The sequence below is a fragment of the Argopecten irradians genome, chromosome 16 (genome assembly GCF_041381155.1).
Source record: "Argopecten irradians isolate NY chromosome 16, Ai_NY, whole genome shotgun sequence".
NCBI lineage: Eukaryota > Metazoa > Mollusca > Bivalvia > Pectinida > Pectinidae > Argopecten > Argopecten irradians.
Genome location: NC_091149.1, coordinates 31,526,113 through 31,598,201, shown reverse-complemented (window position 1 = coordinate 31,598,201; position 72,089 = coordinate 31,526,113). Strand labels below are relative to the sequence as shown.

Below are 72,089 nucleotides of genomic sequence, written 5' to 3'. Positions count from 1 at the left end.
GAGTCATTTCGACTTGCTTACCAACATATGAACAAGGGTAATCACTTATAAAGAAATATACTGTTACATAGGTTTTTAGGGGGAGTTATCTTTCTTTGCGCAGATTAAGTTTGATCAGCCGAAGAGAACTCTCATCTTAATCCAATTAATATTTCCAAATTCGTTCGAGCAAATGATAACGAGATCGAATGCGCCTTAACGTCATCTGACTTGCGGTGTTGTTAAGTATATATATCCCGGTATGTATATTTAAACTCTGGACCCCTGTGACCTTGAACGTATGAAGACTCTTGTCATTTTGGTTATTGTTGAGTCATTTAAAGATTTGAACATATATGACTCATGTGACCTTGAATATGGGTCAAGGTCATTCCTAGTATCTGACTTTATAGTCCATCCCCTGGACATCTTATATATGAAATATGAAGATCCTAGACCTTACAGAACTTCAGGAGAAAAGTTTTCAAGTTTATTGTTAAAAACAGGACCTTTAACATTTGACCCTTCCCGAAACCGGAAGTTGCCATTTTTTGTAATAACATGTTGAGAGAAAAAGTTTACGCTTAAGATTATCTGCAAAAAATATTACTGGATGAAATCAGTGAAAAGAACTGTTAGTGAGTTATAAGCATTTTTAAATTTCAAGATATGACGTCATAGCGGCCATTTTGTTTTTCTTGATGAAGATGAAAATCATATCAAACGTTAGAGAACATTAGAGGGGTCTTTTCTATAGCAATTGCAGACTATATTAGTCATTCAGTTCGACAATATATAATGTTAAACATTTTGGCGGGAATTTAGCAAAGATCAAAGGATTTTTCAAAATGGCATACAGCATTAACCGGGAGTGCTACCGAAAAATAAAAGACACCAAATTCATCGGAATGACATTCTGCATCGATATGTAAAAAGAAATTTCGCAAAATCAAAAAAATAAAAATTCGTGAACTTTGACCTCATAGCGAACTTTTTAGTTTGACCTTTGACCTAATTGCTGTAATTGTATAAAAGTTAGTCTTTTATACGATCTACATAAAACATCAAATATATTTGCTGTATCTTAAACGGTTATTGAGTTATGGCTGTTTTAAACTTTTTAGGTATGACGTCATGGCGGCCATCTTGGATTTTTGACCTACTTAAAAATGTTGCGGTCACCCCTTCAACTCATGCCAAACAATATGACAATAAGGCCATTGGCATACCTCTTACCATTTTGAAGATCTTTTGGACACAAAAAAAAGTGTAGAAGAATAATAATAATAACTAGAAATTGTCATAGACAATTTGGCGGGCTTTTCACTATATTTAGTTTACAATACCGTCATTGCCAGGTAAGTTAAGAACTAGGTAATGCATGGGTTTTGACGTTGAAACCAATAAATGACCTTGACTTTCAGCCCTGAATAAAAGTGTTTTAGTGAAGATCTGCATGAAGTTTATGATATGTGTATTTGACCCCTGTGAACTTGAATATGGGTCAAGGTCATTCCTAGTATCTGACTTTATAGCCCATCCCCTGGACATCTTATATACGAAATATGAATATCCTAGACCTTACAGAACTTCAGGAGAAAAGTTTTCAAGTTTATTGTTAAAAACAGGACCTTTAACATTTGACCCTTACCGAAAACCGGAAGTTGCCATTTTTTGTAATAACATGTAGAGAGAAAAAGTTTACGCTTAAGATTATCTGCAAAAAATATTACTGGATGAAATCTGTGAAAAGAACTGTTAGTGAGTTATAAGCATTTTTAAATTTTAAGATATGACGTCATAGCGGCCATTTTTTTTTTTTTTTTTTTTTTTTTTTTGAAGATGAAAATCATACCAAACGTTAAAGAGCATTAGAGGGGTCTTTTCTATAGCAATTGCAGACTATATTAGTCATTCCGTTCGACAATATATAATGTTAAACATTTTGGCGGAAATTTAGCAAAGATCAAAGGATTTTTCAAAATGGCATACAGCATTAACCGGGAGTGCTACCGAAAAATAAAAGACACCAAATTCATCGGAATGACATTCTGCATCGATATGTAAAAAGAAATTTCGCAAAATCAAAAAAATAAAAATTCGTGAACTTTGACCTCATAGCGAACTTTTTAGTTTGACCTTTGACCTAATTGCTGTAATTGTATAAAAGTTAGTCTTTTATACGATCTACATAAAACATCAAATATATTTGCTGTATCTTAAACGGTTATTGAGTTATGGCTGTTTTAAACTTTTTAGGTATGACGTCATGGCGGCCATCTTGGATTTTTGACCTACTTAAAAATGTTGCGGTCACCCCTTCAACTCATGCCAAACAATATGACAATAAGGCCATTGGCATACCTCTTACCATTTTGAAGATCTTTTGGACACAAAAAAAAGTGTAGAATAATAATAATAATAATAATAAAAAGCAGAACAAAAACAATAGGTCTTTTCACCACATGGTGAAAAGCCCTAATAATGCTTATAACCGAACAACAAAAAATTGTCTGTAGGATTATTCAACAGAATTGGGTAAAGTCATTCAATGGGGTTAGAACTGCCCTCGTTTTGAGTCATTTTGGTTTCCATACATTATTAAATTTCGCAGTTAAAAGCCTTCAATGGGATAAAATCGTTCACCGTTGGTTAGTGACCTATTACAAATACATATTGAATACTCATAGAGGAACACAAGCCAAGCGTAACAACTACGCGAAGATCATTGATCTACGGCAAAACACCTACACTACTCTGATAGAAATCGTTTTACTGGAACACATGGGTCATGGGATACTATTGTGGGTAATATTAAGTTATAAAATTACGCAATTTCCGTTTTGCAACATAAACGTTATCGGGTTCTTATAAATTGAATAGATAATTAATTTCTAAAAGAGTGTTCATGTTCACAACTTTTCTTCGATTGCGAAAAAGTAAAGTAATCGAATCCAGTATTTACATTTGATATAGAACCGAGTGGTTATAATGATATGCATTTTAATCAGATTGCTGATTGGTGTCTTCGGCAGCATACCTCAGGGATATAGCATTATAAAAATGGAAAGAGTTCCATTATAGAAGAGGACACAACACGACCATACTAGTCTCCCAAAATACGAACCACATCGCATACATGGGACGCTGTCATTACGTGATCCTCACTGTTCATATGATGTTACTTAATTCCTTGTCCGAGTGCAATTCAACATAACGGAAGTAATTTTCGTTTATTAAGTAATGAATCAATCAATCATTTATTTCCATTAACGAGGAAAAGAAAATAAATGAAACTAAACCTTTCAGATATGATGACATTTGACTACATGCTAGTGTGAGATTCCGGAGATCAGTTCTGTGATGAAACATTTATTTGTCGGTTATAGTCAATATTTATTTCAGTTATTAGCGTCATTTGCTCGAAAGTAACATTTAAATTGAATACTATGCAAGACAGCTGTGATGTTGTAATTTTACTCCAAACACGTCAAACTGTAGTTAGGAAGGTTATAGCGGGACTTCTGTTGGATTTGGGTGCCATAGGAAGACTAAGCGTGAACTATTATGGGATAAAGGAAGGGGGATCATTGCATCGCAAAAGATGCACTTTCGAGAGAGAAATAATGATGTTTTTTATCATCTTGCAATTTGCTGTAGCCTATCATCGTGACTTTGGAATTATTTTGTTAAAAGGTTCAAATGATTACTTTAAACATTTATGGAATTAAATATATCTTAATGTATTTTGTTCTCAGCTATAGATGCAAAAGGAATTAAAACATGGTCTATGTGATGCGAGAGATACCGAGAGTTATAAAACTGTAAGGATCACACAAGCTACCTAAGGTCAACAGGGTGTAAAATTCGTTAACTTACAGACTTCATTTCTTTCGTATTTTATTATCAATTAAAGTATTGACACGTTCAGGTTTACATTAATTCTTAATTTACGACTCCTTTAAATTAAAGACGACAGTGCACACCATAGTAACACTTCAATTGATACTAAATCAATACCTTGAAAAATTGGAACAACACCTTTAAAAACAATGAAGTAATATTTTAAAGCCTTTAGGAAGAAAATTCAATATTGAAAGGAATAAGTGCCACTTATGTCCGATTAACAATGACAAATACTAACACTGATTGATGTTTTTTTTTTCTAATCCTGTAATATGATTTTGCGGTTGTAATAACGAAAACGTTCTAAAACTGTCATCTCATTGCAGCATAGTATCAAGGACGCTGAGCAACACACTACAACTGATCACATTATACTTGTTTGTATGTTTGTTTGTTTGTTTGATTCATTAACGTCCATTTGATTTATTAACAGCTATGTAAGGCTATGTCATGTAAGGACGGCCTCCCATGTATGTGGTGTGTTGCGTGTATGTTGTGCGAGGTGTGTGTTTTGGGAGACTGTGGTATATTCATGTTGTGTCTTCTTGTATAGTGGAACTGTTTCCCTTTTTTATAGTGCTGTATCACTGAAGCATGCCGCCGAAGACACCAAGCAATACACCCCAGCCGGTCACATTATACCGACAACGGGCGAACCAGTCGTCCCACTCCCTGTATGCTGAGCGCTAAGCAGGAGCAGAAACTACCACTTTTATAGACTTTGGTGTGTCTCGACCAGGGGACAGAACCCAGAGCCTTCCTCACAGGGGCGAACGCTCAACTCAAGGCCAAAAGTGAGGCGGTGCCAAGGGAGGCATTAGGAAAGATAAAGTCAGTTTGTTTGTTTGTTTGTTTGATTTATTAACGTCCTATTAACAGCTATGGTCATGTAAGGACGGCCTCCCATGTATGCGATGTGTTGCGTGTATGTTGTGCGAGGTGCGTGTTTTGGGAGACTGCGGTATATTCATGTTGTGTCTTCTTGTATAGTGGAACCCTTGCCCTTTTTATAGTGCTATAGACCACAAGCCCTCAACCTCTGGGATGCGGGTTCGAATCCCATGTGGGGCAGTTGCCAGGTACTGACCGCTGGCCGGTGGTTTTTCTCCGGGTACTCCGGCTTTCCTCCACCAACAAACCTGGCACGTCCTTACATGACCCTGGCTGTTAATAGGACGTAAAACTAAACAAACAAACACTGGAGCATGCCGTCGAAGGCACCAAGCAACACATCCCACCCGGTCACATTATACTGACAACGGGCGAACCAGTCGTCCCACTCCCTTTTTGCTGAGCGCTAAGCAGGAGCAGAAACTACCACTTTTATAGACTTTGGTGTGTCTCGGCCAGGGGACAGAACCCAGAGCCTTCCTCACAGGGGCGAACGCTCAACTCAAGGCCAAAAGTGAGGCGGTGCCAAGGGAGGCATTAGGAAAGATAAAGTCAGTTAGGAAGAAGAGAAAAGATAAGATCCTAAATTTAGTCGCCTTTTACGATCATGCAATAGGGGCAGCAAGTACAATTCTAACGCCCTACCTGCAGGGCCAGATCACATTATACTGACAGCGGGGAAATATATCGTTATACGAAGCTTTAAGCAAGAATACCACTTAACCATATATATATCGCACCTCGGACAGAAATGTCCCCAAATGATTGGCGGAGAGGCATCGCGTTGGGACCTTCTAGCACTTAATAGTGTCAATAAATTTTGCTATGGTGCTATATGACGGCCATTGGTTGCCGTTTCAAAAACATAACGTCTCCTAAGTATAATTATGTCTTTTTACATACTGCCGCGATCGTCCAATGATAGACAGGGTTTTATTTTTTGTGCAAGAATTGCCTCCCTTATGCCAGTAACGTGTCAAAACAAGAAAAGACTACAGTCTCAGGCAACTAAACCTCTGTCTGCTAACAAGGCTTCTCTTCTGCCAAAATTCTTGAGGATTATCTTAAGGAGAAAAAGCAAGACATCGATTTCGAATTATTTTGTGAACAGAGACTGGATGAATGTCTCTCGCATCTTTGTGTTCATGCCCGAAAAGCAGACAGTACGCATTAAAAAGGGATAAATTTGGAAGCGACTTGACATGAAGATTAATGATATCCAATATCCCCGCCATTAAACAAAACCTTCGATATGACAAAGGATGCTAATTTCAGAATGTCTGTTTTCTGTTTTAAGGCAGCGAAGTCCGAGCTCAAACCAATGGGGAAGAAAAGTATTCTACATTATAAAATGCCATTTCGGTTGATGATCGACGCGCATTGTACGTGTCTATATAGATGATTCCCTCTATCCTCACAGGCTTATACAAAACAGTTCAGTTTGACATCAGACTGTATTTTTTTTCGAAGAGGTGCAGAGAACATGTATGAGATGACTAAAGACACGTTCACTGTGTTACATCGTAGACAATATGAAGCAGTGTATGTTTCTACTACTCCTTTCCTGTCCTATCAATCGCTTCCCGGCACTTCTCAAAGAAGGTCAATTATGTTACGGATTGACCAAATCGTCATTGCTTCATAATTTTATACACACATTTTTCTTATCCCCGACAACACATGTAGGGGATATTTGTACCATCCAGACAAATAAATGAAAGTAAGAACATGAACCAGTGTCAGACTTGTCGTAGTGAAGAGAACCCTAGCTTAACAAAAACGAGAAGTTACAATGGCGCCCATTTAGGGACTGTGTTACATCGAAAGCGAAACATGGACTGGGTTTGTTACATCGAAGACAGCACACGGACTATTCGAGTCTGGGTTTTTAAATTGATTAACTGTTAGTAAAAAAACAGTAATGTTTTATCGTTAAGTTTACAGCTGTTCGAAAGTATTTGACAATACAAGAACTACAAGAGGAGATCATAGTATGGGCAATGTGCATGGCTGTACGAATATCGGTCGGTTGGTTAGTTATATTCACATTTTATTACAATCAAGGTGATAAGGACGGGAGACTGCACTGATGTATGGACGGTCTCCCGTGTATTGGGAGACTACTGATTTATGGATGGCCTCCTGTGTATTGGGAGACTGCACTGATCTATGGACGGCCTCTCGTGTATTCAGATACTGCACTGATATGGACGGCCTCCCGTGTATTGGGAAACTGTACTGATCTATGGACGGTCTCCCGTGTATTGGGAGACTGCACTGATCTATGGACGGTCTCCCGTATATTGGGAGACTGTACTGAACTATGGACGGCCTCCTGTGTATTGGGAGACTGCACTGATCTATGGACGGTCTCCTGTGTATTGGGAGACTGTACTGATCTATGGACGGCCTCCCGTATATTGGGAGACTGTACTGATCTATGGACGGCCTCCTGTGTATTGGGAGACTGCACTGATCTATGGATGGCCTCCCATGTATTGGGAGACTGTACTGATCTATGGACGTCCTCCCGTATATTGGGAGACTGTACTGATCTATGGACGGCCTCCTGTGTATTGGGAGACTGCACTGATCTATGGACGGTCTCCCGTGTATTGGGAGACTGCACTGATCTATGGACGGTCTCCCGTGTATTGGGAGACTGTACTGATCTATGGACGGCCTCCCGTATATTGGGAGACTCTATTGATCTATGGACGGTCTCCCGTGTATTGAGAGACTGTACTGATCTATGGACGGCCTCCTGTGTATTGGGAGACTGCACTGATCTATGGACGGCCTCCTGTGTATTGGGAGACTGCACTGATCTATGGATGGCCTCCCATGTATTGTTAATGCTTATTGGTTTGGTTTGAACATTCAGGGTCATATTAAGACGGCTACCATGTTCATTGATAAATAAAATAACCTTGACCTTCATTCATAGTCAAATTCAATAAATATATATATGTAACTGAACTTCTTCAAATAATGAGTGCTTTGTATTGCTTTGACAATTTACCACTACTATATTCTTTGCGGTGTTGCATTGTACTCATAAAGGTCCATGGACCTCTTGTTTGATATATATACTCCGACAAAATAAATATTTCCATCAAAACAGTCGTGAAGTTCTTAAATAAATAATCCGATGATTACTACTAACACATTAGTTATCTCCCTTGCGGGAAGTTATCGGCGTTAGAATTGTACCTGCTGCCCCTGCCCCTATTGCATGATCGTAAAAGGCGACTAAATTTAGGATCTTATCTTTTCACTTCTTCCTAACCGACTTTACCTTTCCTAATGCCTCCCTTGGCACCGCCTCACTTTTGGCCTTGAGTTGAGCGTTCGCCCCTGTGAGGAAGGCTCTGGGTTCTGTCCCCTGGCCGAGACACACCAAAGTCTATAAAAGTGGTAGTTTCTGTTCCTGCTTAGCGCTCAGCAAACAGGGAGTGGGACGACTGGTTCGCCCGTTGTCAGTATAATGTGACCGGGTGGGGTGTGTTGCTTGGTGTCTTCGGCGGCATGCTTCAGTGATATAGCACTATAAAAAGGGCAACAGTTCCACTATACAAGAAGACACAACATGAATATACCGCAGTCTCCCAAAACACGCACCTCCAACAACATACACGCAACACACCGCATACATGGGAGGCCGTCCTTACATGACCTTAGCTGTTAATAGGACGTTAATTAATCAAACAAAACAAAACAAACAAAGTTATCGATTGTGAGGTGTTTATTTGGTGGGCTTAACTAAAAACTCGTGACGTTGCACTCAATACCTGCTGGCAAGGGCATATAACTATTTTGAAAGCTAAGACGGAATACAAGATGAATGTGATGATGAAATAGGGCATTCTGTATTTTAGTGATATTTGGAATATGATATAAAAGTGCCTTTCTAGACCGAATAATTTCCCTTGCAGAGTTAACATGGACTTTATAGCCTTGAACATGTACACGTACCGTTAGGGCAGCGTATAGTGCCAAGTATTAAAATCTGATTGCATCGCTAGGCGTGTCGACATGCAAGTCGGCGTCTTAACTCGTAAAATCGTAACATAAATTTGGCATAAAGGGCATTTTAAAGTGGGAGAGACATGGCGGAAGTGGAACCCCCTGTAAAAATGTGTTGTCTACTACACAACAGCGTATATTCTCAACATAAATAGCACTTCGAATAACATAATAAGATGCCTACAGGCTGAGTATTTTTCGACTTTCATGCATTCATAAATTTGTCAATATGGGATATTGTTGTTGGATAAAAGACGGTGACGCTAACCAATGGTCCGAATGTCGTTAACATCAATTTATCTGTCTGACGGCAAGAAAGGAATAAAAAAATCGCATCAAGACAAATGGATGTCGCAGAGCAGAAATGTCGACTACAATAGATTAGTCCATTTCTTTATTGTTGACCTCACGATCTCTTTCAGAAAACAGGAATTTTCTGAACATGTGATAAAACATCAGAAATGCTCTTCACAATGATTGATATATTGTGTCGTTGGCATCACAGTGTCAGATGATATAGGGCCGTAACTCAATTTCACAAATGGTATTTATTTAAAATGGTTTGTCAATTAAACAAAATAACGATACTGGGCGGTAACTGAAGCAAATTTCATAAATCATATTCCTAGTACTATTGAAGAGGATTTGTTCATTAAACACAATATGGTAACTTATGAACATTTCTGTTCAAGAACGTGCTTGGTATATATAGTTTTAAGGATTAAAGTCTCTTTCTGGTGGTTCTAACGAAGGATAAAGTTGAGTAGAGTATCGATATGGAATGGACTGTGAAGTCTTAGCTATTATTTCCATTGCTTAATATTTACCCAATTTAGTGCTTATGACATTTATACGGTTAAAATTAATTATATCGTTTGGCACAGACGGGTATTTGGAGCAGGCACTCGATGTGGCGGGAATTCCCGCCAATTTATCTTAGATTGTTAGCATAAGTTTTCATCGCTTTTTCAATCACTACTGATGTTTTTCATGTAATATATTTCCATTTACATGCAATGTTTGTTTGATTAATTAACGTCCTATTGACAGCTATGGTCATCTAAGCACAGCCTCCCTTGTATGCGGTGTGTTGTTTGTTTGTTTGTTTGATTTATTAACGTCCTATTAACAGCTATGGTCATGTAAGGACGGCCTCCCATGTATGCGGTGTGTTGCGTGTATGTGAAATGTTACAAATACATATAGGATGTACTTCTTTTAATAAACAACACAGCGTTGCTGACACAACATGTAAACATTGCGAGGTCATCGGTATGTGAAAAACGCACCAACAAGAGACTGCAGTTGTATGTACACACTTACATATACTTGTGTCCAAACATATTTTGATAGATATACATGTTCCTCGAACATACAGTCGGTACTCACATTACTAACAATTTCTGATCCGGGCCATCATATATCCATCCGCGTGGCTCCAAATTGCACGTTAACTACTCAATTAATCGAGAAATAAAACTGAGTAGCCTTTGGTTGAAATCAACGGGGTTTATACAATCAATTTATGACTGATTGCAAATACATACTTATATGATTAATATATTTTCAACATGATGTCCCTCCTTTGGACATGATGACATAGTATCTGGTTTAGCAGAAAATACTAATTTAATAGGCTGTGGTGGGACTTAGCCGCCAGTGGACAGAACCCAGAGCCGCCTACCTATCAGCGGCGAGCATCCAACAGGCCAAAAGTGAGGCGGTATTAAGGGAGACGCTAGGAAGAACAAAGTTAGTTAGGAAGAAGGGAAAAGATAACATCTTAAATGTAAATAACAAGAGATCCAAGAGGGATATTGGCGCCCACCAAAAGAATGATCTATATCTGACAAAGGAAAGATGGATCTTTTCTCTACTTTTTAACCTTTTTCAAACATACTACGGTACATATAAAATTTGAGACAGATCGCTTCAGTACCTTTTGAGAAAGCGATAACAAACTTTGAATAACAAAATCCAGGATGGCTGCCTTGCGGCCATCTTGTTGACTGATCGGTCCCAAAATGCAATATGCACAACAAGGTCCCTAGGGGAACCTACATATGAAATTTGAGACAGATCCCTTCAGTACTATCTGAGAAATAGCCATAACAAACTTTAACTATCAAAATCCAAGATGGCGGCCTGGCGGCCATCTTGTTCACCGATTGGTGCAAAAATGCAATATGCACAAGGGCCCTAGGGGAACCTACATATTAAATTTGAGAAAGATCCCTTCAGCACTTTGAGAAATAGGGATATCAAACCTTAACTATCAAAATCCAAGATGGCCGCCTGGCGGCCATCTTGTTTTTCCTATCAGCCTCAAAATCTGTATAGCACAACTAGGGACCAAGGGTACCATCCATGTGAAGTTTGAACAAAATCTCTTCAGTAGTTCTCAAGAAATATCGATAACAAACTTCAACTGCCAAAATCAAAGATGGCTGCCTGGCGGCCATCTTGTTTTTTCCGATCAGCCTCAAAATCTGTATGGCACAACTAGGTACCAAGGGTAACCTCCATGTGAAGTTTGAACAAAATCCCTTCATCAGTTCTCAAGAAATATCGATAACAAACTTCAACTAAGATGGCTGCCATCTTGTTTTTCCGATCAGCCTCAAAATCTTTATTGCAATATAATATGGACCAAGGGTACCCTCCATGTGAAGTTTGAACAAAATCCCTGTAGCAGTTTTTAAGAAATAGTGATAACAAGCATTGTTTACGGACGGACGACGGACCACGGACGCAGGGCTATTTGAATAGCCCACCATCTGATGATGGTTGGCTATAAATGGGTGAAGTGAGAGATATCGTTGGGAAATATATGTTTATATTGAACGTTCATATTCACAGTATTTGTGATGTAAGTTTTTCCCTCCATGTTAAATGTTCAGATTTATCCACTGTGTTGTGACGATACTCAGTTATCTCGCTTTTTACATGGACGTAGTATAGCAACATATATTCCTTACACTAATTAACTACGCTGAATGGGATATTGACCTAAATGTGTCTATTGATTGATTGGTGAACGTTCTATTAAAGTTTTGTCATAGCTGGGTCAAACTTTTGATATCTAAGTACTTCTGTAGTAAATTCAAGCAGTGAAAGCAAATGGAAAAACATGTGATACCTTCTTAACTTTAGTTACAGCACAAAATGTATGTACTGTTAAATCATATGTTTATTTCTTAAATATGTTTAATGGAAATATAACTTCAAAATCACTTTAAAATAACTTATAATACTGTTTAAACGTGAAATGAAATTGTAGATCATAAGTCTTCATGGTATGCTCGGTAGATGTAGATGTAATTATTACGCAGTTTAGAAAGTATTCTAGTGATATCTATCTGAACATGGACATAGAAAATTGTTTGTGGCATACTTGCTATCAAAGTTTGCAAGAAAGAATTGACTCATAGTATTCCAATTCTCTGTGTTGCTGTTTCATGAATAGTTTTTATTTGTTTACTATGTAGAAAGTCTTCAAATCAATCATAACTCCTGATTCTTCAATTTTTACCAATTGCATGCCGTTGTGCCATCTTTGTTCCTGGTCTGTAAAGTTGCACATCTACAGATAACCAAAATGACCTTAAAATAGTTTTATGTCATTAGTAATTCACTTAAATATCAAAGAGACAATTTAACAAAGCATGACAATTTATTGACTCGTGCCCTACCCAGGCCTCGAACTCACGGTACACGGCACCCAATTGCCTAGCCAAACATATCTGCGCCTTCTACCACTGCGCCACATCCACATCCTCCCCCCCTCCAAAAAAAAAAAAAAAAAAAAAATATACGTTTCTATGACGAAGTGATAGTCGGTTCGATATGCTGACATGATCACTGTGGAAATTGTCAAATTAAATCTTTGGATCATCAACACATAGTGCATATGATACTAAACACAATGTAACAAAGAACACAATTTAACAAAGCATGATGTTACATGAACGAATAACAGAAATGAGAAACCTGCAGTTAAATTCAAAGCATAATTTAATTATATATACAATATTATACAGAGATGGTTTACAATATCTTAAGTAATTAGTGGTGGTACAAGAGTAATACAATAATTTGAAGTGTTACTTATCTGTATGTGAATGTCCTGGTATAATCCTTAATCCTTCCAGGTTTCTAATTAACATTGTTCACAACTCCACGAGGAAAATGAATGTCCACAGATAATTTGTAATGTTCCAGGCAATATAAATAAATCCACAAAATGCGTTGTAACAATCCACAGATAAATCACAATAGCTCTCCCAATAGAATATATCTGTACAATTCTTGATATGTCTAATTACAGGTCTCATTACATTTCTGATTAGCCTTGGGCAGCTGGAGTATATATAGCTAAACCCTAATTCGAGAATGTTGGAGAACTTTCTACTTCTAGAAATATCTAACTAAAAACAGTATACAAACAAACACACATAACTTTCTCGAAATAGATCATTCTAGATCTCTACTTATAATCAACATGTTTACGAACATATTTGTTTATACATGATAATATTCTAGAAAGTTCTATAACCTAAATTAATGGTATGACCTTTATAGGATGTATTGATAATAAAGCTAAGAGCAACATTTATTTAGTGACATACATAACACACCCCTCCTTAAAGGGAAAACTTTCTTAAAATATTAAGTAACATTAAAATCCTTGATAAAGCATCAGCCAGAGTATTGTCTTTCCCTTTGATATGTTTGATGCCAAGATTGTACTCTTGCAAAGTCCAACTCCACCTGAGAATTCTTTGATTTTTGTTTTTCATTTTCTCAATGAAAATTGAAGTGTTGTGGTCGGTGAAGACCAACACAGGCACAACTGTAGTGCAGATATACACATCAAATTGGTCCAATTTTTTTCGAGAACATTGGATGGTCAATTTGTTCAGTACCTTCTTGCATCAAAACAGCACCAACACCTACATCGCTGGCATCAACAAACAGTTCAAACTGTTTATTAAAATCTAGAGCAGTCAGAACTGGTGAGTTTGATAATATGGCTTTCAATTTCTCAAAGGCAGACTTACATTCGTCTGACCAGACAAATTTGACAGTTTTTCTTTAACAAAGCAGTAAGTGGAGCTGCTATAACAGAGAAATTCTGACAAAATTTTCTGTAGTATCCAGCCATACCAAGAAATCTCATCAGCTCTCTCTTGCTTCCTTGGAAAATCTATAATTGATTATACTTTTGCCTGAACAGGTTTAACCTGCCCCTGTCCTACAACATGGCCTAAAAATTCAACAGTTGCATGACAAAATTCTCATTTCAATAAGTTTACAGTCAATTTCATGGTAGTGAGTCTCTCGAAGAATACCAAAAGGCAAAACTTTGTACTGAAACCTTGCTTTGCCGACACTTTCAACTCTTTTGTTAATGCACTACAATACTTTCAGTCAATCTTGAAAATGGATAAGTAAGTGTCTGTTTTACTGACAGAGTTTACTTTTCTGAAGTCATTACAAAACCGGTATCTCTTGTCTGGCTTTGGCACCAGAAACACATGGATTGTTTGTTTATTTGTTTGACCAGTAGCGTTTTACAGGATTTGCCCCAATTAACCCTATTGGGCCCCGCCCCTCCTGTCCCCGGGGAGTCAGAGCCAAAATGTTTACAAACACTGTTCCCCTTCCCCCAAGGATGTTTCTGGACAAATTTGGTTAAAATTCATACAGAACTCTGATAAGTAGCGATTTAAAGGATTTGCCTCAATATACCCTATTGGGCCCGTCCCTCCAACCCCAGGGGGATCAGAGCCAAAAGGTATACAAACTTTGTTTCCAATCCTCCAAGGATGTTTCTAGCCAAATTTGGTTACAATCCATGCAGAACTCTGACAAGTAGCGATTTAAAGGAAATGTTGACAGATGGATAGACACCGCGCCATGACATGAGCTGACCGGCCCTTCGGGCCAGGTGAGCTAAAAATTGATCCATTCATCCATCATCTATTTAGGAATTCACTTTCTAAGACTTACATACATATTCTTATTTTGCAGAGAAATTCTTCAAATCTGGCTTGCTAAGACCAAAAACTAAATTTGATGGGCGGGGCTGTAGGTCGTAACAACGCAACATGATACAAAACTAGATGTACCAGTATCTAGCGTTGTACTAGTGTGGAACAACTTTGTATTGCATCAGTGTTCACAAGAACATGTGGAGAAAACAAACATCTATCTACGGCAATACAACATATAACAAATGAACAAAATTACCAAAATGCATGAATAGTTTGTCCCTGCTGCCCCTATTGCATGATCGTAAAAGGCAACTAAATTTAGGATCTTATCTTTTCTCTTCTTCCTAACTGACTTTATCTTTCCTTAATGCCTCCCTTGGCACCGCCTCACTTTTGGCCTTGAGTTGAGAGTTCGCCCCTGTGAGGAAGGCTCTGGGTTCTGTCCCCTGGCCGAGACACACCAAAGTCTATAAAAGTGGTAGTTTCTGCTCCTGCTTGGCGCTCAGCATACAGGGAGTAGGACGACTGGTTTCCCCGTTGTCAGTATAATGTGACTGGGTGGAGTGTGTTGCTTGGTGCCTTCGGCGGCATGCTTCAGTGATATAGCACTATAAAAAGGGCAACAGTTCCACTATACAAGAAGACACAACATTAATATACCGCAGTCTCCCAAAACACGCACCTCGCACAACATACATGCAGCACACCGCATACATGGGAAGCCGTCCTTACATGACCATAGCTGTAAATAGGACGTAAATTAATCAAACAAACAAAGTATAGATAGTGGAAATGTTGCCCTTGCTATAGCGTATATCCCTGAAGCATGCCACCGAACACACCAAGCAACAGCCTCACATTACAGGCGAACCAGTCCTCCCACTTCATGTAAGCTGAGCGCTAAGGAGATCAGAAACTGCCACTTTTATTGAATATGGTATGGCTCACCAAGAGGACAGAATCGAAAGCTTTATAGCTGTTAATAGGACGTTAATTAAACAAACAAACAAACAAATTCTTCACAGGTGAAAGCGCTCAACAGATGGCCAAAAATGAGCCGGTATCAAGGGAGACGTCAAAAAAATGAAAGTAAGGTAGGAAGAAAGAAAAGATGATATCCTGAATTTAGTCGCCTTTTGCAATAAAGGAAGAAAGACAATCTTTAAAATACAGATCCCTATGCCCACTCCGTTATATAAAGGATCTGACAATATCCCATAGGGGGTCACGTCCAGATGACCTTTGTACCACGTGGTCTTCATATAAGAAACACTTTCTACACCTTGTCACATCCACTGAAAAAGATATTTCGTCCCGGTATACATATACAATTAGCTTTGTTGTGCTCTTTGGGCGAGATGACTACGTAAACCGAAATAATTCTGACAGTTTTTTAAAACTATTTCGTCCCTGAAATTCACTGTCAAAATTTTGCAAGTTGCAAATTGATTGGCCATTTCCAAAGGTCACCTGGACATGACCCCTAATGGGATTTTCTCAGATCCTCTTATCCAACGTAGCAAGGACGTATATGAGAAGGATAAGTCACACTGGGTTTTGGGGAAGTCCAAGGCAGGCGCTTTAGTGTTTGTGCACTGACCGTGACGTTGGGCGACGACTGATTTTCCTTTGATATCCGCCGGCGCAGCCTTTGATGTAGCTTGCATGTGCGAGGGTTACCGTCTTACTTTCTGAAGCGATGCCGTCATTTCATGAGCTGTCGATTTTTTAACGAAAATTTAAGACATATCCTCTAAATATTCCGTCTTTAAAGCAAGTAATAAACGTCGTGAAATTTAATGAAATTTACAATGGTGTTTCGTTTGACTCGATAAGACAAGTATTTGTTGAGAAAAACGGTTTTTATTCCCGGTTCATAGGCGTCTCGCGTGGTGTTTAGTAATGTAAAGAGACAGACACGAATCCTTCTCACATATAAATCCTTGAACGTAGTGATAATAAGGATCTGTATTTTAATCAGATTGGGAAGAAAGAAAATTCTATGATTGCGCAATAGGAGTAGTATGGCACCCGCGAATTCACATAACTTAAGTTGAAAATTAGAATTTTAAATGTGTTTCTAAACTTTTCATTATACTTTCAAAAGATATTGGTAACACATGTCTATTTTAATTTAAACTTGGTACATATGTCGTGTTTTGTTTTATAGGATGCAGAGGTAAATAGCATCATAATCCTAACACGGTGTAACAGATTTAAGACTCTTCTTTATATAACTTCTACCAAATTTAATGTTTTCCAAAGTCCAGACAGTATCAAGTTTCAGCGTGCAAGTATAGAACATTACGAGGATGTTATTTCCATACAGAGGAAAGTGTTTGGTGGCATTGATAAACTTCCAGGACTGTAACGGACCATGCTCAGAAACCATTACGCATATACCGCCACTCTAAACGGGAGACATGAAATGATAGACCTGTATAGCTAGTTATAATCAGATTAAAAAAATAGAATCTTGGATGATTTTCTTGGGATTATGTTTCCCTTGCATTCTCTCGTTTTTCATACTTATCGTTAATACTTTCAAGTTTGTTAATACCTTTTTGCTCGATTTGATGTCACCATAAATTCCCCGTACTATTCTTCCAATTATTATAGAGACTGTGTTGGTCGAGTTGATAAGATATACCATCATATTATCACAAGCGCTCCACCTCTGAATCCCAAGTTAGAATCACCTACGTGGGCTAGTTCCCAGGTACTGACTGTTTGTCGATGTTTTTATCTGGATACTCCGGCTTTCCTGAACCTGGCACATCGTTGAATGACACTGGAATTAATAGTACAAACTAAACCAACCTTCTATGTGCTGCTTTAGCCATCGCCTCTCTTTTATAAGACCACTTTTCTTAGGGTCCCTAATGGTCAATTGTAACAATTTGATTTGGGTATAATGACCATTTGGCTAGATAGACAATATTTCTGTGTCCCATGGGTGGTCTTTGACAAGTTTGTCTATAGTGTAATTCCGTTGGGAGAAACTTCTGCAGGTTTTTTATCGATACTAATGTGAAGGGGCCCACTATTTGTGTTGATTACTAAACACTATCTGTGTTGATTACTAAACACTATCTGTGTTGATTACTAAACACCATCTGTGTTGATTACTAAACACCATCTGTGTTGATTACTAAACACCATCTGTGTTGATTACTAAACACTATCTGTGTTGATTACTAAACACCATCTGTGTTGATTACTAAACACCATCTGTGTTGATTACTAACACTATCTGTGTTGATTACTAAACACTATCTGTGTTGATTACTTAACACATCTGTGTTGATTACTAACACTATCTGTGTTGATTACTGTGTTGATTACTAAACACCATCTGTGTTGATTACTAAACACCATCTGTGTTGATTACTAAACACCATCTGTGTTGATTACTAAACACCATCTGTGTTGATTACTAAACACCATCTGTGTTGATTACTAAACACCATCTGTGTTGATTACTTAACACCATCTGTGTTGATTACTAAACACTATCTGTGTTGATTACTAAACACTATCTGTGTTGATTACTAAACACTATCTGTGTTGATTACTAAACACTATCTGTGTGGATTACTAAACACTATCTGTTTATCTCAGTCACTTATTCCATTTTATTGCGAGGTATTCATGGTCATACAACTAACTTGACCGTAATTACAAAATCATTAACAGTAATTGGTGTCTTATTCTGCTATTTTCAGTTTGTTTATTGGTGTTTTATAACGTTAAGGGGATATACTTTTGTTTGTTTGTTTGTTTGATTAATTAACGTCCCGGAATCTGTTCGTCCGTCTGTCTGTAAAATATCGTGTGAAACTGAAATTACACATGTGATCACATTGGTATACAAATATAACCTATATACAAAAAAAGATCAGATAAATAGTAGGCAAATACAATAACTATTATACAAATAACATAAAATGTAACTGTATAAAAAACATCAAATAATAATCCAACAGTGGACTAAGTATACCATAACGTTAACGTAAAGTCACATTGAAATTGTTCTCATATCTTTACATTTAAGAAATAGATATTTATTTTGTTGAGGTTATGAAGGTATAATGGTAATGGAGCACAAGTGAATTATGTAACCTCGCCGAGGCTCGGCGAAAATTTACACGGGCTCCATTATCATTATACCCTCATAACCTCAACAAAATAAATATCTATTCCTTATATTTACAGTTTTTTACGCAAATAAATATTTTTTCTCGTGACAGTTGCATTTCTTTTTTAAAAATATCCATATTTTTCTCTTTCCCGTCATTGTCAACGAATTTGATTTCATATGTTCCCGCCAAAAGTGGGGTCATGACCTCGCGCTTCCTGCCGCATTGCGGCATTGACAACAAAACAAAATATTTCCTCGTTTCTTATAATTTTTAATTGTCATCATTTCAAAAATCATTCAAATCTAACAAAAAAATAATTCCTAAAATCAGTTAAATATTTTATCAATAAATTAATGTATTTAACAATATTTCTTTAAGTATCGCAAACTGATCTACGATGGTATGCGCAGAAGGATTAAATCCGAGTTGAAGTAGAGAAGCGGTTTGTCTTTGAATGAGTTAGGCCTACTGATTACCGATATTGAAACGTCATGATCAGAATCTTGGATCGACACTGATATCGATTTAGAGTAGATGAGGTTGCGTACATCACAGAAATGCCTCATGGTAGACGTATAACATGTATGTATAACATACATCTAAGATCTCGCCGACATGTAAGTTGGTCCACCAACCTGATTGAAATACAGATCCTTATAACCTCTCCGTTCAATCTTCGCCAACGTAGTGATAATATGGATCAGTATTTTAAACAGATTGGTTGGTCCATGTCTATAGCAGCAGTGTCTTGGAATGTCATTATCAGTTGCTTGGGTCAGAACTAATGTCGACTCCGGGATAGAGCTATGGATTTTTACTGATACCACATTAACTTTGGAGTTTACTGACACCATTTAATATATCGACGAACCTTGTACTCTACTTTAACAGTTTACTCCAACAGGATTGGAAGGATTGTTTTGTCGCTTGTGTTCTACAATTACGCTTTCCGCAATATGCTTATTCGCTCCAAAGTCGTTGCTGGATCGCTATCGCACACCGTTGCAGCCTCACTCGACATGCATCGCCACAATTATTTATGTTCTGTGTATCTTCAGCAACATATCCATGACCTCTTCTTGTTAACTGAAGAAGTGTTTCGAACAATCACAGAACCGCCACTGGTAATATCTAATTTACCCTGGACGACTTCGCTTTTCACTTCAGATGTCAAGGACATAAATAACGTTTCCACGTTGACGGAACTTTTGGCACTAGTCTCCATGAACAAAATGCCTAATGCTTCAGCATATTTCTGAAAGAAAAAAAATAAAGTAAGTGATCATTTTCACGGATCTAATTTTTAAGATTTTGCACATACGTTATGTGTAGTCTGATAAAAAAAAAGTTTGCCATATTTTAAAGATGCTCCCCCGCTGACAGCCAGAGCATAACAATATCATTAGAACGAACACACATATAAGATGATTTGTTTTGCTTTTGGTGTATGCGAAATTAGGACCTCATTCCTCAAAGGGCAAAGTGGATTTTATTAATTTTGCAATTCATTATTTTGAATACTTTGAAATACATTCTGAAATGAAATCAGAAGGTAATGCTTGAACTTGCCAATGATGGTAATAAAGTAAAAATCTTTTGTAAGTGAAAAATACCATTAATCAGCGGCACAGCACCTTAAAACAAAATCATCAGACACGACAGAACAGTAACGTTTCAAAAAGCATACAGGCATTTAAAAGTTTGCTCCATAGTTGAACACACTGAAGGGATATATAATGAGAGTCAGACTAATTCAGTCGTCTGCATCCTTACCTTCCCCATGGTATATGTAACCACCCGATAGGTGGACATGTCCGATTTGTTCCCCACCAATATCATGGGACTGTCACCACCTCCGTATTTCTTTATCTCGTCAATCCATGTCTCTATGTGTTGGAACGACTCCTATAGAGACACGCAAGATTTATTATAGTAGTGTTAAGTTATATGGGATATGCTTCATACAAATACTAGGCATCTGTGTCGGAAGTATCGTCACCATAACATCACTTGAATGTCTGTTACGTTCAATGAAGCAATGCAGTTTGTTTGATTAAATTAACGTCCTATTAACAGCCATGGTCATGTAAGGACGACCTCCCATGAAGGCGGTGTGTTACGTGTATGAAGTGCGCAGTGCGTATTTTGGGAGACTACAGTATATTCGTGTTGTCTTCTAGTATAGTGGAACTTTTGCCCTTTTATAGTGCTATATCACTGAAACATGCCGCCGAAGCAACATACCCCACCCGCTCACATTATACTGACAACGGGCAAACCAGTCGGTTCCACTCCCGTTTTGCTAAGCAGGAGCAGAAACTACCACTTTTAAAGACTTTGGTGTGTCTCGGCCAGGGGTCAGAGCCCAGAGTATACCTCACAGAGGCGAGCGCTCAACAGCAGCAATTGGGTCAAATTTTGCTTTCGGCATATATTATGTATGTTACGGTAGCTGCGGACGGAGGGCAGGAGGTTTTTTTTATGTTGTTGCATACGCATTGCTGTTCATCGTGGCGAAAACTTACTTTGATACGAAATTAAATATTTGTAAATGTATCATTTTGCCATAAAATATTAGAAATGTATGCGGTGGGTTGCTTGTATGTTGTGCGAGGTGCTAGTTTTGGTATATTCATATAGTGTCTTCTTGTATAGTACTTTTTTATCCACCGCTTTCGCCGAAACGGGGGGATATTAATTTGGGTTTGTCCGTCTGTCTTTCCGTCGGTCTGTCCGTCTGTCTGTAACACTTGGTTTCCGTGCAATAACTGTAACAAATATAAACCGATTTTCTTTAACTTGGTGATACAGTTAAATGCCTTAAGGTCTAGGCCAAGTTCGATTGCGACTGTAGATGGACCTTATTTAGAGGAGTTATGGCCCTTTGCTTAAATAAAAAGTCAGTTTCTGCCACTTCCTATACAATAACTTATAAATATTAACATATTTTTTTCAAACTTGGTAATAAGGTTTAATGTCGGGTTAGACCATCAGCGGATGGTATTTATCAGAGTTATGGCCCTTTAATTTAGTACAAATGTCATTTTTCTGCAGAGTTTTGGCTCTGTGAATTAATAAAAAAAATCATTTTCTGCAATTTCCCTGCAATAACTCTAATAAATATTAACCGATTTTCTTCAAACTTGGTAACAAGGTCAGATGCCTTAACGGCTTGACCAAGTTCGATTGCCACTTTTGGCCGACATTATGTAGTGGAGTTATAACCTTTGATGTACTAAAAACGTCATTTTCTGTCATTCTCTGTGCAATAATTGTAATAAACAGATTTTCTTAAAAGTTAGTATCTAAGTTAAATGCCTTAAGAGCTCAGCCAAGTTTAATAGTCATTTTCAGTGGACATTATTTAACACAGATTATGACCAGATTGACCAGATTGTGACGAGGTTTTTAGGCCGCCAGGGTTTTCAAGTTTAAATAAAGTCTGCATTATTACTTACCATATCAGTGACGTCATAGACCAGCATTATGCCATGAGCTCCTCGGTAGAACGATGACGTCATGGTTTTGAATCGATCCTTACCCGCAGTATCCCACTGTTATTAATACAACCGATACCTTTACATTGATTAATGAATAATTTTTCTGTTAAAGATGCTCCACCGCCGACAGACCCTAAATGATACTCATCATTTGAACAACAACTGGTGTTTAATTGTGTATACATATGTCTAATTAACACAAAAAATATGTAAAATTATATAAATATTTATTTTGCTTTTGGTGCATGCGCAGTCAGAACTTCATTTTCGGGATACAATCATTATTTCTAATATTTTTATCTTGAAGTAAGATTAGAAGCTCAAACTTTTCAGTGGTGGTAATGGTGTAAACTAAGTAACTTTTGTAACTGAAGAAAAATACCTAATCGTCTGATCCTGTTTTTATAGTGAAAAAATACCATTCGTCAGCGGTGGAGCATCTTTAAAACATGTCAAATTATCTTTAATTACATTCATATATTATATAAATATATATATACTTTTTGATGCCAAATAGTATGCTAAAAGAATTAACAATTTATAAGTATATTTATTTTGAAGTTTATACAGTATTTTTCTATTGTTAAAAACATAGGTCTTTTTCTATAAAAGTTATTAGAAATATTTTTGTTGCCGTAAAGATTGTTTGTTTGTTTGATTATTTTAACGTCATATTAACAGCCAGGGTCATGTAAGGACGGCCTCCCATGTATGCAGTGTGTAGCGTGTGAGAAGTGTGAGGTGCGTGTTTTGGGAGACTGCGGTATGTTCGTGTTGTGTCTTCTTGTATAGTGGGAACTGTTGCCCTTTTTATAGTGCTATATCACTGAAGCATGCCGCTGAAGACACCAAGCAACACACCCTACCCGGTCACATTATACTGACAACGGGCGAACCAGTCGTCCTACTCCCTGTATGCTGAGCGCTAAGCAGGAGAAGAAACTACCACTTTTATAGACTTTGGTGTGTCTCGGCCAGGGGACAGAACCCAGAGCCTTCCTCACAGGGGCGAAGGCTCAACACAAGGCAAAAAGTGAGGCGGCGCCAAGGGAGGCATTAGGAAAGATAAAGTCAGTTAGGAAGAAGAGAAAAGATAAGATCCTAAATTTAGTTGCCTTTTACGATCATGCAATAGGGGCAGCAGGTACAATTCTAACGCCCTACCTGCAGGGCACCAAATATCAAGAACAGACTTTTCCTCCAAATATCAATAACATACTTTTCCTCTCATATTAGTGTAATATTGGTTAATTCAATGCTACTTCGTGCTTGTGCGATCAAAGTGCTCAAGAAGGTTATTATAATGATAACATTTGTTACACTTACTATTTGTAGACTTGCAGTTTTGTCATCGATGTTGACTGTTCGGATTTTCTACAGAAGGAAGTTTCAACACGAATACACCTGTACATTACATTTCGTAATAGCGTCTTAATATAAAACAATTATCAGATATAGTCGATGTTTGTTTTCAATCAAATCAGATCTAAAAATAACTATCTGATATTACTTACACAGTATAAATGTTGATTCAATATATAAATATTCAAGTACATGTATTATCAATTTTCCGTTTACACGACAACGTATGTAGTAATGTAACCATGCAGAAAAGTTAAAATCACCGATCACAGGGTAAAGTGTAATTAGAACCATCAATGTAAAACAAAATTCAAATATGTATTTATTACTTCAGAGATTATGACGGATACACTATGCTAATTACTTGTATATACTTACAAAATTTACGCCAACAGTGGCGATAAACGCGTCTGAAAATATGTTATCCTGTAAAACAAACAGACATTATGATACAATATTTATATAAATTATAATTCAAGGAAATACATATTTCTAATATTGCTTCTCTATCATTTTTACATTCTAAACCCTTTATGTTTTACGTTGAATACACTAATTTTAATTGTCAGTGAATTATATGAACGTAATGTATTAATACAGTTATATTGTAAATAGTCTATGTTTGAAGAAAACAAACTATGTAAATAAACAGGTGTTACGCATGATTCCCCGTGTCATAAATATACTGTGTACTTACGGATACAAATATACTGTGTAATTACAGATATAAATATGCTGTATAATTCCGGATATAAATATACTGTGTAATTACGGATATAAAGATACTGTGTAAATATGGTTATAAATATACTGTGTAAAAATGGATATAAATATACTGTGTAATTACGGATACATACTGTGTAATTACGGATATAGATATACTGTGTAATTACGGATATAAATATACTGTGTAATTACGGATATAAATAATAATATACTGTGTAATTACGGATATAAAGATACTGTGTAAATACGGATATAAATATAAAATATAACCATATTTAAAGAAACCTTTGCATATGGCGTCTATCATTCAATTTGATTAAAGTTAGGATCCTCATTCTGATACTTCGTGAAATGAAAAAAACATGCTAAACACTATAGGACCCCATACTTACCGCAAATCTGAGTAGCAAGGATGATTTCCCGACACCCGAGTCCCCTATCAGCAGGTACTTGAATAAGTAATCGCTGCAACAGAATGATTCAAACAATTTAGGAAATGACAAACTAAACATTTCGGTTTCTAGTAAATTTAGTTGAGCTTATTTTTAAGAAATCGCTTATTTATTTGATTACTCTGTTGATATGGCATATGGCATAATATCAATAAATGTTTTAATTAGTGTTGGGAACTGTTTATGAACGAGTTATATATTGTATTACATTATCGTGTTACTAGTGTTCAAATTTTCAATCGTTCGCGCAAACACCCCGATTAATATTTTAGTTTAGACGTTTTTTATTGTGACATACAGCTTATGATAACGTGTTTGTTTATATTCGTGGTGTGGGGAACGCAGCTAAATATTCGAAAATTACGCGAATATTTAATATTATATATAAACAGTCATGAAAATTTTAGTGATATACAATGTGTAATTTAGGTAAATAGAAAAAAAGTAACATTTTATTACTAAAACCGATTCACATAGAGCATTTTCAGCTCACCTACCCGAAGGGCAAGTGAGCTTAATATGCTGTGGTGCGGCGTCCGTCCATTTTCCATTTAAACAACTTCTTCTTTATATCCAAGAGGCTTAGAGACCAAAAATTGGGCCTGTGAGATGCTGGGAGGAAGGGCTACCAAGTTTGTTCAAATGATTGTTTGATTGTTTGAGTTTTACGGCCCATCGACAACTAAGGTCAATTAGGGCCAAACTACAGGCATTTATCAGGATAAAAGATCAGGGTAAGAAAAGGCAAGTAAGGACTAAAACACAGATTGTAAACGTTTATTTGATAAAAAAGGTTTGCTTGGGATAAAACAGTTCTAAAATACATGAAAAAACTCATGCACAATGTTGATGAAACTATGAAATGTTGAGTTGATACGATGATATGATGAGAAAACGTTCATATGTTGTTTAGAATACCGATTTCTTTGAGATAATTAAAAATACGATTATGTCTCGCGACATGGAACAAAGTGTACATGTCGGAGACGTCGTAGTACTTATCTCGTATGTGCTTAAAATCAATACAGTGCACTAAAATATGCTCCACTGTGAGAGGAGAATCACATGCATGGCATGTGGGAGGATCCTCCCCTCTCAATAGATAGGAATGTGTAAAATATGTGTCCAGTTCGGAGCCGAGAGAGAACAACTTCCTTTCTGCGGTCTTTCCGAATGGACAGTTTAGGATTGTAAGTGTAGGTTGATTTTTAAACAGTTTATTGTTTGTTTCGGTAGACCACCTTTGTTGCCAATGGTGTTTGATGGCTGACTGAATTGAAGGTTTGATGTCGGTGTATGGTAGTTTCAAATCTGTTTGTGCTAGGCGAAGAGCAATCTTAGCTGCTTTATCGGCCTGTTCATTCCCCTTTATACCCACATGACTGGGAATCCAGAGATAAGTCATTTGAGTTTAAGACGATAACCAATCTGATTAAAATACAGATCCTTAAACGGATCTGAGAAAATCCCATTAGGGGTCATGTCCAGGTGACCTTTGGAAATGGCCAATCAAATTGCAACTTGCAAAATTTTGACAGTGAATTTCAGGGACGAAATAGTTCAAAAAACTGTCAGAATTATTTTGGTTTACGTAGTCATCTCGCCCAAAGAGCACAATAAAGCTAATTGTATATGTATACCGGGACGAAATATCGTTTTCAATGGATGTGACAAGGTGTAGAAAGTGTTTCTTATATGAAGACCACGTGGTACAAAGGTCATTTGGATGTTACCCCCTATGGGATATTGTCAGATCCTTTATATAACGGAGTGGGCATAGGGATCTGTATTTTAATCAGGGAAAGTCCTAATGCACTCCCGAAAGGAGGATTTATGTTCTTCGGGTAATGCACTGGACTTGGCCCTCTCATGTAGAGATAATTTGATATCAGGTGTTTGAATGAGCCATGGTGGTACATCGGATACGGTGTACTCGTCAGTGGTGTCGAAATTTATTGTTCAATTTGTTCAAATGAATGACCTTGAACTTTATTCAAGGTCACAGGGGTCCAATAGGCTAAAATATCTTGATACGACTTCTACTTCATAACCAAGAGGCCTAGAGACCTGATATTTGGCATATGACATGCTTGTATGAAGGGCTACAAAGTTTGTTCAAATGAATGACCTTGACTTTCAGTCAAGGTCACAGGGGTCAAATAGGCTAAAATCTTCAAACGACTTCTTAAGAACCAAGAGGCCTAAGGACCTGATATGGAGCTTGTGACATGCTGGGATGAAGGGCTACAAAGTTTGATCAAATGAATGACCTTGACCTTCATTCAAGGTCACAGAGGAGAAATAGATTAAAATCTTTAAACGACTTCTTAATAACTAAGAGGCCTAAGGACCTGATATTGGGCCTGTGGCATAATGGAATCAAGGTCTACCAAGTTTGTTCAAATGAATGATGACCTTGACATTCATTCGAGGTCACGGGAGTCAAATAGGCTAAAATATTTACACGACTTCTTCTTAATAACCAAGAGGCCTAGGGACCCGATATTTGGCATGAGATATGTTGGGATGAAGGGCTACAAATTTTGTTGAAATGAATGACAATGACCTTTATTCAAGGTCATGGGGGTCAAATAGGCTAAAAGCGTTAAACTACTACTTCTTTAAGAACCGATAGGCCTAGGGACCTGATATAAAGCTTGTGGCATGCTGGAATGAAGGGCTACAAAATTTGTTCAAATGAATGACTTTGACCTTCAGTCAAAGTCTCAGGGGTCAAATAGGCTAAAATATTTAAACGACTTCTTAATAATTAAGAGGCCTAGGGACCTTATATTTGGCATGACATGTTGGGATGAAGGGCTACAAAGTTTGTTCAAATGAATGACCTTGACCTTCAGTCAAAGTCACAGGGGTCCAATAGACTAAAATCTTTAAACGACTTCTTAATAACCAAGAGGCCTAGGGACCTGATATTGGGCCTGAGGCATGCAGGGATAAAAGGCTACTAAGTTTGTTCAAATGAATTACCTTGATCGTCATTCAAGGTCAAGGGGGTCAAATAGGCCAAAATTTTTAAACGACTTCTTCTTAATAACCAACAGCGTAGGGACCTGATATTTAGCATGACATGTTGGGATGAAGGGATACAAAGTTTGTTCAAATGAAGGACCTTGACCTTCATTCAAGGTCATGGGGGTCAAATAAGCTAAAATCTTTAAACGACTTCTTCTCAAGAACCAAGAGGCCTAGGAAACTGATATTGGGCTTGTTGCATGCTGGGATGAAGGGCTACAAAGTTTGTTCAAATGAATGACCATTCGAGGTCACAGGGGTCAAATAGGCTAAAATGGTTAAACGGCATCGTCTTAATAACCAAGAGGCCTAGAGACCTGATATTGGGCCTGTAGAATGCTGGGATCAAGGGCTACAAAGTTTGTTCAAATGAATGACCTTGACTTTCATTCAAGGTCACGGGGGCAAATAGGCCAATTTTTTTTAACGACTTCTTAATAACCAAGAGGCCTAGGGACCTGATATTTGGCATGACATGTTGTAATGAAGGGCTACAAAGTTTGTTCAAATGAATGACCTTGACCTTCATTCAAGGTCATAGGGTTCAAATAGGCTAAAATCTTTAAAAGACTTCTTAATAACCAAGAGGCAAAGGGGCCTCTAATGTGCTTGGGCATGATATAAATTCTTTTTCACTCTCCTATTTGTTAAGTATGAACCATGCATGTGTTGTGAACCGCAGATTTGATGACGTCTTCGCTCTCTCTCTTTTTAACTCCTAAACTATACACACGTGTTTACAACTGTGATTAAACATGTTACAGATAACATGCATTGTTAATTATTATTGCAATTGTAGATGCTATGTAACTGTAGATAAACATATATGTAACGTTGTAAACCACGGTTTACAATACTGGTGTCAGAAGTGTGAGCATTTCCACGCCATATTTTGATTTATTTTCTCACGTTCTCGGACTTCGGGTCTCTTGATAACCGCGCACGTGGGAAGCCATTTTGACTTGTTATGTAACTTAATACTTCATAGAAAACTTTTGTCATTCATATCGTAGATAACTTTGTATTAAGGTTGTATTCTTCTGAGGTTTCAGTCCCGTTGAAGTCTCGTTTCGACATAGATCAAAAAAGTTTTGAGATTTTCAAATAAAATCTATCAATATCTGTAGGAAGTTACCAGTTGCAAATTTTGTCAAAAAATTACATTTCTAGTTTTAGTAAAAAAAATTATATGAGGATTTTGAGAAATGGCCCATTTGGCGGCCATTTTGAAATTGTGTCTTTTCGCTTTGAGTAGAGCCACAGTTTTACCATTTTTTACTGAAATTGTTTTTACTTAAATCATCACTGCGCCAGTATTTTTAGCTGTATCGAGGTAATTGTTGCTGTAATTCTTTACTGGGTTGATGGTAATTAAAATATTGAACATTAATGTGTCATATGATACACTTTTGTCTCTTTATTTTTACATTTAATGGTAATTTGAGCACAATTATTTTTTACTCGAAAATACTGAAAAATAACAAATATTCAAATGGGGCAAAAAAGTAAGCACACGGACCCCCCATTTTTCTGCCTGATTTAGAAAGAACAACCCTTTCCCTTTTGATATGAAAAATATTAACAAAAGTTTAATACCAGGACTTTTTCTATTAAGGGCTAAATTTGGCAAAAATGGCTGAAAATGGTGCATTTTGAAGCTCAAAATTAAGGGGTAGGGGTAGCATATGTTGTTATTCTGAGAAAAAATGTAAGTCTTATTGATCAAAAATGGTATATTTTTAAAGAAGACCACTAGAAAATAAATTCTACAAACATCCATACATATCAAACACCTCATTCGGAAATTATGGCTTTAATCTTTTGTATATATGGTCAAAACGGCAAAATTCCCATTAAATCGAATATTTTATCAATTAGGTATCTTTGAGTGACAATAGCTCAAAAAAAGAGCACACGGACATATGTTTTTTCTCCTATTTTCTTTTATGGTATGAACTCCTATTTCCAAAAATCTATATGAGAAAAAAAGATTAATACAAGAAATTTTTGACTTCTCAGAGGAGTACATCCTTAAGAGTCATCGTTGAAACAGTTTTTTTTCAAGAAAACGTTTCAGTATTTAAAATAATTTGGCTTTATTTCGACATTTGTGCTACTGCGTAATTCCACTACCGACCACATATTCACAGTAGCGAGAATTGGCTTCCATATTTTTTTCTTTCTCTTTTCGGTCTCCGACATTTATTACACATACGGGCGCCTGATTTTATTTCTTTTCAGGATAATTTGGGCCTTTTTGTAGCGGTCTTAAAAAAGAAAAGAAAATGACAAAAATTTTGACAATTTCTCGGCTGTTGTTGAGTTGTTTTATTTTTACATCTAAACGATTTGTCAGCCATAGTGTTGTTATTAGAGTTCGTTTTAAGCCGTACTAGTAGAGATTTAGATAATGTCTGAATGTGTTAATCTATTCACTACGACTAGCCAGCAGTTAAAGACATTACAAGGGGTTGGAGAAGCAACCGCTAACAATATCATTCATGAAACAGAACAAAAAGGCGCGCCCTTATCTCCTGATGAGCTAAGTGACATATCTATCATAAAACGTGATGTATGGGTAACATGGATGTTGGAGGGTCATAAAACTGCCATCGACATAACAGCTCCCCCTATTCCTCCATTTAACATGGATAGGGATGAAATGTGGAGGGAGGAATTCAGAGAATTAAGAAAGGGGATAGAAGAAATAAAGGTACGTAAGGAACATGAGGAAATTAAGCAAATGATTGGTTCATTAGAAGATAATAAACCATCATTAGGTCAGTCTTACGACAGCTCCTGGCAGGTGTCTGACAAGCCACCGCTAGAGACGACAACACCAGCTTCTGGTGAGATGCTATCAAACATACAGGCTGTGATACCTAAGGATGGTATGTATGTAAGGGGTCACAGGGAAACAGTTCCCAGGTAAGTAACACTGGTAATCAGCTGGAGAAGCAGGCTCTTCATCCTAATAACACTGTTGGGAATAACTTTCAACAAGGGGGACAGGGTCAACCGTCATTGCACGTCCAACCAGTAGGTATGCCTCTAAACCAGTTCACTCCACCTCAATTAGCCACCATTTTCAGGGGTTCCGCCCATGGGAGCCGTTTGTGCTAAAGTTTGATCGCATTGCGCATACCAATGAAAATGACTGGACAGAGGAGAAGTCCATTAGACGTTTTTTTGACTGTTTACAAGATGACGCGTTGGAGTACGCGGATACGCTTCCACATGATACTACATATAGGAGTTTAAAACAAAAGATGAAGGAAAGATTCAGCTCTAAACAAGAGGCTGTCGTAAACCGTCGAGAGGCCTCAAACCTCCGACAGGAGGAAACGATATCAATAACGGAGTATGCGCAGAGAGTTCAAACGGTAGTTAAAGATGGTTATTAGGAAGCTAAGGAGATCACTCTAAACAAATTAGGTACTGAATCTTTTCTCTGCAGCTGTAGAGATTGTACGACGGCACAAAAAGCTATGGATAAGAATTCGAAAATGGTTTCTGAGGCTGTGAAATATGTTCGCACCTATTTAGCCAATCAGCGTGCTCTATTCGGGAGCCGCTCAAATACTTTTCCTAGCCGCCAGGTAGACTTTGCTGAGGGCACTCAAGAAGGCGATAACACTCCGCATTCGCAGGAGTTGATTGTACAAACTATCAGTTAAAGAAATACTATCCTCAAGAGACGCGAGAGTCTATTATCCATCGTCGTATTACATGCCAGACGCGCAGCGTACTCAGTACACAGATTATGGTAACTCTTCGGGCCCGCGACCCAAAGATAGACAGTACAGCCAGCAGACTGGCCCCCCTTCGCAGGCGAATGTGGTCTCGATTCAGGGGCCGCCACCACAGGGTAGGGATTATTGGCCCCAGGGAGGATACCCAGGTAATCGCGGTAATAATCCTCATCAGGCTTCTCATGTGCGGGACAACCGTTCGGGAGGAGCTCGATCTTCCTCTCTGTCAAACTTATGAAACGCAGGTACGCCTACCAGAGGGCAGTGACCCGAGCACGAAATCAATTTAGTACTCAGCAAGGGCAGTAGTCTGTACATACCAATGACCGTGAATGGTACTTTGGTTACCACCGTGGTAGATACGGTGGCGACAATGACGCTTGTAAGACGGGGACTGTTGGATAAACTTAGGGACCCTTAATTCTAGGTAATCGTATCGGACTTCTTAGTTTCACAGGGAACATGACAGAAGTGTGGGAAATTAAAGACGGGTAGGAGTTCTTTGGACAGCGTGCGAGGCACCAATTGCCGACGACATGTTACTGGGGGTTGACTTTTTAACAGCAAACAACTGTGTACTAGATTTAAGTGTGGGTAAAATGCACATAGGTGAGGAGACAATACCCATTACTCCTTGCAAGGGTAGGTCAGGGCCTAAAATGTGTGCGGTAATAGTGTCGCCGTGTTCGACGTTAAAGCCTAATACTGTCAATTACGGTCCAGTAAAATGGGAGGGCAAGCCGGACCAGGTGTCCATGGTACAACCCGTCTTTAACACCGACAGCCCACTACTAGGCAACACCTTGGTCCGTCCCCAAACCGAGCACACGATAATGAGTGATAAATGATACTGACCACCCAATAAAGTTGAGGGCAGGTACTCGAGTAGGAATTTTGGAACCTGTAGAACTCCTTAGGGCTAACTTAGACAATATCCATGAATGTTCTCAAGCTAATGCCACTTCTACGGAAGGAGGAGGGGGTCGGCATAGCGAAGTCCAGGAGAATGACCTTATCTCGAGACCGTCGGGGGAGCTCTCAGAAACCTAACGACAAGCATTTGCTCAACATGACCTTGACATGGCGGTCACTCCTGGGGAGCTCCTGGTCATCAAATATTCATCGTCTCTTGCTCCTGACTGTCTAAAGAGGTTGGGAGAATCGCCCAGTTCTTCTTATCTATTCAGGACTCCGTATATAGAATCCCTACAATCTCCAGGGATCAGTCTCACCCTGTACTCCTTTAGAGCCAACTCCGGGGTGTGGGGTAAAATCCCTCCTGTTTGGATTATTCCCTGGGAGGAATCAACCCGATTGGTAAGGGAACCGCACTATCCTATACGGTCGGCTCCACTTTGTAACCGACCGAGTAATAAAGATGGGGATAGAGGAACTCCATCTGCGTCAGCCTAGCACATCCCAGGACCAATACCCTACTGAGGCCTCGCTCCTCGGGCTGGTGGTCCACCCCTCTTATAAATAGTCGTAACAAAAAGGGGAGGGTGGAAAACAGTCAAAATATTACAATGGGCATACTAGTTAGTTGTAGTTAGTTTACTAGTAATGCCATAGGGAGTCAATCGATCTCCAAATAATGTTTACAGGCAGGTGCCAGGGTTCGTGCCGCCGTCATTTGTATATATAAATAAGGGATTTCATACTATTGCAGGCACCACATGTGGTGCAGCACGGACTTGTTTGTAAATTACTAATGAGAGAGCAGGTGTCCTTAATAGGATCGTTCATCCATAGACCAAGGAATGGTTTGTGGAAAACAATAGCATTAGATGTGTACAAAATGTTTGAAGTAAATACTGGAATATTGAGTAACAGATACTCAATTAGGACTGGCCTGTGCAGAAAGACTAACAGCCGCCCATGTCAAACTAGGTACCAAAGATAACCGTAGAAATGAACTCGGTACCTACAATGTTTTTGTACATGCATGATTATAAGTAAGGAAAATGGCGCCATTCTCGTACACCACATGTGTCACCATTTCATCTGGTACCTAAATTGCACTGACCCACTCAACGTTCCCATGCAGGGTCGGTTGAACAACTGTATAGTGTATATAAGATCTAATTTGCCGTTCGGACAGGAAGTCCCTTCGGTTAAAAGGGCAGTGGACTCTACATGTAATAAAACAATCATGACCACACAGAACAGACAAAAAGGAACAACAGATATTTAATTTGCTCATCTTCCTTACAAGCGATGTTTCTGGGAGTTAGCGCCTCTGCACTCCGGATTTTAAGTACAAACTTCGTCAGGACCTCGACGCCTCGTAAGACAACATCGGACCTCGTGAGCCATCAGCAGGACCACCGACATTATCATCCTAAGAGGGAGCTCCATAAAATGGGGAGGAGTGTTATGAACCGCAGATTTGACGACGTCACCGATGTGTGCGGACGCGGTCACGTGGCGCTCGCTAATCGCTCTCTCTCTAACTCCTGAACTATACACACGTGTTTACAACTGTGATTAAACTTGTTACAGATAACATGCATTGTTAATTATTATTGCTATTGTAGATGCTATGTAACTGTAGATAAACATTATGTAACGTTGTAAACCACGGTTTACAATACATGATTACCAGATAGCAGGTGAGCGATTCGGGCCCATTGGGCCCTTGTTTCAAATTGAGTTTAACTATCAATATTGAGTAAATGGTATTTCTAATAACCAATACAAATTCGTGTTTAAGTATCATAATGCTATACTAGATTGTACATAAGTTGTGTACGGATTTAACACTTACTAATTTGCCATTTGTCGTTGTAAAACGTCTGTTGTATAAGGTTGTACGACAGTTCCTCGGTTGATGTGTTATGAACTGTGTTTATATGCTTACCTTCACAACGCCGCTGACATGGAACAGCGTTTAGATCTGTAGGTCACAACAGTATATATAAACACTGCTTGTAATGGGGATTACCTATGAACTTGTTTACATGTCGAATGTAATATAAAGTGTATCTATTTATAAACATTATTTGAACATGGAATTTCTCCTTTTTCCCCTGGTAGAAAAGATGACAAAGGACATCCCTATTCCTTTGTTAGTAGATCTGTTATAAATGAGTTGTCTCTTTGTCATCGCTATAACAACTCAGTCCGTTCATTCACGGTAGGCTATATATAAACATTATTTGTGGGGAATCCCCTTTAAAGTGGGTTTACCTGTAGATAGGCGAATATAGTATAGGTGTTATAAAACAGTGTATAAATGAACACGTTTCAAGTATCAGCACAAATTGTATCGCGTAATATTAGACTATAAAAAATTAAGATATCCCAGTAACAGTACAATGATAACCAGAGAAGTTTACACAGAGATTAGGGTACCAGTACTTTAATTTGTACAGTGATGTTATCAGAGACAAACTGGAGTTGGCTGACTTCTGTTTCTGTCTGATATCCCACCCTACCGTGTAATTTCACTTATATAAAACAAGAGGCCCATGGGCATTAACGGTCATCTGACTCATGGCACAAAACAACAAAGTTACAGTTTTGTTTGTTTGTTTGATTAATTAACGTCCTATTAACAGCTATGGTCATGTAAGGACGGCCTCCCATGTATGCGGTGTGCTGCGTGAATGTTGTGCGAGGTGCGTGTTTTGGGAGACTGCGGTATATTCATTTTGTGTCCTCTTGTATAGTGGAACTGTTGCCCTTTTTATAGTGCTATATTACTGAAGCATGCCGCCGAAGACAGCAAGCAACACACCCCACCCAGTCACATTATACTGACAACGGGCGAACCAGTCGTCCCAGGCAGGAGCAGAAACTACCACTTTTATAGACTATGGTGTGTCTCGGCCAGGGGACAGAACCCAGCGCCTTCCTCACAGGGGAGAACGCTCAACTCAAGGCCAAAAGTGAGGCGGTGCCATGGGAGGCATTAAGGAAAGATAAAGTCAGTTAGGAAGAAGAGAAAAGATAAGATCCTAAATTTAGTCGCCTTTTACGATCATGCAATAGGGCCAGCAGGTACAATGCTAACGCCCTACCTGCATTGAAAACATTGTTACTTTTATGCAAGTTAATGATTACTTCATATATACATGCATTTTAACTTTATAACACATTTAAATGTATTGTGTTGTTAAATATCCTCCATTAAAATATCACCAGTAGTATATTCGCTAATATTTAATACAACATTATATTATACTTTTATATAATTATTCATTTTATTGCGTATTTATGTTTACTATCATTTATATCTTGTGTTATTACATATATTGTAAGTTGATAAGGTGTCAAACATTATTTTTGGTTAAGTTGAGAAGATGTCAAACATTCTTTTTGGTTATTTTTCCCATAAAATTGAAAGCTTCAGTTATTTTTGTGCATATTTATTTTCAGTACTTAGTTCTTTTATTTTGTTTATATTATTTTTATTCGATTCTTTTTCATTTTATTTGTTTTTACATTTTGCTGTGATCATGATGCCTGTGTGGATTTCATTTCATGAAATCAAGATTCAATTCGCAGTTGAGCTTGAGACCTACATTCTTACTTTTGGATTAAATAAGATTTGAACTGTGATGTAAGATATTATAATGGACATCTTCTTGATAGTGTTTTTAGAATGCCTTATTTTTATTTGGTTTTCAAATTTTATCAAACTTTGACAGAAGAATGAATAAATTCTTAATTTTATTTAGTTTCTTTTGTTTTGTTTCCTTAATTTTTTTCTTACCATTATTCCTTAATCGATTAAATTCTATTTTCTGGCCCTATCACTTGATCTGTTGGTTATTTACAGATGTGTTTCCTTGGAATCTGACTATCTGGGAGAATACACTAAATCTGCTGATACTTCTCTTTATGAAATAGAAAACAAAAAACTACTAAATGAAAAGTCAGTAACTTACACAAATGGATTAATCAGAGAGCTTAGAACATTCTCGCACTCAGATGCAGAGGCAGCCGATATACTCACAAGCTTAAGCTTAAGCTTTAATTTCAAGAGCTGCTCATTTGTAATATGACGCGATACAATTTTAAAGCACTCACTCTGACAGAACCTTATGCTGTCCAGATGACAAAAAGACAAAATGCTAATAGACTAATAAAGAACAATTATATCAAATCGTACTAGAATCAATTGCACGAAGAGTTAAACAAATTTAAATGGTCATCAGCAAAATATGAAAAAATGCAAAGTTGCAAAAAAATGGTTTAAGAAACTATTTCATTTGTAATTAGAGATCTCCAAAGCATTCCAATTTTTCAGCTCATTTAATTGTGTTGTCTGTTATAAGTTTTAGGCATGATAGAAAAAAACAATCCAATATCCAATACCTGTCATTAATATTGACTCATATGCCTTGTAAAAAAATGGATACGACATAAAAGAATGTACATATATGGTTTGTTTGGACATAATGTATTAAACATTTAATTATATGGGAATCTTCAAGTTGAATGACTCTGTTTATGTTGCATGTCTGTTGTCCGATAAGAAAAATAATAAATGATTTAAATTTTTAGTCACAACGTTGCATGAATGTTCGCTCACCATGGGATCATTAGTATGTATATTCAATGCAAATTATTTAATATCTTATTAACTTATTACAGAAAAAGAGTCATTCTTTGGTAACTTTTGTTTGATTGATTAACGTCCTATCAACAGCTAGGGCCATGTAAGGACGGCCTCCCATGTATGCGGTGTGTAGTTTGTTTGTTTGTTTGATTAATTAACGTCCTATCAACAGCTAGGATCATGTAAGGACGGCCTCCCATGTATGCGGTGTGTAGTGTGTATGAGGTGCAAAGTGCGTATTGGAAGAGACTGTTGTATGTCCGTGTTTCGTCTTCTTGTATAGTGGAACTGTTGCCCTCTTATACCGTTATATCACTGAAACATGCTACAGAAGACACAAAGCACCGAGTCACATTATATTGGCATCGGGCGAACCAGTCGTTCCACTCCCTTTAGGCAGAGCGCCAAGCAGGAGTAGAAAATACCACTTTTATAGACTAAGGTATGTCTCTGCCAGGGGGTAGAACCCAATGCCTTCCTCACAGGGGCGGGCGCTCAACTGAAGACGAAAAAGTTACTAATGATTTACGAGTTACTAGTAATTGTTTGTTTGTTTGATTAATTAACGTCCTGTTAACAGGTATGGTCGTGTAAGGACGGCCTCCCATGTATGAGGTGCGTTGCGTGTATGTTGTGCGAGGTGCGTGTTTCGGGAGACTGCGGTATATTCATGTTGTGTCTTCTTGTTTAGTGGAACTGTTGCCCTTTTTAAAGTGCTATATCACTGAAGCATGCCGCCGAAGACACCAAGCAACACACCCCACCCGGTCACATTATACTGACAACGGGCGAACCAGTCGTCCCACTCCCTGTATGCTGAGCGCTAAACAGGAGCAGAAACTACCACTTTTATAGACTTTGGTGTGTCTCGGCCAGGGGACAGAACCCAGAGCCTTCCTCACAGGGGCGAACGCTCAACTCAAGGCCAAAAGTGAGACGGTGCCAAGGGAGGCATTAGGAAGGATAAAGTCAGTTAGGAAACGATGTTCTCCGGATGGTTGGACTCGGGATTTACAATAAAGCGCGGCATAAAAGAGGAGTTTGTTACAGAAAACCACACTTCTCCATACATCTCAATCAAGCAATTTCAGACATGAATATATTACAGGGGAACTTTGTATGCTGTTCCAATATTTGAAAAAAAAATGAGAAAGAGAAGGATATACTGTTAGATCGCATTGATGTTTGTGCAAAATTGCGTCCGAAAGGCTGGCTTGATCTTAACAACGATTTGCCAACTGCTTCACAGAAAAACCTTGTAAATGTTCCATCCTCTGATGACGAATTGAAACATCTAGTCTATCTTTGTTGTGAAGAAATAGAGTTGTTGTTTAGAGAAAACAGCAATTATAAAGGTGACGTCAACACAGTTGCGCAAGGTGGGATTCAGAAGACTCGGAAGTTTTAACTACGAAAATGGAATTCAGAAATGCCGTTCTACAAATAATAACAGCTGCTACAGTTGAACGTCAACATCTTGTTACATGTTTTAACGGGCGAATCAGTAGTCCCACTCCCTTAATGCTGAGCGCTAAGCAAGAGTAGATACTGTAACAAAGTGGGGTTAATTTTCACTACTCTAAGTGAAGACTGTTACATTACAGAGGCTTATCATTTGTTGTAAAGCTGTTATTACTATTACAGCTGATAGGTCTAGTTACATTGAGTGTGTTGTAACACTATAGGCCTCGTGTTCTAGTTATATTTTCAGGTTATACAGCATCCACGTTAGTTAAATTATTGTTATTTATCTCTGTAAATATCGGATGCTTGTTATTGTACATCTAATGTTGTATAAATAGTCCTCAACTTAGCGGTACGCTGGTTGTTTAGGGTGACGTCATTTCAGTAGGCTTTTACACGTTTAGAGCGAGTGATGCCGAGTAAAGATAAAACGTAAGTTTATATGTTTACTTCTGGTGTTAGATAAAGAAGTAACGAATGTTTAAATGTATTAGAATGTAAATAAGTCAACTATAATCGTAGTTTTTGTACTTACAGTTTTATTTAGCTGTATAAGTTGATGTTTATCACAGTAGTCAAACGAGTCCCACTGTCAACTAACGCTGAAGGCCGTTTGTCGGTTGACTGCGTACAGTACGGATAGTCTATTATTTAGCCAAACCCGGATTGTACGGGTTCCGGATATCTTTTTGTGTATACATGTAACGTTAGTAATAAGATTCAAGTTGTTATTTATAGTATTTACTATAACATAGGAACTATTTCTTGGTTGGCAGTACGTTGCCAATTCGCGGCGTCACGTTAGTGAAACGTCGAAATTGGCAGCTTCCGGCTGCCAAACTTCCGGCTGCCAAATTGGCACTTTTTGCATCGTTTGGCACTCCAAGAAAGTATAAATAGGAGCACTGCGCACTATGCGTCAGTAGCCTCCTGACTGGCATCGGGTCCACCAGATCTTTGGTCCAGATATCTTGTCTTTTGACTCTAGCCAATATTATTGGAAGTTTAGGTAATTTTAAGTAGGTTTCTATATACATTAAGGATAATTGATAAGTTAGTTAAGATATTGTCAGGTGTTATCACCGACAATATAAGGTTATTATCTTGTTGTAATGTAGTATTATTACTACAGTGTACCAGTTTATGATTTATTAGAGTTGACAGTAGTGGTATTGGAATTTAGTATAAATTCTATTATAATATCCGGTTCATAAACATGTAGATTATCACGGTCATTTCCTAATTAATAGTTATTAGTAAAGGATCTGAGTTGTATCTTGAATCGCTATAGGTTGTTGTACATATACATGTAGATATTCCTTGTTGTTAAGTACTCTGTACTTCAAGTTGTTATTAGATGTTCCATTATTGGGTTCGAATTCCATGTGTGATAGTTTATGATTTGTGGTGCGTATGATGGGAAAGTGATATTGTGAACTTCTGAATTGTTATGTTATTTATTTGTTACATTGCATTCTGCTTTCAATATAACATTTATACTTTGAAAGAACGCCTTTACAATCACTGACACTCAGACATGGACGCCTGGTATAACGAAGTGTTTATGTAACAATTGACTTCTCACAAGGGCGAACGCTCAACTTTAGGCCAAAAGTGAGGCGGTACCAAGGAAGGGCATTAGTAAAGATAAAGTCAGTTAGGAAGAAGAGAAAAGATAAGATCCTAAATTTAGTCGCCTTTTACGATCATGCAATAGGGGCAGCAGGTACAATTCTAACACCCTACCTGCAAGACAAATGACTAATCATTCAATCTACATCTTCAGTTTCAATATTAGACTGATGAAAAACAAGTGTTTACTCAGATTCCGGATTAGCATAATACACATCTTAACTATGGATAATTATTCATTTAAAGAAGAATACTATAAAGGTGATAATGATAAGCGAAATATATGTACTTTTAAAAATATATCAAAACACTTCTGCTCTAACTAATTTGGAAATCGATTCATATTTAAGTGTTTACTCGCACACTAGGTTAGCATAATATACAGGTTTAGCATTGGAAAATTATTCATTTACAGAAAACAGTCTATAATGAAGTGTTTTGCGAAAAAAAATTAAAAAAAAAAAGAAAGGAACCAAAAAGAGTAAGTGAAGACAAATGACTAATCATTCAATCTATATCTTCAGTTTTAATATTAGACGTGATGCAAAATGGTTAAGACAAATCATTTAACGATCATTCCGTTTTGTGCATTGGCTTTTTAATTTCTTGTTTTTTGACTGACAGTATCAAAATTTGCTGTTATTTCAGCCACTTGTCCTGAGTGCCGCCTTGAATTTTCCTCCGTGGCAGAACATCTCAGAAGGAAACATGCTTGGTCGAAAGACAGTTACTCAAAATGGAGGCAATTGGAGTAAGTAAAAGTACAATAGACAAATTTATGATTGTTTCTGAAGTCATTGGGCGCAAATATACTCATTTATCGTTGATATTTTGACAAAGAAAGCAAAGATATAATATATTTCATATCTCTGTAATGAATCTCAAGTATTCGTTTAACTTACGTTTTCATGGATATCTTTAGAAATAATTGCATGTAAGCTGTGCAAATGTGCGATCGAAAGATTCGTTTGATGTGTTAAAATAATGTATTGTTTTGAAAAGATATTTGAAATTAGAAACATTCAATATTTGAATAATTATCACAGTTATTTCTGTCAGTTACATGTATCATCAACAAGTAAAAATAAATCTTGTATAGCTTTACTAAATCCTTGTTTGAATGAAATTTTAAAAGGTTTTGTCAGCAAAACGGATGAATCCCAAAAAGCCGTGTCCGGTGGCCGGATGCCTAGTGAGGATAAAGCAGGTGTCCGTTCACCTTCGAAAATATCAGTCTAGACAAGCAACAGAGAGGTCAACTACTTAAAAACAAGAGGCCCAGAACGCCTGTTTTAATCACCTGGTTTGTAATGCCAAGTTATGTTCTGAATACAGGTTCATTGTTACAATTCATGCAGAACTCTATGACTAGTAGCGTTTTACAGGATTTGCCCCAATTTGCCCTATTAGGCCCCGCCCCTCCTGTCCCCGGGGGTCAGAGCCAAAATGTATACAATATCTGTTCCCCCTTTCCCAAAGGATGTTTCTGGCCGAATTTGGTAAAATAATTCATACAGAACTCTGATAAGTAGCGATTTAAAGGATTTGCCTCAATATATACCCTATTGGGCCCCGTCCCTCCTACCCCAGGGGGTCAGAGCCAAAATGAATACAAACTTTGTTTCCCTTCCCCAATGATGTGTCTAGCCAAATTTGGTTACAATCCATGCAGAACGCTGACAAGTAGCGATTTAAAGGAAATGTTGACGGATGGACGGACGCCGCGCCATGACATGAGTTCACCGGCCCTTCGGGCCAGGTGAGCTAAAAATTGATCCATTCATCCATCACATATTTAGGAATTTACTTTCTAAGACTTACTTACATACTTACTTACATATTCTTATTTTGCAGACAAATTCTTCAAATCTGGCTTGCCAAGACCAAAAATTAAATTTGATGGGTGGGGTTGTTGGTCGTACCAACGCAACATGATACAAAACAAGATGGAAGGTAGCATTGTTTTATTTGTATGGACATTAATATTCCGTCTTAATCAGGACTTCCTTGCATCAGTATCTAGCGTTGTACTAGTGTGGAACAACTTCGTATTGCATCAGTTTTAACATGAACATGTGGAGAAAACAAATATCTTCTGCACTTGTACCCTGTATGCTTTGTTTGATTAAGTAACGTCCTATTAACAGCTTTGGTCATGTATGCAATACAGTATTCACAAATTTATAATCAGAATGACTATCTACGGCAATACAACATATACCAAATGAACAAAATTTGCAAAATGCTTAAATAGAGAACCGTGTTAAATGAATATAAATATGATTTTACAGACTCAGATTTTGAAGAAGACTTTGATGACGACAGGGATGTCGATTATATCCCGTCAGAAAGTGAAATTGCAATCGGATTATTATCACTACGCTTGATAAGAGGATCTGACAACATACCATTAGGGGTCACGTCAAGATGACCTTTGGAAATGGCCAATCAAATTTGTACTGCCAGAATCTTGACTGGGGACGAAATAGTTCGAAAAAGCTGTCCGAATTATTTTCGTGTACGTAGTCATCTCGCCCAAAATGCACAATAAAGCTAAAGGTATATGTATACTGGGTCGAAATGACGTAGCAATGTGTAGAAAATGTATTTGATCTGAAGTACACGTGGTATAAAGGTCACCCGAACATGACCCCTTATGGGTTGTTGTTAGATCCTCTATTGAACGTAGTGGTTATAAGGATCTGTATTTTATTCAGATTGGTGAAATTGAAGAGGATGTCGAGGACTTAGACGACGATTGGGACGTGGTTTATCTCCCCACAGAAAGTAAAATTGGTAATGGGATTTACACTTATAATCTTTCAGCTACTGACCAACATAATTAACGCTTTAAACTGTACACAGTTCTCGGTTAAATATATATGAGACAGTAACAGGACAAATCCTCAAGACGTAACACCTGATCTGAACAATATAGGTAGAGAATAAGGGTACTTGTGACGTATATGATGCAAAGTTGTTTGCAATAAGACACAACACGAACATAGCGCAGTCTCCCAAAATACCCACCTCGCACAACATACATGAAACACACTGCATGCATGGGAGGCCGTCCTTACATGACCATAGCTGTTAATAGGACGTTAATTAATCAAACAACCAAACAAACCTGAATCACATGGTCATTCTTCTTGCTTTTCCTTTCGCCCGTTGAGTTATCAAGAAGATATTTCCTCCTATTTGAAGGTGTTTTTTAATCGACTAAAATTTCTAATCTCGAACCCTTTACAAGTTCTGGCACATTTTCGTTCATGATTTGTTTGAGTTTTGCGGCCCATCGACAACTAAGGTCATTTTATAGGGCCAAACTGCAAGGTAGGCATTAATATCAGGATATAAGCAATGATTGCACCTAAGAGATCAGTGAAATGCAACTAAAAACAGATTGTAAATGATGACTTTATATAAGAGTTGCAAGGAATAGAAATCTTATGTACAATGTTGAGGAAACGATGAAATGTTCAGTTGATATGATGATAAGATGAGAGAACGTTCATATTTTCTATAGACTGTAGAATCAAGCTGACTTTCGATCTCATCCACGATATTTCCAATGTTAGTCTATATTCAATGTTTCACTAAGATCGGTTTATATTTTCTCGAGTTATCGCGTTCACAAGGTCCAAAAAATAATTATTAGTGCAAAGGGTAATAACTTTGTAAAATATCGTCACATCACACTGATTTAAAACTCGTCCGAGATCTTTCTAATGTTAGTCTTCATGCAAAGTTTCATTAAGCTCGGTTCATATTTACTCAAGTTATCGCGTTCACAAGGAAATATTAACACAAGACGACAGACAGAAGACAATCACAATAGGTCACCATGACCGATGGTCAGGTGACCTAAAGGGCAAGCAAGAACTAAAACACAAATTGTGAATATTGATTTTATCAAAAAGAGTTGCATGGCATCAAATAGTTGTGGCTAAAACACATGAGAAAACTCCTTTACGAAAATTGTGAATTATATGACTCTGGTGTCTAACATTGTCCTCTAGGGAGGGTGAATAGTTTATATAGAGAAAACATATTTTTGAGCATTATTTAGTCATTTGTTATAGAAAACGAGTCAGAATTATCAATATGAGATATGGCTAAACTTTGTTGACAAAAGTCCTTGACTGACACTCAGGTGCTGAAAGGTTTGTTTGTTTGTTTGTTTGATTAATTAACGTCCTATTAACAGCTATGGTCATGTAAGGACGGCCTCCCATGTATGCGGTGTGTTGCGTGTATGTTGTGCGAGATGCGTGTTTCGGGAGACTGCGGTATATTCATGTTGTGTCTTCTTGTATAGTGGAACTGTTGCCCTTTTTATAGTGCTATATCACTGAAGCATGCCGCTGAAGACACCAAGCAACACACCCCACCCGGTCACATTATACTGACAACGGGTGAACCAGTCGTCCCACTCCCTTTTTGCTGAGCGCTAAGCAGGAGCAGAAACTACAACTTTTACAGACTTTGGTGTGTCCCGGCCAGGGGACAGAACCCAGAGCCTTCCTCACAGGGGCGAACGCTCAACTCAAGGCCAAAAGTGAGGCGGTGCCAAGGGAGGCATTAGGAAGGATAAAGTCAGTTAGGAAGAAAAGAAAAGATAAGATCCTTAATTTAGTCGCCTTTTACGATCATGGAATAGGGGCAGCAGGTACAATTCTAACGCCCTACCTGCAGGGCACTGCTGAAAGGCTGGACCAAAATAAGCCACAAAGGTGTTACATTATGTAACAGTTTAAACTTCAAAACCTTATTCTCAAATTCAACAAAAAACATAATCTAATTCCCTTTTCACATAAAGAGAACTCACTAAGTTCTTTAAAATGAAATTATTTTTAATGTATCTTGTGTCCCTAGATGTCTCTCCCTTGGGGGGTGACGAACTTTATTAAGTCCACAAGCCATTTTATTGGATAGCAATTAGATATTACATGTTCATGATGGTCCTGACTGACATTATATATTACCAAGGTAAATCAATACTCCGGTAATCATCAAGGCCTCTTGATATGCATATTACTTTTTTGGGACGGATCGGTCATCAATTTTAATAGTTGAAGTTTGTTACTTTTATTTCTCTAACAGTCCCGAATGGATTTGTCTCAAATCTTATATGTAGGTTTCCCTAATGCCCTGGGCCCCGTTTCTCTAAGCGGCTTACGTTTTAAAATGATACATAATTGCATGCATATTCATTATCATGAACTTGTCTTATTTCTTCTGAAAAAAATGTTTTGAATCCAAATCAACATACATGTTAATAAAAAAACAAGTGCACGAGGGCGTCTTCTTGATTCACTGCAATGCATTAGTTTATACAAATAGCTAAATGAAATGTGAGCATAAACAAATTATTTACGGAATTAGCTGAATTTAACAAATCGCCTAATTTATGCAAACTGTCCGTTTTGTGAAACGCAGACTTGGTTTTTCATATTGCATTTTGGAACCAATTGGTCAACAAGATGGTCGACAGGCAGCATCTTGGATTTTGATAGTTAATGTTTGTTACCATTATTTGTCAGAACATACTTAAGGTATCTGCATATTGCAATTCGGGACCAATCGGTGAACAAAATGAGGAAGACTAGCCAGAATTTTAATCGTTTTAAAAAGCAGAGAAAAGATTCCCATTGCCAGACAAAGATCATTCTCAGATCTCTTGTAATATCACAGTTATGTCATTCATCCTCCCATAATTGCCAACTTAATAATCCTTCAAAAGGATTGCTGAAAGGCAGTCATCTTGGATTGCATCAGTTAAAAATCAATGTGCCTGTTTTATAAAGACATATATATAGCATCACATACGATTAACACAAACATAAATAAATAATTAAGATATGATGTCCACATAAAATGACATTAAAGATGCTCCACCGCTGACAAATGGTATTTTTTCACTTTCAAAAACAGGGGCAGACGATTTAGTACCTTTCTTCAGTTACAAAAGTTACTTACTTTACACCATTACCACCTTTGAAAGGTTGAGCTTCTAATTTTACTTCAAGTTAAAAATATGAATAATAATTAATTGCATCCCGAAAAAAATTACGTGGCACTATATCCTATATGGAATAAAGTACTGATTGCGGATGCACCAAAGGCGAAATAAATTATTTTATGTTATTTTTTTTGTGTGTTAATTAGACATATATATATACACGATTAAACACCAATTATTTTTCAAATGATGAATGCTCTGTCGGCGGTGGATCATCTTTAAATAAAACATTTTATTTCACATAAATATAGTCTTGATAGAAATATTCTAAAATAATCGCTCAATGAGTCTTGGTCTAGATGGTGAAAATGATTGTAGTGATGATGGTTTCGACAATGATTAAAATGATTATTAATGATTCTAAATGAAATTTATCATGGTGATGACTGTCAAGGATGAGTGATTATCACAAAAAAATCAATGGTCTTTTATGAATGTTTCAAAATAAAAATAAAAAACGATTTTCTGAAATGTTTTTGTGTTCAATAAATACATATAAGACTTCAAATCTGACAGTTTAAGTTAAAACAATTAAAAATGACTGAATATTGGTACTATAGGTACACGCACATATTCAATATCAATATGTTGAATAACCATGTTCATTAATTTAGTGTAAAATGGAAATAATTCTAATCCAATGTTATCATAAGAAGCTTGGATTGAATATAAGTTCGATTATACCAGTTGCAATGCCCATGCGTACTCACAGTTGCATATATTCCCATTTCGTTGCTTATGAATATTTTCTTTCTCTAAACGTCATTATCAGAATCTTGGATTGACACTGATGTCGATTTATAGTAGACGAGGTTGCGTATATCAGAAATGCGTCATGGTAGCATACATCTTAAATCTCGCGGGACACGTAAGTTGGTCCATGTCTATAGCAGCAGTATCTTGGAATGTCATTATCAGTTTCTTGAATCTTAGTCGAGTCCCGGATAGAGCTATGGATTTTACTCATACCATTTAATATATTGACGAACCTTGTACTGTACTTTTTAAAAATGAAATGGAACGAATGACTGTTGCACACCGTTGCAACCTCATTCGACATGCATCGCCACAATTATTTATGTTCTGTGTATCTTCAGCAACATATCCATGACCTCTTCTTGTTAACTGGAGAAGTGTTTCGAACAATCACAGAACCGCCACTGGTAATATCCAATTTACCCTCGACGACTTCGCTTTTCACTTCAGATGTCAAGGACATAAATAACGTTTCTACGTTGACGGAACTTTTGGCACTAGTCTCCATGAACGAAATGCCTAATTTTTCAGCATATTCCTGAAAGAAGAAAACAAAATAAGTAATTATTTTCAAGAATTTCATTTTTCAAGAATTTGCACATACCTTAAGTTTGCTACATTTTAAAGATGCTCCGCCGCATGTCAAAGCGTAGCAATCTGTATCACTTTGACAATACATGCTATCTAATCAGAACAAAAACACATATAAGATGATTTTTGATGTGTGCGTAAACAGTACCTCTTTCCCTAAAGGGCAATATAGAGTTTTTTTCGATGTAATTCATTATTTTAAATACTTTCTGAAAAAAAAATGCTTCAACTTGTCAATGATGGTAATAGAGTAAAGTAAGAATCTTTTGTAAGTGAAAAATACCATTAATAAGCGGCACAGTACCTTAAAACTAAATTATCAGACACAATAGAACAGTAACGTATCAAAAAGCATACTAAAATTTTGTATTCATCTTTATTTTTTTCCATAGTTGAACACACTGAAGGGATGTATAACGAGATAGTCTGAATAATTCAGTCGTCTACATCCTTACCTTCCCCATGCTATATGTAACCACCCGTTTGTTGGTCATGTCCGATTTGTTCCCCACCAATATCATGGGTCCGTCACCGCCGCGGTATTTCTTTATCTCTTCAATCACTGTCTCAATGTGTCGGAACGACCCCTATATAGACACGTTACAAGTTTATATTATAACATTGTTCATAGTCATATGGGATATGCTTCATATGTATTCTCGTGGCGTTTCGACGTCACCATCACATATAAATCTAGATGTCTGTCGGAAGTGACGCCACCATTACATAAATATCTAGCTATCTGTGTCGGAAGTGACGTCACCATCACATGACAAATCTATACATCTGTATCGGAAGTGACGTCACCATCACATACAAATCTAGTCATCTCAGTGTTGGAAGTTTAATCATTAACAAAATGTCCTTGTAGGATATACTTAATCATTATCATCACCAACTCAATAATATAGTCACTTAAAATATTGTATTCATGTAACGTTCAACGAAGCAATGCAGTCAGATGTTACTTTCAGTAAACTTTATGTCTGTTACGGAAGCTGAGGACGGAGGGCAGGAGGTTTTTTTATGTTGATGCATACGCATTGTTGTTCATCGTGAAGAAAACTTACTTTGGTAGTGAATTTAATGTGTGTAAATGTATCATTTTGCCATAACATATTAGAAATGTAACTTTCTTATTTTTAACAAACTTATTAAATTGTACCAGTGATTAATGTTTCATTTAAGTTTTTTACGTTATTATGTATGTATATAGATAATCGTTCACATGAACATTTTTTGAGAATACTACTTGGAATGCATTGTGAAGCATTCGAGAATAAGCTACAATCACAGGAAAAATACGAACTTTCTTAAATTGCAGCGCAGAATTTTTGGAAATCACATCTAGAATGTTTTACAACCACAAAAAGTAATTCTCTAGAACAAACATTAATGAGAGTTCCAGTACCAAACTATCAGAAAAATATAAATAACATGTAATGTAAGATACAACCATTGTAAAATATTTTGAAATTACTTTATTTTGTAAATCTCATCTTTGAGGAATAAAAGAAATGATTGATTGATTGATTGATTGACTTAGTGTGATTATCTATGATATTATATGTTTCATTTATAAATACTGGATATTTTATGTATTGTAATCTTTACCAGATTTTGACAAGGTTTTAAGCCACCGAAGTGTTCTCAAGTTTGAATAAAGACTGCAGTATTACTTACAAGATCAGTGACGTCATAGACCAGCATTATGCCATGAGCTCCTCGGTAGAACGATGACGTAATGGTTTTGAATCGATCTTGACCCGCCGTATCCCACTGTTATTTAAACAACATATATATTTACATTGATTAACGGATATTTTTCTGTATGACTGTTTAAACATGAAAAATTATCTTTAACTACATGTAAACAATATTATAATTTTGATGCCAAATAGTTTGCTAAAAGAATTATCAATTTATAAGTATATTTATTTTGAATGTCTGCGTTAAAAGTATTTTTTCTATTGTTAAAAACATAGTTTTAGTTATAAAAATATTTTTGTTGCCATATACATCCAAATATCAAGAAGATACCTTTTCTCTCATATGAGTGTAATATTGGTTAATTCAATGCTACATCGTGTTTGTACGATCAAAGTGCTCAAGAAGGTTATTATAATGATAACATTTGTTACACTTACTATTTGTAGTCTCGCAGTTTTGTCATCGATGTTGACTGTTCGGATTTTCTACAGAAGGAAGTTTCAACACTAATAGACATGCAAATTACAATTCGTAATAGTGTCTTAATGTAAAGCAACTAATAGATATAGTCGATGTATTTTTTTATTAAGTCAGATCTAAAAATAGTTATTTAATATTACTGAATAAACAATGTAATGTTGATAGTATATTGAAGTAAATGTACTATCATTTTTTTGTTTACACAACAATGCATGTCGTAATGTAACCACACAAAAAGTTGAAATTATCGAATTAAGGGAAAACTGTAATTAATAAGTAAAAGCAACACTATAAAACAAAATTTAAATATCTTTATTACTTCAGGGATTCTGAAGGATAAACTATGCTAATAACTTGTATATACTTACAAAATCTACGCCAATAGTGGCGATAAAGGTGTCTGAAAATACGTTATCCTGTAAAACAAACATGGATATGGTCATACATTAATTATACTGATAAGTCATTATAAAAGAAATATGTATTTTTAATATTGCTTCTCATTTTCATATTAACAAACCCATTATATTTTGAACGTTTTCTTAGATTATAGGATAAATTTATTTTTCCGTGAAATATTGACTTTATGTTTAGATACAATTATATTGGAAATATTTTGTAAAAAAACATACTACGTGAATAAAAAGTGTTACGTATTTTTCCCCATGTCATAAATCACACTGTGTAATTTCTGTTATAAATATAAAATATGACCACATTCAATGGAACCTTTTCATGGCGCCTGTTAATTTTCCGATTTCCTTAATTCCTTTTTTTCAATCCGATTATGAAACGTTGTAAAATGAGAAAGAAAATACAAGCTAAACAGTAAAGTATTACATAATTACCGCGAATCGGAGTAGTAAGGATGATTTCCCCACACCCGAGTCCCCTATCAGCAGGTACTTGAATAAGTAATCGCTACAACAGACGAATGATTCAAACAATTTAGGAAATGACAAACTAAGCATGTCAGTGTCTAGTGAATGTTATTGAACGTATATTTTAAGTAATATCTGCAAGTTACATTTAATTATTAATATGTTATCATAACATAATAAATGTTTTATTATGAATATTTGTGTTTCACGAGTTATCACATTCCCGCGGTACTCGTGTTCAAATTTTCAATCATTCCCACTAGCGTTGAAAACTTTTTTTTAATTTTTATTACAATATACAGATTATAATAATGTGTGTGTTCTAATGGAATGCAGCTAAAGATTCTAAAATTAAACGAATATTCAATATTTTATATAAAGTGTCATACACATTTGAGTGATATCAATATAATATGTACGTATTATCAATCAAGGTAAATAGAAAAGAAATAACTTTTATAACTCAAAAAGATTCACATAATTATGTATTCAGCTCATTACAAATAGATCGAGTTTAACATTAACTCTGTGTTCAGTATAAGCACGCATTTCACTTTTAAATTACATATGTAGTATCGATATTGAGTAAATGGTATTTCTAATTAGTAATTATTAATACAAATAAGTGTTCGTGTATCATAATGCTACACTACGTTGTACATAAGTTGTGTACGGATTTAACACTTACTAATTTGCCATTTATCGTTGTATAACGTCTGTTGTATAGGGTTGTCTGATAGTTCCTCGGTGGATGTGTTATGGATAATCAATCAATGAACTGTGTTTATATACTTAACTTGAAAATGCCGATGACATGGAACTTAAAGCGTTTAGATTCGTGCGTCACAACAATCTATATATAAACACTACTTGTAATGGGTTTTACCTATGAACTGGTTTACATGTCGAATGGAGTGTAGCGGTGTATTTATTTATAGACATTACTTGAACAGGGAATTTCTACTTTTTCAGTAGAAGAGATCACACATGACATCCCTATTCAGGCTTTGATAATTCTTTATCAGTAGATATGTTATACATGAATGAACGAATTGAGTTGATATAGCGATGACAAAGGGTCTTTCACAGTAATCTATATATAAACATTATTTGTGGGGAATCCCTTTAACGTGTGTTTACATGTAGATAGGCGTATATAGTATACAAACATTGAATGAATTGACAAGTTGCATAAAGTGGTACAAATTTTACCGACCCGATATAACTCATATATCGGATATTACTAGACTATAAGAAACTCCAGATATTCCAGTAACAGTACAATGATAACCAGAGTAGATTTCACAGAGATTAGATTACCAGTGCAGTAGTTTGTAGTTGCCTTATCAGAGACAAACTGGGGTTGGCGGAGTTGTGTTCTACCTAATATTCCACCCTCCCTACCTGCCGTATAATTTGTCTTATATAAAAAAAAATGTGTTGCATGAGAGTGGTACAGCTCATTTACATATCAATAAATGTATCACCAAACGTATATAATACGTTTTTGTAAGGGAGGGAACTCTTACAGAAACTTTCCGTATCGATGTAACACGGAGTTTAGGTTCGAGTTCAAATAGAAATGCCTTCTTTTTTCTTTTTCTTTTTAATGATTTATAAATAATATAATTTAATAATGAATTATAACAAGATCAGTTTTTTTGTAAAAACAGTTTTTAACTAGACAAAAACAACGCTTGAGTAAGCAATTTCTGGTGTGAAATAAGGAAATTTGATGGTTTGTTTACTCAACAAAAGAGTGATTTTGGTTTTTAATAGTTACACAAAGATCAGATATTTATCATATTTCTATTTCATAACTACCCGATACTACTTTCAATGTCACAGCTGTCAAAATTACGTGTAAAAATACGTATGCGTCATTCACTGTACACTGGTTTTTTTGTTGTTTGTTTGATTAATTAACTTTATTTGTCATATTAAAGATGCTCCACCGCTGAAAAATAGTATTTTCTCTCTTTTAAAAAAACAGACGCAGACGATTAAAGGGACACGAACCTTAAATAATTTGTCCTGTATGCTTAGATATGGTGTTCAGATGTTTATTGAATATTTTATTACAATGATTGGTTATCTAAAACGACAGGAAAACGGAATACCTACCTCAAAAAGGATAAAAATAGACCGTCATACTCTATTTTTGGAACACAAAACGAAAGCTGGCCGAAAGCGAGGTTATAATGAACAACAAACTTGCTGGCATGACAAGGAATATTAGTTTTCCACATTTTAAGATTATTTTCTAATTTACGATGGTTGACGTAAATGAAGTTTAAGCCATATTTGTTATAAAACAATTTGTATTTAGCGTAAGAATAGTAAGTCAAAAGTCAAACGAGACTTTTCATTCGACAGGGCATCGCGAAGGGAGGTTCCTGACTTATTGCACATATGTACATCACGTAAGTATGAAGTGGGGAGTTGCTCCTGTCTCATGCATTTCAGTGATCCATTTATATTTACCTACTTTCCCTATCGCACACGTTACTGCCTCTTGACGTACACTGTTTTCTATCGGAATTCGTTTGTGTTCGCTTCACCCACGTTTTTGACCCACCATTTTGTTTACATACGCAGTGCATTGTGGAAGGTCACTAAAGTTCAACACTACTATACTATCGTTACAAAATTCGACCGGGCCGGTTCAAAATACAGAGTGATGGAATTTCCATTATAATTATTTTATTTGACACACTTGCACAATAATTGATATATATTACTTAGTAAGATATCTGACACGTCTTAAATATGTATTTTACTCAAATTTGCATAGTTTGTTTAGGTTCATGTCCCTTTAAGTATTTTTATTCAGTTACAAAAGTTACTTACTTTACATAATTACCACCATTGAAAAGTTTAAGCTTCTAATTTTACTTCAACATAAAACTATTAAAAACAATTAATAGCATCTCGAAAACAATCCGTGGCACTATGTCCTATATGGAATGAAGTGCTGATTGCGCATGCACCAAAAGCAAAATAAATTATTTGGGCCCTGCAGGTAGGGCGTTAGAATTGTACCTGCTGCCCCTATTGCATGATCGTAAAAGGCGACTAAATTTAGGATCTGGCCCCGCTTGTATAAAACATCTCAAATCCTGAGATTTCCTCAAATCTGAGGATTACCTCAAATTGCTTGAGATTCCTCAAAATGGCTTGCAGAACCATTCCTCAACTCTTAAGATTTATCTCAACTTTTGAGATTTTCCTCAATTTCACTTGTTAAAACGTAAAACTCACGTTTTTCCTCAAATATATTTGAGATTTTCCTCAATATTTTGAGGGAAGTACTTAGCAACCTTAAATATGGCGACTTTAGCGAGACTTAGACGCCGGCGAAGGGAAATGAGAAGGAAGCGTGTATTTTTACAGAGGACAACCCTGATCGGCATGTCTGCAGATGAGATATTTGAGAGATACAGGTTCTCGGAACCTTCTTTGGTATTTATCGCCAGCATCATTGAACATATTATAGTAAGACCAACATTGAGGAATCACTCACTTTCCCCCCTGCAGCAGGTGCTTTTAACGCTGCGATTTCTAGCGACAGGGGCATTTTTTAAGCTGATCGGAGACAGTGTGGGAATATCAGAAAGCCAAGTGTCAAGAACTGTCTTTACTGTATGTTCGGCGATCGCTGGACTAGCCAATAGATATATACGTGTTCCAACGGGAGCAGAGGCAACCAAAGTCAAAGCTGACTTCTACAAAATAGCAGGTAAATGTCAAACGGTATCATCTTGCATGCAATCGTAACAAGTAACACTTCTAAGTTTTGGTAACGACAACATCCGGCGAAAGTACGGTATGTGTAAAAATGAAACCGGCAAAGTCCGGATGCAATAAACAACAAAACTTGATTTTGCAATGTTTGATACGATACTATCTAAAGATCATGAAATATAAACATGTTTGATAATATTATCTGCACTACGATCACAATATGTTCATTGATGAAGACAAATATTCAATACAACAACTGGCGCCTACATTGTATGTACGTATCGCCTAGGTGTGTGTAAAATTGAATCCGATGTCCGGATTTCGGATATTTTTACAGTACCTCATTTCGTTATAAAAGGGTATTTAGTTATGTGCTTAAATAAAACCACTTGAGAAGGGTGATTTTATTAAATTGGGCACAGTTAACATTAAACAACTGTATCAGAGTGTCAGGGGCGGCGACGAGTACTTCTTATATTGTTCTTTGGTAGCAAAGTACATTATTTTTGAAAAATTCAACAAAATAAAGTGCAGCCATTAATTATGTACACAGCTTTTTAACCTTATATAAAAGTATATATATTTTTAATCTACACAACATTTGCAATTGTTATGCAGTGTTCATTTATGGACAGGTCTGATTTTTGCGATTTTGTGAGACTGTAAAAACAATGGTAACCAAATTTACACCCACTGTATTTCTTTCACTTGAACACAGTTTACACATCACTGTCCTGATAGCGGAAATGAGCCTATTTCGGCATAGGTATAACATTAAACTTTTTAGTAATCTTACCTCATACCGCGACTATTAATGTCTACATGTACTCCTACAGTATTGAAATTTTCCGTCTTACACGCACATTCGGATATCCTCTAAACCATTAATCTCAAAACCATTTTGATGGATTTCTTTATGCAAATGTGAAGCCTGAATAAAAGTCTCTAGATTGAATTCACCAATTTTAGGACATACACATTTCAAAATTTCAATGCATATGATAAAACAGGGACTTTCTGCTAAATAAAAGTCCCATGGCCATTCGTTCTGTCAACTGCTACATTGTACAAATGTACCTTTGAATGGACACCCCCCTCCCTAAAAATGTGAAACTAGTATTCAAATCAGTGTTTCAATTAAAAAGTGTAGTTAACTCAAGTTGTACATGTCTATTATTGACAATTTTATATAATTGATTTCAATGATGTACATGTAAAATCAAATTTGCATTTTTTTTATTCACTTGTAACCCAACCAAATTGTAGTTTGTAAGGAGATGCTTCCACACATAAATTGAATTAAGGTGAACTGTCCTGTGGTTTATTTTCTCTCTTTTGATAACTTCTCTGTTTGCAAAAAGAGCATCAAAGTAAACCAAGAATATATATCAAAACAAAATCAAATGTTTAAGCACCACACAGATACATTTATTTGAAAAGTAAATTGACAACAACAGCTCTTTCTCGCACTTTGTTTTATAAACTGATACACTTTGTAACATAAAATCTTTTTTTACATTTAATGTTATGCATTTTTGTCTATTTCTTTCATTTTTCTAAAATTTCATACATGAATCCAATACAGAACAAAAACAAAACATTCATTCACTCATACACTACAATACATTGAGTAGTTTATCATAATTTCATATATATATACATTATATTGCATAAACATTTATGAAAACAGTGTACACCCCATATATATCTACCATTTTTGCATTTGTATACAATTTATCACAGTCATGTAATCATTTACTTTTACATATTTAAAAAAATTCCCACACATATAGGGGAATGTTTTACCTTTTCATTTCAAATATGATGTTGTGAGTGTAACAAAACAAAATAAAGATACTTATAAAGGAAAGTCTAGTTCAAAAATATGTTAAACAGATTTAAATATCATACTGCAGTCTCCCAGTACACTCACCTCGCACAACATACACGCAACACACCGCATACATGGGAGGCCGTCCTTACATGACCATAGCTGTTAATGGGACGTTAATTAATCAAACAAACAAATCATTAATTGTCAATTTAAAGAGCAAGGCAGCATTATTGGCAAAATAGATTTTGTTAAAAGTGAAATAATTAATTACATTTCTTCATTATAATTATTAAAAATAAATAAATATGATTAAGACAAATACAATGTAATATTAAATTTATATATTAGTATAATGAACCTACATATGCCATTTTTGCATATTACTTAGTAACCTGTGAGTAAGTAACTGGAAATGATTGTGATGTCATTTGTTTGACAAATGTGTGACATTATACTCCTTGAAGAAAATGACAAAGTTTCACTCACAAAATAATCATGTAACAATGGGATATTTCAAAATGTAACTGCAAGGGAGGTACATGTAACTCTGTAATATGCACAAATACATGTTCACAGTACCTTTACTAATATGTCTTCTGTATTGTTATTTAAAAAAAAAAAATACAAATTCATGTGTACATTGTATATGTCTAAATTCTTGAATTTTGCATTATGATGTTGTCATGTGATAAAAACTTTTATCTTGGATAAACGTTACATATTTAATTGAAATTATGCAAAATAATATCACCACAGCCAGTTAACAATAATATCAAGAAGGAGCAATATAGTGAATCTGAATTTTACAAAATAATTATAATATCACTGTAACAATAGTGTCAAAATCTGTATAATTCATACTCAACAACATGTCAAATCAAATCCAGATTTTTGCATATTCAGACATATTATTATCATGGTATTTTCCTTCTCAATTTAAAGTTATGTAAATCTGTATAATGCAGAAATCTAATTGCTATACAGGCTGTCATTCTCCTTGAACAAATACATGTAGGTCCCGTTGTAACACTAACATGTCTCTTGTATGTTTATACTGTGTACCAGTGATATACATGTAGAATACCTTGTATGTTTATACTGTGTACCAGTGATATTCATGTAGAATACCTTGTATGTTTATACTGTGTACCAGTGATATTCATGTAGAATACCTTGTATGTTTATACTGTGTACCAGTGATATACAATAGATTACTACCACAGAAATATATAGATCTTTGTATAATATTACAGGATTTCCAAATGTTATAAGCTGTGTGGATGGGACATTCATCAAAATTCAGGCACCTCGTGAAAATGAAGCAGATTTCGTCAACAGAAAAAGGCTACCACTCACTGAATGTACAGGTAATTAGTAGCAGATTTAAAACCCGACAAATATTAAAAAAAGGATTCCCTTTTAATCCCTTGGAATAATCATGAAACATTAAGGACTCCATAATTTCCTAAAATAACAGTTATATCTAGTCTACTATTAGAATTAAATTAAAGTGCAGAATATGTACATATTAAGAATCATGTCTATAGTCTTGGTTACCTACTTCTGAGACCCTTTAAATAATATATTTTGCCTATGAATTGTGAAACAAACCATCAAATTCACAAGATATTAATCATTTTTTTACAGATGGCATGTGATAGCAGATATAAAATAACCAATGTTGTGGCAAAATGGCCAGGATCTGTCCATGATGCGAGGATTTTTAGAGGGTCGCACATTTGCTTTAAATTTGAAAATGGTGAGTGAAATACACAAGTAGTGGAACAAAAACTGTGAAATATTATGTTTCTATCAAGACATCATTGATGTATCAATATTGACTAATTAACATAACAACATACACCTATCTTAATAAAAAAAAATGTATCAAATGGTCACTCTCATTAAAAATGCAAATGATGCTAATTATATACTCATTGAATTCCTAATACATTAATTAATAAAAACTTTAAATCTCAAGTGATTTCATACATTTACTTCTATTGCAGGTAATTATGATGGAACCCTTCTAGGTGACTCCGGCTACCCCTGTTTGCCATTTCTTATGACGCCCTACAGCAACACCTCAACCCCATCCCACCAGAGATACAATGACGCCTTGTGCAAGACCAGGGTAAAGATTGAGCAGACATTTGGTATCTTGAAAAGAAGGTTTGCATGTCTGTCATTGGGATTAAGGGTTGCACCCATGAAAGCCAGTATCATCACATTAGCCTGCGCTGTTCTGCATAACATTGGTATCGAAAGGAATGAAATCATCCCACTAGAAGAAATTGAAGACAACAATACTGATCATGGAATTAATGCAAATGAGGGGAATGGCAATGCGATGCGTGACCACATCAGGGCAACATACTTTTCCTAATGTTTAAGCATAGAACATGTACGCTTTGTAAGTGGCTATGAAGTATGAAATTTATTAAAGAAGTCCAATGATTTGTATATGCAACACGAGCCAGCATAAAAGCTTCTGGCATATCATATTATTGAACAAGTTGGATAAATTTCATATTACATAGTCACAAGTGTAGGATTCTATTTAACACATGTATAACTTTACTTGTTTCTATATAAAACAAGAAATACTTATATGACCCTGCTTACTTTTAAAGCAAAAACTGAGATATCCTTTAATGACCATAAAGCTGTTACTGACCATAAAGCTGTTACTAAGTAAAAGGAAAAAAATCAAGCAACATTATTCAACATTATTATGGGCACCTAAAAAACAATAAAAATGCTTAGCCATAAAGGACGAGAAGACTACGATTCCTGTTGGCATAAAACATTCACCATCTGGTTCTGGTTTGATAGCACTTCGGTTTCTAGCCTGGTCTTCTCCTTCTTCATGGCTAAGAGCTCTATCTCCATCTTTACACGTTTAATTTCTAGGAGAAGGAGCTCCTCCTCCAGCTGGTCCCTTGAGTATCTTGTCCTCATGTGGGTCCTTTTCTTAGATTGATTCTGTTTGGAACTACCTATGACAAATACAATATACATGTATTCATTAAATGTACTAGTAGGAAAGCTGATTGTCATAAATTTTAAATAAAATCTTTAATTCGTCTTTGTGTGTTTCAGCAGCAATTTTAAATTTGAATGAAATATTCAAACGATATAATGTATATTGAAGAAACTCTGAGAAGTTATACATACTAGTAGTGGCACTTGTACTTGTAATTGCAGGTTGACGATAATTCGGCCCCTCAATCTCCCTCCTCAGTGCTTGAATGGATTTATCTACAAAAAAAGCATTAGAAGTTTTATTCTTTCCTTTTGAACTACCTCTACCTCCAGAGAAGATGCTTATGTGAAAGTATATTTACCCTAGTTAGGAATGGTATTCATAGTAACTGATGTGCATATATATAGTATATGGGAAAGGTTAGAGCAGAGTCATTTACCTACAAAATAGAAAACGAGAAAAACTAAATACCTGATAGTGTGGTTGATTCAATACAAGTGCGGCCTTCTTCATCTGTAATGATTGTAAATATATAAATACAGGTATGTAATATCTATATCAGTAATCAATAAAACATTTCATACATTCTTTTGGAATATTTAATCAAAAATTGCAAATTTTAAAATTCAAACGCACTATTTTTGTATTTTGTAGTTACATTAATGTATCATCATATATTAGTTAATTTCAGAATACTGAATAGCTAGAACTGTATGCCAGTTACCTAGTAAATCATATATATACCTTTTTCATCCACGATACCCCAGGGGTAACTATCACTGTCATTTAATATCCACCCCTAGACTATGTCATAGCAAAACAGAAGGCAACAGAACACATCTGTATGTAATGTGGTCCTTTGATGTACAACAAAACAATCAAATAGCTTTGAAGTCGGGCATCATTCTCTCTGTAATCTTAATAGAAAGTCACTGCAGACCTGTGATTGGTCAGTTGTTTTCTCCTGAATCGCCTCCAGTGTTACTATGTGATAGTCTAGGATAGATATAACGTCGGTGATATTAACCTCTGGAGTATCGAGGATGCCCCCAGTCTCTTAAGCTTGTTACCAATATATTTTTTATGATTCCATGCCAAATGCTTATCAAAAATGTTTTGTTGAAATGTACCTCTGGAGGGTGTGGGTTCAAACTTCATTATGCCACCAAACTGTCAGTGACATATCTCCTAACCATGTGTGGCATCATTTTAAATGCCATGTTATCATTGTTTTTTCATCTTTCTTTAATCAACTAGTGTGTACATGCATACAGGAAAAGTTATTGATTTCCTTAGTATGTATTTGACATTACCAAAATATCTTTTTGTCATAACCACACCTAGGCTATAGAGTACCTGATTCATCAACAGCTACATTGGACCCTGGTTGTATTTTGTTGATAGTTGTTTCCAAATCATTATCTGAAAAAGAATTAAAAACATATTATGAATATATATAGGTACATGAAATAATATCTAGTCATGTACCAGAAATATATCATAGTCTGACAACTTTTTTATGATCTGCAGATGTACCACTTGCTCTATGTGCCCATGTTATAAACGTTTAATAACTTTAAGATTAAAAATAAATATAGAATGTTTTAACTGATACTTAGATTTATATAAAAAGAAAATGAAAAGACACTTCTGGTTTTAAAAAATAAATGTTCTAATTAATTCCATGATTGCATAATTCATATTTAAACATTACATGTTTCTGACAGTTACTCCTTTTGAAAGTATGATAATAATGAATAAATGATAAATATATTGCACAATGTTTGTCTCATTTCATTTATAAGCTATGATTACCTATTTGACATAATTCTTTTTTTACCTTCAGTATCAATTGAGGCTGCCAAACCAACAACATTTGGCCGGGTGTCATGACTTTCAATAAAAATGCTTTCACTTGGAGTTGGCTGTGCCCCTCCAGGACCCCCACCTGTCTTTGGCCTTTTTAGCTCATCAACTTTTCCTTTGGCTGTTCAAGAAAAGAAAATTAAATAAAAATTCAAAACTTTAATTTAAATTTTTTTTTTTTTTAATAAAGTGAATAGTCGGCCAAAGGAAGGCTTTAGTCAGTAAAAATGGTGTTGATATATCCAGTATAATTTATTTAAATATGAAACAGAAAAATAAAACTTGCAAAAGAAATTAATTTATATTATAGGAATCCTACATCGACATTCCCACACAGCCTCATTTTCAGAATTTATTTTTAGAACTGCTAAATTTAAAGGGACAATTCACTCAGGCTAATTCTTTTACATAACCAAGAAGTGAAATATGGTATAAATGTATTGTTCTATATTTCTTATGAAACAAATAACGTTAAGCATTGACAAATTCCACGTCATTGTTAAGTATTTTAATTAATATCGTTGAAATATCAAATCGTTGATCAATACGATTAAGCAGGTAGAATATGGGCGCTGTACCTATACTCGAGCCAAAGTCACGCACGTTAAACAAATGAAATACATAACCACTGCGAAGGTGATAAAATGATTTTGAGGCAAGATAATTCACTTAATAAGGTAAACAAACTATAGTCAGAGCGATTTGAGCAGTTATAGACAAAAGTTGCATTACTCTACGAGCAAGGGACAGGGTTCGGCATACAAGAAGTTCGACCACAATGTGTAATGGCGGACAGCGAGCGAGTTTGAAAATTTCACACACATGTCACCACCATGGGCTTTTCAGGCACATCACAGTAAAACCAACAGATCTAAATTCCATTAGAACTGGGGTTTTCCGATATATGTACAGATTTTAATGTTCTCTTAGAATGAATTGTCCCTTTAATTAAGGCTTTTCCATAATCTCAGTTATCAAAACTAGACAATGTAAGCAGAACTTGATCGTTTTAATATCTAGATAAGGACTTTTGGAAGGCCAATAAACGCATTCAGACTGGTCTCAATTTCCCAAATTCACATTAAATATACTTTTTACCTTGAAAATGGAATTAACTCTATAGTGATTTTAATACATGCATGTATGCATATGCACTTATTATAATTGAAATCTAAACAATCTTAAAGAAAATAATAATATAACAAGTAATTCATGCATACAAAATACATTGTATATAATGTTAAATGAAAATTATACACTACATGTACATGTATGTAGTTCTTGAATTCTTTCAATTTACATACCTCTCTGCTTGATATTGTCGTACTGTTTCTTGACTTGAAGAACCGTTCTTACTTCAATCCCAACACTGAAAACAAACGAAACTGATATACAAATACATATATATCTATAAGTAGTTCATTATAGAATATTATCATTATTCTATTATCAATTTTGATGAAACTAGTAAAATCTTTAGTGACTGATACCACAAACATGCGTATGTAAATATGCACTATATGATCTATAATTTTATTGTTTATCAAAGCCTAGGCTTATATAGCAGGTTAGGGGCTCTGATTTACATTTACTTATGTATATTTACAGTTTGAACTGACATGGACTCAATAGTCATGCTTTCTAGTACACTGTATTATCATTATCAGTTAAGCATTGATGTCACTATTTTTTAATTTTATCGGGGTATGAAAAAAAAATTGTTTGCAAACTGTGTGATTCCGCGTAGCGGATTCTCACAAAAGTTTGCAAACAATTTTTTTTTCATAACCCGATAAAATTAAAAAATAGTGACATCAATACTTATAATTAATTTTATACTCTATTTGATGGCTTAGGCCAAAAAAAATATGTATGTTTCAGGTACCCCTACCTACCCTAGTTTTTACTTCCGACCCTAGCTATTTTATCACACTTTTTCTAAACAAAAATGTAGTGTGTGAAGTTTTCAACTTAGATTTTTACGCTTGCTTTAAGTTTATCCAGATAAAGTTCAATTATGGTAATGAGAAATAAAAGACTTCTACCCAGCCTAAAGCCTGAAAGACAAATTACAATGTATTCGTAATGTAGTGATAACGCAACTCATCCCTCCCCACCCCCTCCTAAAAAAATGAAATAAAAAAATAAAATTTAAAAAACTCCCGAACGATCTACCCTATTTGTTCAGTCATGTAACCTGAAACATGCATATATTGTTTTTGGCCTTATGGATATAAGAGCAACAAGTACAACATTGAACTATCTATAAATGATACTGCTGATACACATCCTACTTATGTGCATGTGGACATGTGTTAAACAAAATCAAAATATTTTCATCAGCTGATAATAAGCAAGGTAACACATGTATGTACATTGTACATTAAAAAATTCTAATATAAGGTATGTGCGCATTGGAACGTACACATATTTTGAGTCAAACAAAAAAATCCATTATTTTATTATAAACTACCGGTATAGATATCTACTGAAGTACTGTACAAATTGATTATATGTACTTAAATACGAACTGATTTACAGTATTAGGTAATGATGTGCATACTGTAAACAGGTTTTATTGGAAACCACCTATTTCTATTTATAGTAATATGTGACGTAAGCGCTTCACTGATTGGTTGCCGGTATTAGCATCCAACCAATCGCGCAACGGTATTTGCTCTTACTTGACATAAACAGAATGAGGACGTTAAACCTGTATTTTTATCTGATTTAGTGACCAACAATTAGAAAAAATTGTTAATGCCGCAACATTGGATAGTTTTCAGTAATGCCCTGAAGTAGTATCGTTAACTCGTTATTTATTATTAGGGATTGGCGTCGGCTGGCCGGTGCCACGATGATAGCCAAATCATCGACTTCCTGATCTTAATTTTTATAGTCTGTCAGTAGGCCTACACTAAACTAAGAGCCAACGGTGACACAAATGTTTCTAAGGAAAGTTCGTAGGTACTAAAGTTGACAGATAACTTGACTGACTTGTTTGATGCCTTGTTATACGTGAGTACGACTACGTACGTGTACTATGATACAGACGACGCAGCTACATTATGTAATGTAGATCAGGCCGTCAAAACTTCGAACTTTTTATACGTAGTAGGATATGACACAAGTGCACAGATCTTATAGAACAATTTCAGAAACAAACTTACGCATTTACACTGGCAGCTACCTCCTCCCAGAGTTTGTCTTTATATTTGGAAGACACACTTCCACACCCTCCACTCCCAGTCAATTTCCCCATCAACACACTCTCTCTTTCACGCACACTCTCCATCAAAACAACTTTCTCTCTCTCTGTCCAATTAGCACTCCTCACTTTCTTCTCCGCCATGGCTTCTAGCAAATAGGGTATCGCAGACGACAGTGAATCTTACCTTCGTTTCCTTGACGTCTCGTGCTTTGACAGTTTGCGGGGAAAAAATCGCGGTGTTTATATGAGTTATCGATCTCCTTTCAAAAAGATTTCTCGCCCGGGCCGCTTACATCTTTGCAAAAACGTCTCAAACTTTTCCTTAGCTGAGTATACTCTTAAGTACCGTGAGGAAGTTTTATACAAGCGAAATTTGAGGAAATCTCAGGTAAGGAAATCTCAAATTGAGGAAATCTCAATTTGAGATTTTTTTATACAAGCGGGGCCTGATCTTTTCCCTTCTTCCTAACTGACTTTATTTTTCCTAATGCCTCCTTGGCACCGCCTCACTTTTGGCCTTGAGTTGAGCGTTCGCCCCTGTGAGGAAGGCACTGGGTTCTGTCCCCTGGCCGAGACACACCAAAGTCTATAAAAGTGGTAGTTTCTACTCCTGCTTAGCTTTCAGCATACAGGGAGTGGGACGACTGGTTCGCCCGTTGTCGGTATAATGTGACCGGGTGGGGTGTGTTGCTTGGTGTCTTCCGCGGCATGCTCCAGTGATATAGCACTATAAAAAGGGCAACAGTTCCACTATACAAGAAGACACAACATGAATATACCGCAGTCTCCCGAAACACGCACCTCGCACAACATACACACAACACACCGCATACATGGGAGGCCGTCCTTACATGACCATAGCTGTTAATAGGACGTTAATAAATCAAACAAACAAACAAATAAATCATATTATTGTTTGTGCTAATTATACACCAATTCTTGTTAGAATATGAGTATCGTTTATGATATGTGCATCGCCTCATTTTTGGCCTTGAGTTGAGCGTTGGCCCCTGTGAGGAAGGCTCTGGGTTCTGTCCCCTGGCCGAGACACACCAAAGTCTATAAAAGTGGTAGTTTCTGCTCCTGCTCTAGGCAAAAAGGGAGTGGGACGACTGATTCGCCCGTTGTCAGTATAATGTGACCGGGTGGGGTGTGTTGCTTGGTGTCTTCCGCGGCATGCTCCAGTGATATAGCACTATAAAAAGGGCAAAAGTTCCACTATACAAGAAGACACAACATGAATATACCGCAGTCTCCCGAAACACGCACCTCGCACAACATACACACAACACACCGCATACATGGGAGGCCGTCCTTACATGACCATAGCTGTTAATAGGACGTTAATTAATCAAACAAACAAAATCGGCGGTAGAGCATCTTTAACCGTCAGGTTCATGTAAGGACTTTCTCCCATGTATACGGTGTGTAGTGTGTATGAAGTGCAAGGTTGGGCATTAGAAGTGTACCTACTATTGCATGATCGTAAAAGGCGACTAATTATCCCCCGCACAACGAAGTTGGCGGAGGATATACAAATGGGTTCCGTCCGTCCGTCCGTCTGTCCGTCCGTCCGTACGAATGGTTTCTGGAGCATAACTCTAAAATCAGTAGAGATATTTCCACGAAACTTCATACACACATTGGTCTTATGGTCTAGTAGTGCCTTTTGCTATTTTTAGGTTTTCATTTTTTGCATTTTTTTCCGTAACCATGGATACATTGCTGAAAATATCATATTTTTGTACCAGGTTTGTTTCTGGAGCACAACTCTAAAACCGGCAGAGATACTTCAATGAAACTTCATAGACACGTTGTTCTTATGGTCTAGTAGTGCCTTTTGCTATTTTTAAGGTTTTCACTTTTTGTACTTTTTTCTGTAACCATGGAAACATTGCTGAAAATGGCAGATTTTTGTGTAAGAATCCTTTTCCGGAGCACAACTCTAAAACCAGCAGAGATATTTCCATGAAACTTCATAGACACATTATTCTTGTGGTCTAGTAGTGCCTTTTGCTATTTTTAGGTTTTCATTTTTTTTTGCATTTTTTTGCATTTTTTTCCGTAACCATGGAGACATTGCTGAAAATATCATATTTTTGTACCAGGTTCGTTTCCGCAGCATAACTGGAAAACCGGTTGAGATATATGCACGGAACTCCATAGGCACATTAGTCTTATGGTCTAGTAGTGCCTTTTTCTATTTTAAGGTTTTCACTTTTTGTACTTTTTTCTGTTACAATGGAAACATTGCTGAAAATGGCTTTGTTTGTTTGTTTGTTTGTTTGATTAATTAACGTCCTATTAACAGCTATGGTCATGTAAGGACGGCCTCCCATGTGTGCGGTGTGTTGCGTGTAAGTTGTGCGAGGTGCGTGTTTTGGGAGACTGCGGTAAATTCATGTTATGTCTTCTTGTATAGTGGAACTATTGCCCTTTTTATAGTGCTATATCACTGAAGCATGCCGCCGAAGACACCAAGCAACACACCCCACCCGGTCACATTATACTGACAACGGGCTGAAAATGGCAGATTTTTGTGTAAGAATCGTTTCCGGAGCACAACTCTAAAACCAGCAGAGATATTTCAATGAAACTTCATAGACACATTGTTCTGATGGTCTAGTAGTGCCTTTTGCTATTTTTAGGTTTTCATTTTTTGTGCTTTTTTCTGTAACCATAGAAACATTGCTGAAAATATCATATTTTTGTAGCAGGTTCATTTCCGGAGCATAACTCTAAAACCAGCAGAGATATTTCCACGAAACTTCATAGACACATTCTTTTTATGGTCTAGTAGTACCTTTTGCTATTTTTAGGTTTTCATTTTTTGCACTTTTTCCGTTACCATGGAAACCTTGCTGAAAATATCATGGTAAATGGTAAATGTTACTTTGCAAAACTCAACCCATCTTTGTGTATATAGTCTAATATAAACGTCAAGGCAGTATACCTGATTCAACAATTGCAGCCCCGCTCTACTTGAATTATACTCCATCTTTCTTTAGCTCAACTTCCTTTTTCCTGTTTTTCTTTTCATACACAAGTCTCCTTAATCAAACTTACTTCAGCTTTGATATCTCCATTGGCGGGGGATCTGAATGACTATGTCCTTGTTCATTATTTTATCTTTCCTCGTCTTCCTAGGTAAATCAAACAAACAAACACAATGTAAAATGATTTTCATTTGTCTGTAAGCAACTGCAATGGTTAATTGTTAAATAACGTTTAACAATTAACAGAATAATTTACAAAATCATATACATCTAAATTTCAGGGATCCCTAGTTGTCAGTATGTGAGGTGTGCATCTTCGGCGGTATGCTTCAATGATATAGCACTATAAAAGGGGCAAGAGTTCCACTATACAAGAAGAAACAACACACACAAACATACCGCAGTCTCACAACACGAATATACCAGTCAACCAAAACACGTACGCCATGCCCCCTAAACACCGCATATATGGGAAGCCGTCCTTACATGGTCCTTGTTGTTAATATGACGTTACTTAGTAAATCAAACAAACCATAAAGGTGTTTTTTAGATAAAATGGGGTCCCCTCATGTAATTGGAATAGGCCTTCAGGAAACAAGTGGGGTCCTTTTCGTTTTGTTTAACATACAAAATATCCTCAGCTCATGCTTCCTGCAGTTAGCCGTTAAAACGATCGTAAAGGCGACTAAATTTATGATCTTATGTTTTTTCTTCCTACTTTCTTCTTTCTAACGTCTCCCTTGACAACACCTCTCTTTTGACCATCTGGTGAGCGCTCGCCCCTGTGAGCTCAGCACACGGGAGTAGGACAACTGATTCGCCCGTTGCCAGTATAATGTTACGGGTGGGTTGTTGCTTGGGGTCTTCGGTGGCATCCTTCGGTGATATTAAATAAGGGCAGCTAAGCAGGAGTGGAACGACTGGTTCGCACGTTGTCAGTATAATCTGATTTGGTGGAGTGTGTTGCTTGGTGTCTTCGGCGGCATGCTTTAGTGATATAACACTATAAAGAGGGCAACAGTTCCACTGTACAAGAAGACACAACATGAATTACCGCAGTCTCCCAGGACACGCACATCGCACAACATACGCGGCACACTACATACATGGGAGGCTGTCCTTACATGACCATAGCTGTTGGTAGGACGTTAATTAATCAAACAAACAAATGCCTGGGATCAGTTTGAATGTGTAGTTGAAATCAGATTCTACAGCCACCCAAAACACGCACCTCGCACAATATATACGCAACACACCGCATACATGGGAGGCCGTCCTTACATGACCATAGCTGTTAATAGGACATAATTAAACAAACACACAAAATTTTAAATGTAGGTTTCCTTAAGGTCCTAGTTGTGTATATTGCTTTTGGACCGGGTGGGGTGTGTTGCTTGGTGTCTTCGGAGGCATGCTTCAGTGATATAGCACTATAAAAAGGGCAACAGTTCCACTATACAAGAAGACACAACACGAACATACCGCAGTCTCCCAGTGCACTCACCTCGCACAACATACACGCAACACACCGCATACATGGGAGGCCGTCCTTACATGACCATAGCTGTTAATAGGACGTTAATAAATCAATCAAACAAACAAACAAACAAAAAATGGTGCCGATTCATCAACAAGATGGCCGCTAGGTATCCATCTTGGATTTTGATAGTTAAACTCTGTTTTCGCTTTTTTTTCTTTCAGAAAGTACTAAAGGGACCATTCTAAAATTTCATACGTATGTTTCCCCTAAGGCCCTTGTTGCGCATATTGCGTTTTGGGACCGATAGGTCAACAAGATGGCCGCCAGAGTGGGGAATAGTTAAAGATTGTTATCGAGTTATTGTTTAACTTTTACTTTATATACTCTATATCAAAGGTATGGTTCAGAACATTTTTCGGACATTTGGCATCTAAAAACTTCTCCAGAGATGCAACATCTTCTTTGCATCATGGGCATTATATGTTCCACCAAGGAAGTGGTGATACAGGCCATCTTGTTTGTAGCATTTCAACCAAGGGTATGATTCTCTGAAAAGTGTCTAGAAAGCCAGCAATATCTTTATCCAGCTCAACGCCACAAGAAGATGCGGCATTGAGTAATACTTGTTTGTTTGTTTTGTTTGAGGTTTTGACAACTAAGGTCATTTAGGGCCAAACTACAAGGCAGGCATTAGTATTGAGTAATACAGAACAATGAAATACTTTGATATTGTGTCCATTAAATATTACAGTATGACTGGACTTCTGATATAGAGTCCAGTAAATATTACAGTATGACTGGACTTCTGATATAGTGTCCAGTAAGTATTACAGTATGAATGGACTTCCTGTAAGCTGAGATAATACCGGGATTCATGGAGAATCTGTGTTGACTGGTGAAACCTACTCATCTCTACAATACGTATCACCCTGGATGGTTCTTATTCCTGTAATTGCTGACCCTGGATGGTTCTTATTCCTGTAATTGCTGAGACTGCCGATTGTATGCATACTTTAGGCCGGACAAACCTGTTGAACACTCCAGCTGAGTTATATGCCTGTCACGTCCTAAAAGGTAGCAAAAGTCGTGTCAGTTTTGAATATCATAAAATGATGTACTATTGTAAACCGCAAGATATAAATGAATAACTGATATATTTTTACTTTTGTAGTTTTGCGAGGTAGATGGAAAGATCGACAACTTTGTAAAACTGATTTGGTTTAAAACAATAATATAACATTCAAAATATCCTCGGCTCACACCATACACACATCAATACGGAACAGAACAGCTATTAATGGTATCTATTTTCTAATCGGTATTTTCCTATCTAATAATTTTATATTCCTTACCTATCCGAAAAACTATCATATGTGCTTATACCTTACAAGTGTACGTATTTCACTCATTTATCCTAGCTAAACTAACCCTAAATAAATATATAATTCCTAACAAATGCTTAAAGCTTATTAACTAATCAGCAGCTCGAAATATACTAATGAAATTGTACCGAAGTATGCACCCAGTACAACATACATGCAACACACCGCATACATGGAAGACCGTCCTTACATGACCATAGCTGTTAATAGGACGTTAATTAATCAAACAAACTTATGCAAAAAATGACTAAAGTTACCTTTCTATATGAGTTGCCTCACTTAAGCTGTCTGCTTTTATAGTAGAGTTCATGTGCCACAAAAGCAACGACATCAAATGCAATATAAAGATTTAACTGTACATATTCCTATGTAATAATTTGCCATTTCCAAAATAACTACTATTTACAAAAGCACTATCCTTGGTAACTTATAATACTAAAAATAATTTCCAATAACAACCGGAAGTATGACATCAACAAGTAAATACACAAACTGACAACAGTTTGTGGGAATGTTTGACAAACGTAATCGCGTGCGATAGCCGTCCTCACACCATGAAGACAATATCTAGAAAATTCCAAATACACGATAATACTACATATCATATCAATCTAGTTAATCTATAATTATAACTGATGATCATTGAGCGTTCGCCCCTGTGAGGAAGGCTCTGGGTTCTGTCCCCTAGCCGAGACACACCAAAGTCTATAAAAGTGGTAGTTTCTGCTCCTGCTTGGCGCTCAGCATACAGGGAGTGGGACGACTGGTTCGCCCGTTGTCAGTATAATGTGACCGGGTGGGGTGTGTTGCTTGGTGTCTTCGGCGGCATGCTTCAGTGATATAGCACTATAAAAAGGGCAACAGTTCCACTATACAAGACACAACATGAATATACCACAGTCTCCCAAAACACGCACCTCGCACAACATAAATGCAACACACCGCATACATGGGAGGCCGTCCTTACATGACTATAGCTGTTAATAGGACGTTAATTAATCAAACATACAAACAAACAAATTTACAATGTATAATCTGTCTAGTATACACACGAACACTGACACCTGATTACATAAGGTGTTCTTGCTTCTAAAAAGTACTTTTCGTCCTCTGTTTGTTCATTTCGTCTCTCCCTGTGCTCCTGATACCCCGATACACGTGTATATAATTCTTTCCTATTCAGCCCAACAAATCCCCAAAATAAACAGGCAAATGGGGCCTTCTCCATTGGTAGATAATGCTTATATATGTGTATATGATCACTCCTCTTTCTGGTAAATCTCTCCGGACAACGGGTGCACTGCATAGTTGACATAATCTGTAAAATATAGTATTTATTGATCTATTGCATGAGCCCATTTTGGTAACTCACTCATGTAACATTTTTTTCAATTTCGTTTTCTTCACGTGTTCTGTTCCGGATGGTATATACGGCTGAACTGAGGATTTTTGATAGTATATACGGACCCGCACATGGTGATTCGAGCGTCCGATGTCCAGATCTAAACTTGTACACTGTCTCCTCTATCTCGTATCTGTTGTCATGACACGAGATAGGGGAGAAAGTTGTCCTGATATCATGACTCGTCTTCTGGCGTTCTGCTGCCTTTCCCAGATGATCTCTTGCTATGCTATACATGGTCTCAAGTCGGCCACGCAGTTTCTGGATATATTGAGAGTGACTAGAATTATCTGCTACAGAGTTAGGCATAGAGTTCAG

At 36.6% G+C, this 72,089-nt stretch overlaps 3 protein-coding genes and 1 pseudogene across 4 annotated transcripts in view; 1 reads left to right on the top strand and 3 right to left on the bottom strand.

The window, feature by feature from the left end:
• Positions 1-18,981: 18,981 nt before the first annotated feature.
• LOC138310598 (uncharacterized) lies at positions 18,982-34,883 on the bottom strand. 2 transcript variants are annotated; one of them, XM_069251864.1, is made up of 7 exons: positions 34,533-34,873; positions 24,921-24,993; positions 24,181-24,228; positions 23,767-23,814; positions 22,399-22,494; positions 20,714-20,845; positions 18,988-20,195 (listed from the first exon to the last, which is right to left on the bottom strand). In XM_069251864.1, exons 1-7 carry the CDS (start codon positions 34,541-34,543, stop codon positions 19,995-19,997), a joined length of 609 nt encoding a protein of 202 aa, XP_069107965.1. In that variant the 5' UTR covers positions 34,544-34,873; the 3' UTR covers positions 18,988-19,994. The 2 variants fall into 2 exon arrangements, with proteins under 2 accessions (XP_069107966.1, XP_069107965.1); XM_069251865.1 differs by lacking the exon at positions 22,399-22,494 and having other exon boundaries at positions 18,982-20,195; positions 34,533-34,883.
• Positions 34,884-44,324: 9,441 nt separating this feature from the next.
• On the bottom strand, positions 44,325-51,698 carry LOC138310533 (uncharacterized). The gene is made up of 7 exons (XM_069251786.1): positions 51,559-51,698; positions 50,838-50,910; positions 50,358-50,405; positions 49,947-49,994; positions 49,483-49,578; positions 48,255-48,386; positions 44,325-47,746 (listed from the first exon to the last, which is right to left on the bottom strand). The coding sequence occupies exons 1-7, from the start codon at positions 51,567-51,569 to the stop codon at positions 47,546-47,548; spliced, it is 609 nt and encodes a 202-aa protein (XP_069107887.1). The 5' UTR covers positions 51,570-51,698; the 3' UTR covers positions 44,325-47,545.
• A 2,499-nt stretch (positions 51,699-54,197) lies between these two features.
• On the top strand, positions 54,198-58,883 carry LOC138310163 (putative nuclease HARBI1; annotated as a pseudogene).
• Positions 58,884-58,909: 26 nt separating this feature from the next.
• The window catches only part of LOC138311220 (myb/SANT-like DNA-binding domain-containing protein 4), a 99,444-nt gene continuing 86,264 nt past the window's right edge, over positions 58,910-72,089 (bottom strand). The window contains exons 5-9 of the mRNA XM_069252713.1: positions 61,275-61,421; positions 60,791-60,856; positions 59,906-59,947; positions 59,626-59,709; positions 58,910-59,447 (exon numbers count right to left, since the gene is read on the bottom strand). Of these exons, the coding sequence (XP_069108814.1) occupies positions 59,233-59,447; positions 59,626-59,709; positions 59,906-59,947; positions 60,791-60,856; positions 61,275-61,421 (554 nt within the window). The 3' untranslated portion in view covers positions 58,910-59,232. The remainder of the gene's footprint in view (positions 59,448-59,625; positions 59,710-59,905; positions 59,948-60,790; positions 60,857-61,274; positions 61,422-72,089) is intronic.

Excerpts from the sequence above, each read along its gene's own strand:
- LOC138310533 (XM_069251786.1), bottom strand. Across the intron at positions 48,387-49,482 it reads TCTATGACGTCACTGATCTT|GGGTCGTTCCGACACATTGA; the intron begins GTAAGTAATACT and ends GTGTCTATATAG. Across the intron at positions 47,747-48,254 it reads TTACATATAGCATGGGGAAG|GAATATGCTGAAAAATTAGG; the intron begins GTAAGGATGTAG and ends TTCTTCTTTCAG.
- LOC138310598 (XM_069251864.1), bottom strand. Across the intron at positions 23,815-24,180 it reads CCACTGTTGGCGTAAATTTT|AAAATCCGAACAGTCAACAT; the intron begins GTAAGTATATAC and ends TTCCTTCTGTAG. Across the intron at positions 22,495-23,766 it reads AAACTGCAAGTCTACAAATA|TGGGATACTGCGGGTAAGGA; the intron begins GTAAGTGTAACA and ends TATTAATAACAG.